The sequence below is a fragment of the Artemia sp. Qi Xiang Cuo genome, chromosome 14 (assembly GCF_049724085.1).
Source record: "Artemia sp. Qi Xiang Cuo chromosome 14, ASM4972408v1, whole genome shotgun sequence".
Classification (NCBI taxonomy): Eukaryota; Metazoa; Arthropoda; class Branchiopoda; order Anostraca; family Artemiidae; genus Artemia; species Artemia sp. Qi Xiang Cuo.
In genome coordinates, this window is record NC_142807.1 from 24,100,042 (window position 1) to 24,161,629 (window position 61,588).

Sequence of the window (61,588 nt, forward strand, 5' to 3'; positions counted from 1 at the left end):
ATAACATTGTCCCCGTTAGAATTCAATGCGCATGTGCAACCTTCGCCCCGGAGCTATTACACATAGAAACATCAAATAAATCGACCTTGGAAAAAGAGGTCATTGACCCCATTAACCACGTGTTCTCCCTAATGACTCTATGCCCATATTTGGAGCCCTGTCAGTATTCTATGCCCATATAAGGAGCCCTGACACGAGTCGGACCCCCATCTCTACTACTATATTCGATTAATTAGAACAATAAGAAGCTTCTTTTTTTCAGTACTAATAAACTTTAGCGTAAAGAGTGAGGTAATTGGGAGAAATAACCCCCTCATATACGTAATAACTTCTGTTCGCTTTAAGTTTTAATGTTGCTTCTTACTTTCAGTTGAAAAAACTTTCTTTATTTAAAATCTTTCAGTCTTTGGACGGATTACGATTAAAACACAGAGCATCTCCGTCTTTCAAACAATAAAGAGAATAAGGCAATGAGGAAATTTTAATTACAGTGAATCCCAGAAGAAAACTATCTGAATAGTTCGGAAATATAAATCTAACAGCAGTTTGCAGTGAAACAAAAATAGCCAAAATAAGCTTTCAAGTTACTTGTAAATACAATACATATTATTCTGCATAGAGGCTATTTTAAGATTTTATTATATTTTTTTTTAAATAGAGTCTACAAAACGAGTTTGTCGTTTCAAAAAACATTGTAAAAAACGGACGTGAGAACTCTAAAAAACAAAATTTTGGTATCAATAGATATAAAAAAAGAATTTCCTTATTATGCTGATTTCAAATATATAATCAAGTTTAATGTTACACATCAAAGGCTACGAGCCTGAGAAAATTTGCCTAATTGTCGAAAAAGCAATAAAACACACTGAAAAGTCAAGGAATCTTAATGAAAATCATACCATCAAATTTAGTGTATCAGAGAAACCCTATTGTGGAGGTTTCAAGCTCCCATCTTTAAAAGTGGAATTTCGCAAAAAGAAAGATCACGTTTTTTTATTTGTCTGTTTGTTTTCCTCAAGGGTGATAGGAAGCTAAAAATCCTTTCATGTTGGTTTCATTTTTAGTTCTCTCTTTTTTTTATTTTAAGTTGAATTTTGACTTTGTTCCATTTTTCTATTTCGCTGACAACGGTTGTTAGACATTTATCCGAAATATTCTATTAGCATTCTTCTAAAATTCACTGTCTTTAAAATTTCGTTATTGCATTATCCTCTTTACCATTTGTAGTCTTTGGGCCTAGGGGACCCCAGTGTACAAAACAAAATAAAAATATATTATTTTGCTCGAAATGGCGTACGAAAGAGGGCCATAGAATTAAGTTTTTCTGTCCAATCGGCCTGGAACTTCTAGGTGTTTTTCTCTAAACCAAAGGACCTATTTTTTGGACGAGGAGGGGGCTTGAAAAGGATGAAGAAATTAGTCTCTGGGTCGGTTTGAAACCTACATCTGTAGAACCTTGGCCAAGGGGACTTTAACATACAAAAACTTATTATATCTGGGATATTGTCCCCAAAAATGAGGCTCAATAATGGGCCGGAAAACTTTTTTCGATTGGTTTGTAGTATATATCCATAAGTGCTTGGGTCAAAAGGACCAAAATCCACAAAAAAGAAAATTGGCTTGCCCAGCAAATAGGCTGAAAGGCATTTTTTGAATGGCTTGAAACTTATATTCTTTTGCTTGGGCCAAAGGGGTAAAAAACTGGTTCGCCCAAAAACAGAGCCCGAATAAGGACTGAGAGGTGTTTTAAAGTCCAATCGGCTTGAAACTCTTAGGTTTCTTCCATGGGCTAAGAAGACCTCATATTTTCGTCAGGAAGGAGAAAGGGGGCTAGGGGCCAGAATATTGTCTGTCCGTGATCGGTCTGAAATTTATGCCTGCAATTCCTTGCACCGCGGTAACCTTTGTACACAAATAAGTTTGAATTGTGGATAACCACCTTCCCAAGAATGGACCAAAAACCTTGTTTCTGATCAGCTCGAAAGTTATATTTATAGTTACTGCGTCAACCGTAAAAAAGGAGAAAAAAAAGTAGAGACGATTGTTTTCTTTCCGAAAGGAACCGTTTCAAAGAAAAGTATTAAAACCTGAAACGAACGGAAATCACTATGAAAACAAATAATGGAAATTCAAAACAAACAGAATATTAAATGAATAGCAGTCTTCAACCAAGTCAACAAAGATTATCAGCAAAACAAAACTTAGGGTAAATTCTGAAATTGAAAAAATATTGCCTTTTTGAGCGGAACCATTGCTCTTTTTGTCGTAAATTAAAAACATCTGATTTTTTTTCACAGTAACTGCAATTCTAATTTTTCTGAATTTATTTGATTTATTGCTCTTTAATTCTGTCTGAAAAAGGGTCTAACTTGTTGTAGCAATCAGACTTCATCTGTGTCCACTGATCTTAAACAGTTAAAACAGTTTAACACGTGAACTGAAAAAGTAAGGGATTAAGCTTTAGCTACAATTTCAGCAGCCAACATGCCGAAAATGATTTTCTACAATTCATTCAGCCAAGGTCCAGGTTTTTTTTCACAGTTGAAAAAAAGTTTGAAAGAACAGGAAGGTAAGTCTGCGAGCCAAGATTATAATATTGGAAGATGCAATGATAATAGTGGTCAAGTATGGCTCAGAAGCTTGGGCACTCCGAAAGACGGCGGAAGATTTAATAGTATGTTTCCCAGAGAAACTGTCTACGGACTGTTTTGGGTACCCGACTGACTCTCCGTATCGCAAACAGTAAGCTGCCCGAAAAAATATGCTTCATTCTCTCTTTCTAGTGCAATAGTGATAGAGTAGTTGAGATAGCTGGGAAATGTTTTGCGGATGTAAGCTGACAGATTTCCAAACATCGCCCTTGTCAGCCCACCATCTAATGCAAAACGATAAGCAGGTCATCCCCGAATGGGATGGGAGGATGTCGTAACGAAAGATTTAAGGGAATGAGAGCTTATTTGGAGGGTATAAAAATAGAATAAGATGGGATGGAGGAGGAACATGTGTAGCTTTGTCGGCATCAGGCGGTTTGGTTCCGCAGTGATTTGTTATTAATAGTATAGTAGTATTCGCTTTAATGCTGCTTCTGACGATTTATTTACTCATTTGTGTGCACAACATGTGCATGAAACAAAATTAACGCATAAATAATGTTGAACAACAAATCCTGGAAGTTAATTGGGATTGGTTTTCAACTTTCAAATTTAATTTTGTAGATAACCTCAACTGCTATTCTAACCTATAAAAATTTTAATCTCTTTTCAATTAAAGGTCTATTCAACGCTGGTATGCAAAGCATGCTGAAAGTCAAGGAGATTACGCGTTAGCTATGGAGTTCTATAAGAAATGTGAGGACATAGCTTCTTTATGCCGCTCTCTCTGCTATAGGAATGAAGTTGTTTTGGCCTGTGACTTTGCCAGAAAAAGCAGAAATAAGGCAGCATGCTATTTCATGGGGAGATACTTCGAAGTTAATGAATCTGACTACGAAAAAGCGTGTCAATATTATTGTGAAGCTGGAGCATTTAGTGCTGCTGTTAGACTGTGCAAGGTATTTTGTTCACTTTATTTGTTCAATTGAAACCGGAGAGAGATCAGAGCCACTTTTGTAGTAGTTTTAAACTAGTGTTTTTTTTTGCAATTTTCTTTAATTGCAAATTTGTTAGAATGCAAATTTACACTCTAGGGCAAGTCACAGTAAGTCAATTTCTAAACAGAGAATAAACAACTCATGACAACCCCCAAGCGCCTGTGACAAACGCAGTTGTTCGGGCTCCCCTTGGTCAGAGATTTAGATTTTACTCCCTTTCTTGCGTCTTTTCTTACAACCTTCTTTTGCCCACTTTAGAACTCCTGATTTTTGTTTCGTCCCAGATATATCGCCAAAAAGCGCAAAACTTAAAATCTATTTTTTGGATAAGTCACCTAGCCTTTTGAATCTTTTTTTAATAGCCTTATAAATTGATATTGCACAAACTTTTCTGCACAGCCTTTTTTTTCATTTATTGGCAGTAAATCCAGTCCTTAAAACTATCTTTAGATAGATAGATGGATATGAAGATAGATTTATTTTCCATATAATTGTAAAATAATTACACAAAAATCTACAAATCCCCACAAAGGATCCATGGCCTGTAGGAGGGTGATCATGAAAAGACCACATAATCATTAAACGTTTAAACTTTTAACGTTTAAACATATAAATATAGCATTAGCATTTGGACACATAAATGTAAATATTAAACTCTTACCATTTAAAGCATTTTCAGAGGCAACGCTGTAGCGTTGCCTATAGTAAAGGCCATACGGCTCCAATGTTTTATTATTATTTATTATTTATTTTTTTTTTTTTCCAGGAGGCACTTCATATGGAAGGGGTCGTCATAGAAACTTCAGAGCGGGATCATTCGATTGGAAATCGAGAGTTCTAGTGCTCTTTTTAATAGTCAAAAATGATTGGAGGGCAACTAGCCCTCCTATTTCTGAGGAGGACACTCCCCCACAACCCTCAGGGCAAGGGTTTTAAGTTATGCCCTGGGGGCATATAAAGTTTTTATAGAAGGCGTTGTCTTAAACTTCAAAACAGGCTCATTCAATTGGAAATTTTAGGGATAGTGCTCTTTTTAATAGTGATTGGAGTGCAACTGTGATTGGAGTGCTATGATAAACAATCATAGCAAAAAACATACAACAAGTAATAATATAAATCAATAAATATATCTTAAAGCGAGTAATGCTTAGACTGAATATGAAAATCAAGCTTAAAACAAAACAAAAAACATTTTGCTATTGAAGTATAAATGAAACTCAAAATAAACAGAAATTGAATAAACAATCATTGCGAACAAACATACAATATATATATTAATATAAATGAATAAATAAATCTTAAAACAAGTGAAACTTATATTGAATATGCAAATCAAGTTTGAATCGAATAAAAATAACTATAAACAAGAGTTTGGGTATCGCCTCACTGCAAAAGCCTAAAACTTACTGCGTCATTGGCGCTTTACTGAAAACGAATTATATTACAAATGTTTTCTTTTGTACTTAACATTGAAAATAAATATTAAAATTACAGTAAAATTTTGAACTGATGAGCTTTTAGCAATTAATATCATTATGCATCAAATATTCAGTTTAATTTATTAGTTCTTTTCAAGATTGGTCAAGACAAATATAGTTTTACTACAAAAAAATTTGGATACTGCCCACTTCTTTAACTGTAAAAACCTAAAGCCTTCTGCGCCATTGTTGCTTCACTGAAAACGAATTACTCGTATATTACAAATATTTTCTTTTCCAGTTCTTACAGCATTGAAAATAAAAATAAAATTACAGTGAAAAAAAATCTTGAACTGATGGATCTTTCAACAATTAATATTATTATGTATCTAATATTCAATTTGATTTTGTTTATACTTTCCAAGACTGTTCAAGACTCATATACTTTTGCCATTTTTTTAACTCTGCCATTTTTTGTAACTAATCGTGTTAGTTGGTTATGAAAACATTCTATGGCTTCTAGGCATTTCTATTTGAGCGGAAAACTGCACCTCAAACTTTGTGGAACATGCATTTTCTTGCATGAAACACCAAAATATAATAAAATGTCAAGTTTCGGAGTGTTCCACCACTCGCAAGCAAGTGCCATTGGTATTTTTGAATCCGCATGGTCAATTTAGGGGGTGGTAGGCTAATTCTCGTAGCAGCCCCATTCCGTCGTGGTATGATTTACATTTTCATCACCTGGCGTCCATACTATCATATAATCTACCAAGAATACAACTACCCGAAATAAGTATCAATAAATAAATGAAACCCAAAACGAACAAAAATTAAAATAAATATTAGAGTCATACTCATAACGAGCATAAATTAATATGAGTAGGGTTCAATACCCCTATGCTTTCTAAAAACCAGAATATAATTTGTACTTTACTGAAAAAAAAAATTCAAATGAGTTTACTGAAAAAAATGGGCATTGTCAATTTAATATACATATGCTGATATTTATTCCCTAAAATCTTAATTAATTTTTGATTTCTTAAAGTTACAAAAGTGTAAAACATTTCAAAGAATTGTTTTCAGTAAAGTGCCAATGACGCAGTAGGTTTTAGGCTTTTGCAGTGAGACGATACCCAAACTCTTGTTTGTAGTTATTTTTATTCGATTCAAACTTGATTTGCATATTCAATTTAAGTTTCACTTGTTTTAAGATTTTTTTTTATTCATTTACATTAATATATATTGTATGTTTGTTCTCATTGATTGTTTATTTAATTTCTGTTCGTTTTAAGTTTCATTTATACTTTAATAGCAAAATATTTGTTTTTGTTTTAAGCTCGATTTTCATATTCAATTTAAGCATTACTCACTTTAATATCAGGTTATTCATTTATATTATTAGTTGCTGTAGGTATTTTTCTCTGATTGTCTATTTGATTTCTGTTCGTTTTGGGTTTCATTTACTTTTTAATGGTATATTTTGGTCGTTTTGAGTTTGAATTTTAACAGGTATTTGTATCTCCTGAGCTTAAGTTTAAAATGGCCTTTACTTTTCTTTGAAAAACTTATTTTTCGGAAAGTTTGTTTTAATTAATCTTCATAAAATGGAAAAAGAAAACAATAAAAAAAAAACAAGGAGAGTTCAGAGTTCATAAGCTTTATCAAACTGCAATGAATCTCAACATCTATTAATATAATAATAATTATGAAAGAATGGATAGCACTATATACGTCAAGGAAAAATTAATCACATGCAAATAAAAAAAATCTCTGTGACTCCTTTGAAGGTGCCAAACGAGTGGCATTCAACAGAAAGATTAAAATCAGATCTTATTGTTGGTGTATGTGGAATTCGGATATTTAGCTTTTACATGGAGCTGAAGAAAAGCGAAAGTTACACAGGAAAGAATATAAAGTTTTTCAATATCAAGTAACGGTTTGATTGCCGAACAATTTACATCCTGGGAAAGATTTATAGCTTTATTATAAGTATTCGAAAGCAGTTTGAGAAAAGAAGGGAAAGTATACCTCTATATGACTGGACAATAAGAAACATAAGAATAAATTAAGCTATGAAATAGGATTCTTTTGGTCCAGAGAAAATATGTTTGAGTTTTCTTAGAATACCGAGGGTTCTGCATACCTTCATTTTAATAAAATCAATATGGTAGTTAAAAGACAAATTTTCATCTAGGAGGATACCTAGGAAACGTACATGGCTATCCTTTGGTCTACTAATAAATCCTTTGGATATATGAATGTCGGATAATTGAGGACAAGCTTGAGATATATGACAAAAAAAAACTAAGAAACTAGTTTTAGAAACATTTAAGGCAAGAGGTTTAGCATCAAACCAAATTGACTGTTCTCCCAGAAGTAATAAGGGTGGTATTATCGGCAAAAGTAACAAGAGAATCCGAGGTAAGCAAACTATGGTTATGGGTACGGGAAAACGTTGGACGATATAGGCGAGATCAATAAAGAGGATTTTTGTTTTTAACTGCAAAAATTAGGTCATTTACATAAATTAAAAAGAGTACAGGCCCTAAAATTGACCCTTGAGGGGCCCCCTGATCAACACTTGATGGTGATCGAAAAAGTGGATCAAGAGAAATTATTCTACCAGACATGAAAAACTTGAACCAAAATAACACACTACCTCTTACGCCAAAATGAGAAAGTTTAAATAGAAGTACATCAGGTTAAAGAATCATAATAAAATAATAATAAAAATATAAGAAAAATAAATAAATAGATAAAAATAACTTCTAACAAGCTTTAACAATAACTTTAACGATTTTTTTTTAACAAACCGAGTGAGTGACTCCTTCGAGCTGATTCAGGCAACTTATTTCACACAATACGACTCGCCATTAAAGGATTAAAATCTGACCTTACACATGGAGTAAAAGGAACTTACTCCAATATGATTTTTTTTTTGTATTGCAAAGATTATTATTATTCTTATCATAGGCAAAAGATAGCGGAGCAGTTAGGGGTCAAGGGAGGTCACCATGAAGCTGAGGGAAAGTTAAACATGCACACGAAAGAATATACAGTGACTCGAGATCAAACATTGGGCTAATTCCTGAACGACTAGTTTCTTGAATGAGGTTTTTAGCTTAATTGTAAATCTTAGAAAGTGGTTTTAACAGTGAAAGAAAGGTTGACATCCATACAATTGGACAGTAAAAAACGTGCGATTGGATCTAGCAGTGAAAAGAATTTTCAAATTAATCCAGGAAAAGCATGCTTAAGTTTCCTTAAAATACCGATACTTCTGCATATCCTTATTTTAATCAAATCAAGGTGACGCTTGAAAGACATGTTTTCATCAACAAGAATGCCCAAAAAAACGAACATATTGCATTATATATCTATGAATTATCACACTTATTATTACTTGTATCTTTACATCTATGAATTATCCCATTTGGCTCGTGAATCACCGATAACTGGGGATAAACCTGAGAAACACGTGAAAAAATAAAAAAAACAGGACTTGGAAAAATTTAGGGTAAGATAACTAGCATGAAGCCACAAAATCACTCTCTCAAAAAAAAATTTCAAATTCATTCGAAGCTCTGATTCGCAGTTTCCCGAAGTGTCAAGTGTTCTGTCATCGGCAAAATAAACAAGAACATCAGAAGAAGGTGAACTATAGTTGCCACTATGGGCAAGGGAATGACAGAGGATGACAGAGTCTACAGTAATTATTCTGCTTTTTCTGCTACATCAATTATTCTACTTTTTGCTTTTTAATTACATAAAAAAGCAGGCTTTTTGACTGCTTTTTGATCATTTGCAGGCTTTTTTGCAGGCTTTTTGATCATTTAAAAAATCAGAAATAGCACAGGCCCTAAAACAGATCCCTGGGGGACGCCAAAATTCACTTGTGAGGGTGAACAGAAAAGTGGGTTAACCGAAATTAGCCTATCATTCAAATAACACTGAAACCAAGAAAATACATTTCCCCTTATGCCAAAATGAGATATCTTCGATAGAAGAATTTCATGGGTTAAGGAATCGAATGCCTTACAAATATCCAGGAACATAGCAGCCGGAATTAATCCCGAATCTAATACAGAATGTATAAAATTCAAAAGGATCATACAGGCCTGTTCAGTGGAGTACTTCATTCGGAAACCAAATTGAAAATCATGAAGAAAATTCTTATACTTTAGAAAAGCAAGGAGAAGAGAAAGCATAGCCTTTTCAATGATTTTACTAAATACTGATACAATTGAAATTGGTCGATAATTGGCTGGATCATTTCTTGGTCCACCTTTATACAAAATAATAATCCAAAAACACTTGAGAGCATTCGGAAAAACTTCACATTCAAATGAAAGATTAACAAAGATTATCAATATTAACAAAGAACTTTGAAACTTTGAAGAAACTTTGAAAGACTAACAAAGTTATCCCCCTTGGCGTGCAATTGTTTTGCAGTCAAAAACTGGTGCTAAAGGAATATGGAGATACACAGATTTTTGCTAAAGCACTCTAGACCCTAGTGCTCGGATAACCCTAGTGCTCGCAAAAGAACGGAAAAAGATGTTGGTAAAGCATTTAACGAATTGGATTCGTTACCAGAAATTTATAAATCGTCATCACCTACTTATCTAGCATTAAACCCAGCGAGCGTTATTGCAGAAGATTCACTGCACCTAGCCTAATCCTTCAAAAAATAGCTTTTACCCATGATGAATTAAATCGTACACAAGCGAATCTTACAGCTGAGATTTCCCGTCAAGTCAATGCTAAACTATCAGCCCCTGATATAGCAAATCAGGCAATTGATCCTATAGTAAAAAAAATCATGATGCAATTTACATTGATTACAACCCAAAATTCCAAGAAATAGAAAAACCGCTCAAAGGACTATTTGCAATGGTTAAAAGCTTGGAAAGTAGGATTTTGTCATTGGAATCAAAAGTGGATGATTTTGAAAAAGAAAACATGTTGGATTGCTTAGTGATGAATGGAGTAAAACAGAGGCTTTGAAATTATCTAAAGAAAGAAATATCAGTTATCATTAAAGACAAGATGCTGGTCCATGGTTTTGAAGTCAATAATATTGTAAATGTTTATCGATGTAGTCTGAATGACTCTAATGATCAATCTGAAGTGTCTACAATGGTGATACGCTTCAAAAATGCTGAAATAGCTCGAATTATTTTCAAAGCAAAGATTGAATTAGCAAAAAGTGGAATATTTTTGTCAGAATCGCTAACAAAAAAGCGCCGTGAAGTTTTGAATGTGGCAAGAGATTGCTTCGGTAAATTTAATGTGTGGACTGACCGTTTTCGGTCAATCCACACATTTTGGTCAAACCACCTGGTCAATCAATGTTTTTTTTTGCGTGTATATTTTATGGTTTAATGCCATGTCTAGAATTGGTTGTCTTTTTTTTTACTGACAAATTAGGTACGCGCCCAGTTGAAGGACGACTTTTTGAGCTAGAAAATAACCCGTTAGATGTTTTAAGCATGATTAATAATTCTATTGGGAATATTTATAGTGATTTGACCACAATGAACCCCTCAGTAACGAGTAAATATATTTCTAATGTAAGGGAGGCTGCCAAACAAAATGGAAATTTTTCAGCGCTCCAGTTGAATATTCAGGGTCTTTGTTCCGTCTAAAACAGATTGTTTCTGATGGGCTACCTGATATTGTTGGTTTCTGTGAGACTTTCTTAGATCCTAATAATGATATGCTTTTGGATTTGCAAGGTTATAAGATGGAGCGACTGAATCGACAAAAGATGGCCAAGGGTGGTCTTGCCTTGTACATTCTAATGATCTCCCATATTCTCTTAGAATGGATCTATCCAGAAATATCGAAGGTGTCTTTGAGTCACTGTTCATCGATATTAAATGAGGAGGTAAGAATTTTATTGTTGGTATTATTCATCGATCTCCTAGTGGTTCTATTCTTCTGTTTCTACGCATCCTTAATGATCTGCTTGAAACCATCCTCAAACAGTCGATTGAGTTAATTATTATGGGAGATTTTGATATAAATTTGATGGATATAAGGTCTTCCGTATCATTTTCTTTCGTCCATGCTTGCAGGTATTTTGAGTGATTCTGATTTTTGTAATTTATTTTATACTTTCTGTGAGTCTATTAAAGAAGCTGGATTCGATATTTGTTCTGTTTCACCTTCTAATCATAAGTCTAAGAAGGCCTTTCCTCAAAATCCTTGGATGACCCCTGGTCTTCTTAGGAGTTGTAGGAGAAAAAATAATCTCTGGAGGACCTTTAAGTCTGCTAGGGTCTCAATGAAGAGTTCATTGTCAGAGTTCAAAGAGTGAAGAGCTAAACAAGTTTTCGATTAAATCGGATATAGTCCTTGCTGAAATTTGATGAGCTTGCGTCAAAAGCCAAGCGCATATTACAAACGTGAGTATTTTTGGGTGGCAAATTGGAACATTTTGTTGTTGAAGTTTACTGCATGAAGTGTGCCCCCTCCTCACTTTTGTAGATAGTAAAACGGCAAAGTACAAACCGTTCGATTTTGTCCTAGCTTCGTTTCAGGGATACCCCTTATTGCCATCAGTGGTAATAGAAACCACCAAAGACCAAAAAAATCAAGCTAGATGTCTAGTCTTTTGCTACGGTACCCATTCGGGGCATAATATAGCTGAAGCACATATCTGCAAATGGAATAAGGACTTTAAAGAAGCTTGTACAAGGCTTATAAATAAGGTGGGAACAATATCAAAAGGCTTGAATTTTGACATAAGCGTAGCAATGAGAATAAATAATTATTTATCTTTGAGTGGGGCAAGCAATCCAGCTATTCTCAAGAAATCCAAGTATTTTAATGCACGACTCAGATGATAATAGTGCTGAATACTAACCCAGAGCCACAATCCATAAATAATCCTTAAGCCGTAATGCAAGTTTATAAATTTATCTAACAAGTTTTAATTATAAGTTCATAGTGATCCACTTGTTGTTTATTCCGAACAAGTACACAGTTAATCTGGCTTAAATTCAATTAGTTTTTAACTGGTCAAGTACCAAAAGAGAACTGAGAACTGCAAGGGAAATACCTAGCACTTTTCTTAACATTACATGAAATCTTAGCGTTACATTAAAGGTTAATAGTTTTGTTTTTTTGTTGTCGTTTGCTTGTTTTTTTTTCTTTTACAACAAATCAGAAGAGAAACATGAGGTCTCTTACGAATGCCTTTTACGAGTAAGAATGATTCTAACTGGTAAAATTTTAATAACAGTCGTAGTGTAAAGTCGAGGGCAAGATCAGCATTATAATATTTATAACTTATTTTAGGAAAATCAACTGGATAAGGTGATTTATTTGGTGGCTCTTCAAGCAAGTGCTCAAGATCAACTGGTTGCAGCTGCATATCTTGAATCAAGACCTTCATCTTCCATAGCCAATGCAGCAAAACTTTATGCTAAAGCAGGTTATATTTTGAAAGCCCTGGAACTGGCAAACCTGTGAGAATTTTTTTTTTCATCTTATTGAATAGAGGATCATTTTTGCATTTATCAGTTATGCTATTATTTTCGTCTAAAACACATTTTTTTAATTCTTCGTCCTTCCTCGGCAAGCGATCCTCTTAAATCTTGCAAAAGAAAAATCATTTTGTGTACGCCCGCAAGTAGGCATGTACATTAATTAACTCCCACTGGAAATAAAAGGGTTGAGGACGGTCAAACATGTTTCTTGCGCACAAACATAAATAATGCTACAACTTTGGTTTTCAATATAACAAAAACAAATATGAGACTCATATTCTACCACATATTTCAGCATAAATCCCTTCTTAAACCTCAAGGCATACGCCTATAGAGGAGCAGTAGAAATACCCCTTAAAATGATCTAGAAATGTCCCTATAGAGGAGCAGTAGAAATATCCCTTAAAATGGTCTAGAAACACTCCTACAGAGGAGCAGTAGAAATACCCCTTAAAATGATCTTGAAATACGCCTATAGAGGAGCAGTAGAAATATCCCTTAAAATGATCTAGAAATACCCCTATAGAGGAGCAGTAGAAATACCCCTTAAAATTTGTTCTTTCTTCCTTTCTCTAATAGAAAAATTGTTGAAAGGGTTGAAAAATATAAGTTGTTCTTTGGGATAGCTCAAAGATTTTAGTACCTTTGTTGTGTCCTTTTCTTAATTTCTTTTACGTTGGAACCTATTTTATTAGATTGAGGAGCTGAAATTGACCTCTCAAAAACATGACATGCTACTGTATTTTAATTGAAAGGTGAGGAGTGCATTAATCATAGGCCTAATAATTACTGTGGGAGAGTCCTGAGTCGAATAGTCTTATTGTGACGTCCCGAAAAGTTTGGCAAAATGTCCTAGATATCTATGACCCAGAGCTTTGTTCCTGATCTATTCATTTCTACAACTTCCCCTAAACGGGAATGCATAAAGTTATGTACTGATACAGCCCTTGTTAGAGAGATAAACAGCAAAACCACTTTTTTGAAAAAAAAATTGATAAGAGTTTTGAAAAGTTATCGTGGTGTTCTTAGCTATGGCACAAATAACAAACAGTAGTAGTCATTCAGATAACTGTTAGATAACGAACATATGGTAGCCGGCGTTTACCCCCCCCCCCTCGGTGATTACCCCCGGTAAATACCCCCGCGGAAAACACCCCCCTGCGGAAAATACCCCCCCCCCCCACGGAAAATAATACACAAGTTTACACAAGTACCAAAATTCCTTCCCCCTACGGAAATTAAAAAAAAACTCAAATAAAACTCAAATTTGGAAAGCCTTATTTTCCATGGGGGGGGGAGGGGTATTTTGCGGGGGGGGGGGGTATTTACCGGGCGTTATTTTCTGAGGGGGTATTTTCCGGGAGGGTATGTTCTGGGGGGTATTTTCCGCGGGGGGGAGCGCTTAGAACCCGAACATATAGCCCATCAACTGGTGAAAGATCGTTCCCAAAAATATGGAACGTTAGGCTATACAATTCTTTCATAAGTCACAAGAGAAACAGAACATGAAAAAAGAACGCAAAACCTTATGAAAAAAAAATTATAATCTATTTAAACTCGCCGTTAAAAGATGCATGATAAGCAAAATCATTTTCCTGTTGAACTTGTTTAGCCATTAGGAATACATGTTTTGAAGGCTTTTGCAAAGTGGAAAATCACACGTAGAAAAACCGAGATGCTTGATATTTGATGAGATATCTTCAATAGCCAAAACTCGTAGCAAGCAGAAAAAAGTGGGCCAAGGCCAACTAAAATTCAGTCCCAAATAGCAAACAATATGCATTAAATTAGAAAGAGCCTTCACGTAGTTTTACATGATATCTTGTTGTCTTTTTACATCGTTTCACTTGCTTCAATTTGTCCTAGAAATATACCTTCCAAAATATTATCTGCTAAAAGAATTGACCAATGTTAATTGAGTGAATAATATTAATTGACTGTATTAAAGATATTTAAGGAAGTTATTGATAATATTTACACACAAGAACAACAGAAAGTTGTTTTCTTGTGTGTTAAAAAACACACAAGAAAAACAAGGAGAGCAGGATCACTTTTTTCGGCTGTAATAGGGATAAATATTTGATTCTTGACAAACTCAGGACTGTTTATGTCAAACTCAAAAGTAGAGATGCCTTATTGACTCGTGACGGGGCTCCTTATAAGGGCATAGCCTCCCTAGGGAGAAAGATTACGTAATGGGGTCAATGACCTCTTTTTCCAAGTACTGTCAATCATTAATCAAATTGTTTCCAGGCGAAGTTTAATAATGTCTGACAGGTGATGTCAAGATTGATTGATATATCACGAAATGGGAATTAATTTGTTGTTTCTAAGGGGAATTATTGATTTAAGAAAGGGGAATTAATTTGTTGTTTCTAAGGGGAATTATTGATTCAAGAAAGGGGAATTAATTTGTTGTTTCTAAGGAAAATGGATTTCTGAGAAATTGATTACATAATCAGTAGAACCCTATCAGAAGGTCATGACGGGAGTCCATACATGGGCATAGAATGACGTAATTGACTAGGAAAATGGATTTCTTAGAAATTGATTACATAATCAGTAGAACCCTATCAGAAGGTCATGACGGGAGTCCATACATGGGCATATAAAGACTTAATCGACTAGGAAAATGGATTTCTGAGAAATGGATTACATAATCAGTAGAACCCTATCGGAAGGTCATGACGTGAGTACATACATTGGCATAGAATGACGTACTTGACTAGGAAAATGGATTTCTGAGAAATTGATTACATAATCTGTAAAACCCTATCAGAAGGTCATGACGGGAGTCCATACACGGGCTTAGAATGACGTCATTGACTAGTAAAATGGATTTATGAGAAATTTATTACATAATCAGTATAACACTATCAGAAGGTCATGACGGGAGTCCATACACGGGCTTAGAATGATGTAATCGACTAGGAAAATGGATTTCTGAGAAATTGATTACATAATCAGTAGAACCCTATCAGAAGGTCATGACGGGAGTCCATGCATGGGCATAGAATGACGTAATCGACTAGGAAAATGGATTTCTGAGAAATTGATTACATAATCAGTAGAACCCTATCAGAAGGTCATGACGGGAGTCCATACATGGGCATAGAATGACGTAATCGACTAAGACAAGCAAGTTACTTTCTTAATGTCCCTCCTAAACCCATTTTCCAACTTGAAGTACTTATCTTTTTTACCCACAACTATACTTTAAAGCTTTTTGGATACCTCAACACAAAGAAATACTTTTCAAATACCATTTCAGAGCCCGTTACTTTCTTAATGTCCTTCCTAAACCCATTTTCCAACTTGAAGTACTTATCTTTTTCACCCACAACTAGACTTTACAGCTTTTTGGATACCGCAACACCAAGAAATATTTTTCAAAGACCATTTCAGAGCAAGTTACTTTCTTAATCTCACTCCTAAACCCATTTTCCAACTTGAAGTACTTATCTTTTTCACTCACAACTATACTTTACAGCTTTTTGGATACCTCAACACCAAGAAATACCTTTCAAAGACCATTTCAAAGCAAGTTACTTTCTTAATGTCCCTCCTAAACCCATTTTCCAACTTGAATTACTTATCTGTTTCACCCACAACTATACTTTATAGCTTTTTGGATACCTCAACACCAAGAAATACTTTTCAAAGACCGTTTCAGAGCAAGTTACTTTCTTAATGTCCCTCCTAAACCCATTTTTCAACTTGAAGTACTTATCTTTTTCACCCACAACTATACTTGACAGCTTTTTGGATACCTCTACACCAAGAAATACTTTTCAAAGTCAATTTCAGAGCAAGTTACTTTCTTAATGTCCCTCCTAAACCCATTTTCCAACTTGAAGTACTTATCTTTTTCACCAACAACTATACTTTACAGCTTTTTGAGTGTCCCAACACCAAGAAATGCCTTTCAAAATGCATTTCAGAGCAAGTTACTTTCTTAATGTTCCTTCTAAACTCATTTTCCAACTTGAAGTACTTATCTTTTTCACCCTCAACTATACCTTACAGCTTTTTGGATACCTCAACACCAAGAAATACCTTTCAAAGACCATTTCAGAGCAAGTTACTTTCTTAATGTCCCTCCTAAACCCATTTTCCAACTTGAAGTACTTATCTTTTTCACCCAGATCAATACATTACAGCTTTTTGGTTACCTCAACACCAAGAAATACTTTTCAAAGACAATTTCAGAGCCAGTTACTTTCTTAATGTTCCTCCAACACCCATTTTCCAACTTGAAGTACAAGTATTTTTCACCACAACTAAACTTTACAGCTTTTTGAGTGTCCCAACACCAAGAAATACCTTTCAAAAGGTATTTCAGAGCAAGTTACTTTCTTAATGTTCCTTCTAAACTCATTTTCCAACTTGAAGTACTTATCTTTTTCACCCTCAACTATACCTTACAGCTTTTTGGATACCTCAACACCAAGAAATACCTTTCAAAGACCATTTCAGAGCAAGTTACTTTCTTAATGTCCCTCCTAAACCTATTTTGCAACTTGAAGTACTTATCTTTTTCACTCACAACTATACTTTACAGCTTTTTGAGTGTCACAACACCAAGAAATACTTTTCAAAGACCATTTCAGAGCAAGTTACTTTCTTAATGTCCCTCCTAAACCCATTTTCCAACTTGAAGTACTTATTTTTTTTTTAACCGCAACTGTAGTTTACAACATTTTGGATACCTCAACACCAAGAAATACTTTTCAAAGACCATTTCAGAGCAAGTTACTTTCTTAATGTCCCTCTTAAACCCATTTTCCAACTTGAAGTACTTATATTTTTCACCCACAACTATACTTTACAGCTTTTTGGATACCTCAACACCAAGAAATACTTTTCAAAGACCATTTCAGAGCAAGTTACTTTCTTAATGTACCTCCTAAACTCATTTTCCAACTTGAAGTACTTATCTTTTTCACCCGAAACTATACTTTACAGCTATTTGGTTACCTCAACACCAAGAAATACATTTCAAGGACCATTTCAGAACAAGTTACTTTCTTAATGTCTCTCCTAAACCCATTTTCCAACTTGAAGTACTTATTTTTTTTACCCGCAACTGTAGTTTACAACATTTTGGATACCTCAACACCAAGAAATACTTTTCAAGGACCATTTCAGAGCAAGTTACTTTCTTAATGTCCCTCCTAAAGCCATTTTCCAACTTGAAGTACTTGTCTTTTTCATCACAACTATACCTTAGAGTTTTTTGGTTACCGCAAAACTAAGAAATACTTTTCAATAACCTTTTCAGAGCAAGTTAGTTTCTTAATGTCCATCCTAAACAAATTTTCCAACTCTAAGTACTCATCTTATTCATCACAACTATACCCGAGAGCTTTTTAGTTACCTCAAAACTAAGAAATACTTTTCACAGACCAATTCAGAGAAAGTTACATTCTTAATTTCACTCATACACACATTTTACCAGTTGAAGTACTTCTCTTTTTCATCAAAACTATACTGTACAGCTTTTTGGTTACCTCAACACCAAGAAAGACTTTTCAAAGACCATTTCAGAGCAAGTTACTTTCTTAATGTTCCTCCTAAACCCATTTTGCAACTTTAAGTACTTTTCTTTTTCACCCACAAATATACCCTTCAGGTTTTTGGTTACCTCAACATCAAGAAATACTTTTCAAAGACCGTTTCAGAGCAAGTTACTATCTTAATGTCAATTCTAAATCCATTTTCAAACTTGAAGTACTTATATTTTTCAACCTAAACTATACTCTACAGCTTTTGGGATACCTCAACACCAAGAAATACTTTTCAAAGACCATTTCAGAGCAAGTTACTTTCTTAATCTCCCTCCTAAACCTATTTTCAAACTTGTAGTACTTATCTTTTTCATCCACAACTATACTTTACAGCCTTTTGGATACCTCAACACCAAGAAATACTTTTCAAATACCATTTCAGAGAAAGTTAATTTCTTAATATCAATTCTAACCAATTTTAAAACTTAAATTAATTATCGATTTCACCCAACAAGATATTAATCAGCCTTACTGATAAATAAAAACTAATAAATACTTTTTAAATACACTTTCAGAGCAAGTTAATGTCTTAATGTCTTTCGTCATCTCATTTTATCAGGCTAAGAACTGATCTTTGTAACCCACATACTCAATGAAAAAGAAATTAGTTTTTAATCAATTCTTTTTTTCCAAATAATATAAAAATTTTCCACTTCGGTTCAGATTTTTCTCAAGGGAATGAAAAAATTTAAAATAATGTTCCAAATTTTCTCAACAAAGTGAAGAAAAGTTTTTGATCTCTTCTGAATTTTACCAAAGAACACGCTCCAATTCTAATTTCTCCAGAGAAAACAAAATCTTCCAATTCAGTTCTTTATTTCACAAAGACATAAAGAAATTTAAAGTTCAATTCTAATTTTTCGATGGAAGATAGAAAAAGTAATACCAAACTTGTGAATATTTTCATGGAAGATGAAAAGTTCTTGTCCAATTTCAAATTTTCTCAACGAAGTGAAGAAAAGTTCAAGTTCTCTTCTGAACTTTACCAAAGAACACACTTCAATGCTAATTTCTCCAGAGAAAACAAAAATCTTCCACTTAAGTTCTTAATTTCACCAAGACATAAAGAAATTTAAAGTTCAATTCTAAATTTTTCGGTGGAAGATTGAAAAAGTAATACCATACTTGTGAATATTTTCCCGGAAGATAAAAAGTTCTAGTTCAATTTACAATTTCCTCAACGAAGTGAAGAAAAGTTCAATTTATCTACTGAATTTTACTACAGAACACAATACAATTCTAATTTCACCAGAGAAAATAAAAATCTTCAACTTCAGTTCATTATTTCACGATGACATAAAGAAATTTAGAGTTCAATTCTAAATTTTTCGGCGGAAGATAGAAATAGTAAAACCATACTTGTGAATATTTTTATGGAAGATAAAAAGTTCTAGTTCAATTTAAAATTTTCTCAACGAAGTGAAGAAAAGTTCAAGTTCTCTTCTGAATTTTACTAAAGAACACACTTCAATTCTAATTTCACCAAAGAAAATAAAAATATTCCACTTAAGTTCTATATTTCACAATGACATAAAGAAATTTAAAGTTCATTTCTAAATTTTTCGGTGGAAGATAGAAAAAGTAATACCAAACTTGTGAATATTTTCATTGAAGATTAAAAGTTCTAGTTCAATTTAAAATTTTCTCCACGAAGTGAAGAAAAGTTCAAGTTCTCTTCTGAACTTTACCAAAGAACACACTTCAATGCTAATTTCTCCAGAGAAAACAAAAATCTTCCACTTATGTTCATAATTTCACAAAGACATAAAGAAATTTAAAGTTCAATTCTAAATTTTTCGGTGGAAGATGGAAAAAGTAATACCATACTTGTGAATATTTTCCCGGAAGATAAAAGTTCTAGTTCAATTTACAATTTCCTCAACGAAGTGAAGAAAAGTTCAAGCTCTCTACTGAATTTTACTAAAGAACACAATTCAATTCTAATTTCACCAGAGAAAATAAAAATCTTCCACTTCAGATCATTATTTCACAATGAAATAAAGACATTTAAAGTTCAGTTCTAAATTTTTCGGTGGAAGATAGAAAAAGTTATACTATGATTGTAATTATTTTCCAGTGAAGATAAACAGTTTCACTTTAATTCTAATTTTCTTAAATTCAGTTCCGATTTTTTTCAAATATATAAAAAATTTAATTTTTTTAAGTTAGTTTAGGTTATCTTATCATGAGCGCTCATGATAAGTTAACCTAACCTTTTCCGGCGAGTATGGTTAGGTTAGGCTAGATTAAGTTAGGTTAGGTTAAGATAGGTTAGGTTAGCCCACGTACGCTTCACTTAGGTTAGCTTAGGCTAGGTGAGAGACAGGCAAAAAGTTAGGTGTATGATTAGGTTAGGTTAGATTAAGTTAGGTTAGGTTAAGTTAGGTTAGGCTAGATTAGCCTACGTACGCGCTTGTACGTAGGCTAATCTAGCCTAACCTAACTTAACCTAACCTAACTTAATCTAACCTAACCTAACCTAATCATACACCTAACTTTTTGCCTGTCTCTCACCTAACCTAAGCTAACCTAAGTGAAGCGTACATGTGCTAACCTAACCTAACTTAACCTAACCTAACTTAATCTAGCCTAACCTAACCATACTTGCCGGAAAAGGTTAGGTTAACTTATCATGAGCCCTCATGATAAGTTAACCTAACCTAAATTAAACAATTTAAATGTTTAATCTCTTTGCAAAAAATCGGAACTGAATTTAAGAAAATTAGAATTAAAGTGAAACTTTTTATCTTCACTGGAAAATAATCACAATCATAGTATAACTTTTTTCTATTTTCCGCCAAAAAATTTAGAACTGAACTTTAAATTTCTTTATGTCATTGTGAAATAAAGATCTGAAGTGGAAGATTTTTATTTTCTCTGGTGAAATTAGACTTGAATTGTGTTCTTTAGTAAAATTCAGTAGAGAACTTGAACTTTTCTTTACTTCGTTGAGGAAATTGTAAATTGAACTAGAACTTTTTATCTTCCGGGAAAATATTCACAAGTATGGTATTACTTTTTCCATCTTCCACCGAAAAATTTAGAATTGAACTTTAAATTTCTTTATGTCTTTGTGAAATTAAGAACATAAGTGGAAGATTTTTGTTTTCTCTGGAGAAATTAGCATTGAAGTGTGTTCTTTGGTAAAGTTCAGAAGAGAACTTGAACTTTTCTTCACTTCGTTGAGAAAATTTTAAATTTAACTAGAACTTTTCATCTTCCATGAAAATATTCACAAGTGTGGTCTTACTTTTTCTATCTTCCACCGAAAAACTTAGAAATGAACTTTATATTTCTTTATGTCATTGTGAAATATAGAACTGCATTGGAAGATTTTAATTTTCTTTGGTGAAATTAAAATTGAATTGTGTTCTTTGGTAAAATTCAGAATAGATCTTGAACTTTTCTTCACTTTGTTGAGAAAATTTTAAATTGAACTAGAACTTTTTATCTTCCATGAAAATATTCACAAGTATGGTATTACTTTTTCTATCTTCCGCCGAAAAATTAGAATTGAACTTTAAATTTCTTTATGTCATCGTGAAATAAAGAACTTAAGTGGAAGATTTTATTTTCTCTTGTGAAATTAGAATTGAATTGTATTCTTTAGTAAAAGTCAGTAGAGAACTTGAACTTTTCTTCGCTTCGTTGAGGAAATTGAAAATTGAACTAGAACTTTTTATCTTCCGGGAAAATATTCACATGTATGGTATTACTTTTTCCATCTTCCACCGAAAAATTTAGAATTGAACTTTAAATTTCTTTATGTCTTGGTGAAATTAAGAACTTAAGTGGAAGATTTTTGTTTTCTCTGGAGAAATTAGCATTGAAGTGTGTTCTTTGGTAAAGTTCAGAAGAGAACTTGAACTTTTCTTCACTTCGTTGAGAAAATTTAAAATTGGACAAGAACTTTTCATCTTCAATGAAAATATTCACAAGTTTGGTATTACTTTTTCTATCTTCCACCTAAATATTAGAATTGAACTTTAAATTTCTTTATGTCTTTGTGAAATAAGGAACTGAATTGGAAGATTTTTGTTTTCTCTGGAGAAATTAGAACTGGAGCGTGTTCTTTGGTAAAATTCAGAAGAGATCAAAAACTTTTCTTCACTTTGTTGAAAAAATTTGGAACATTATTTTAAATTTTTTCATTCACTTGAGAAAAATCTGAACCGAAGTTGAAAATTTTTATATTATTTGGAAAAATAGAATTGATTAAAAAATAATTTCTTTTTTCATTGAGTAAGTGGGTGAAAGATATAAGCCATTAATGTGGGACAATGGGCCTAGGAGTGACATTAAGAAATGATCTCGCTCTGAAATGGTCTTTGAAAAGTACTACTAAGTTTTGAGTTATGAGAAAATCTGTAGAATCCAGGTGTATATGAAAAACATACGAACTTCACGATGCAAAATAGGTTTAGGAGGGACATTAAGAAAGTAACTTGCTCTGAAATGGTATTTGAAAAGTATTTCTTGGTGTTGAGGAAACCAAAAAGCTGTAAAGTATAGTTGTGGGTGAAAAAGATAAGTACTTCAAGTTGGAATATTGTTTTAGGAGTGAGATTAAGAAAGTAACTTGCTCTTAAATGGTATTTTAAAAGGATTTCTTTGTGATGAGGTATCCCACAAGCTGTAAAGTATAGTTGTGGGATAAAAAAGATAATGGCTTCCAGCTGGAGAAGTGGTGTCGAAGGGATATTCAAAAATTAACTTGCTCTGATATAGAGAATGAAATGTACGTATTGGTGTTGTGGTACTCAAAAAAATGTAAAGTATAGTTGTGTATGAAAAAGATAAGTACTTCAAGTTGGAAAATGGGTTTAGAAGGGACATTAAGAAAGTAACTTGCTCTGAAATGGTCTTTGAAAAGTATTTCTTGGTGTTGAGGTAGCCAAAAAGCTGTAAAGTATAGATGTGGGTGAAAAAGATAAGTACTTCAAGTTGGAAAATGGGTTTAGGAGTGAAATTAAGAAAGTAACTTTCTCTGAAATGGTCTTTGAAATGTATTTCTTGGTTTTGAGGTAACCAAAAAGCTGTAGCGTATAGTTGTGATGAAAAAGATAAGTACTTAAAGTTGGAAAATGGGGTTAGGATTGTAATTAAGAAATTAACTTTCTAGTATTTCTTGGTGTATAGGCATCAAAAAGCTGTAAAGTATAGTTGTGGATGAAAAAGATAAGTACTTCAAGTTGGAAAATGACTTTAGGAGGGACATTAAGAAAGGAACTTGCTCTGAAATTGTCTTTGAAAAGTATTTCTTGGTTTTGAGGCATCCAAAATGTTGTAAACTACAGTTGCGGTTAAAAAAAATAAGTACTTCAAGTTGGAAAATGGGTTTAGGAGGGACATTAAGAATGTAACTTGCTCTGAAATGGTCTTTGAAAAGTATTTCTTTGTGTTGAGGTATCCAAAAAGCTGTAAAGTATAGTTTCGGGTGAAAAAAAGAAGTACTTCAAGTTGCAAAATGGGTTTAGGAGGGACATTAAGAAAGTAACTTGCTCTGAAATAGTCTTTGAAAAGTATTTCTTGGTGTTGAGGTAACCAAAAAGCTGTAAAGTATAGTTGTGGGTGAAAAATATAAGTACTTCAAGTTGGAAAATGGGTTTAGGAGGAATATTAAGAAAGTAACTTGCTCTGAAATGGTCTTTGAAAAGTATTTCTTGGTTTTGAGGTATCCAAAATGTTGTAAACTACAGTTGCGGGTAAAAAAAAGATAAGTACTTCAAGTTGGAAAATGGGTTTAGGAGGGACATTAAGAAAGTAACTTGCTCTGAAATGGTCTTTGAAAAGTATTTCTTGGTGTTGGGACACTCAAAAAGCTGTAAAGTATAGTTGTGAGTGAAAAAGATAAGTACTTCAAGTTGCAAAATAGGTTTAGGAGGGACATTAAGAAAGTAACTTGCTCTGAAATGGTCTTTGAAAAGTATTTCTTGGTGTTGAGGTATCCAAAAAGCTGTAAAGTATAGTTGTGGGTGAAAAAGATAAGTACTTCAAGTTGGAAAATGGGCTTAGGAGGGACATTTAGAAATGAACGTTCACCTATCTTTTCATTGGAAAGTATGTCCGGGCTCTTAGTTTTACCTAAATCTGTTAATTTGAGGTGTGGTGGTATAACATTAGGACTTCTACTTGGACAGTGGGTTTGGGAGGTTCAATTCGACTGTAAACTGCTCTTAAATGTTATTAAAAAGTATTTCTAGGTGCTGTTGTACCCAAAAAGCTGCAAATTATAGTGGAGGATGAAAAAGATAAGTACTTCAAGTTGGAAAATGAGTTTAGGAGGAACATTAAGAAAGTAACTTGCTCTGAAATGCATTTTGAAAGGCATTTCTTGGTGTTGGGACACTCAAAAAGCTGTAAAGTATAGTTGTGGTAAAAAATATTTGTACTTCAAGTTGGAAAATGGGAGTTGGAGGAACATTAAGAAAGTAACGTGCTCTGATATTGTCATTGAAAAGTATTTCTTGGTGTCGAGGTGTCCAAAAAGCTGTAAGGTCTAGTTGTGGTTGAAAATGATAAGTACTTCAAGTTCCAAAATGGGTTTAGGAGGGACATTAAGAAAGTAACTTGCTTTGAAATGGTCTTTGAAAAGTATTTCTTGGAGTTGAGGTATCCAAAAAGCTGTAAAGTATAGTTGAGGGTGAAAAAGATAAGAACTTCAAGTTGGAAAATGGGTTTAGGAGGAACATTAAGAAAGTAACTTGCTCTGAAATGCCTTTTGAAAGGTATTTCTTGGTGTTGGGACACTCAAAAAGCTGTAAAGTATAGTTGTGGGTGAAAAAGATAAGTAATTCAAGTTGGAAAATGGGTTTAGGAGGGACATTAAGAAAGTAACTTGCTCTGAAATGAACTTGCTCTTGGTGTTGAGGTATCCAAAAAGCTGTAAAGTATAATTTTGGGTGAAAAAGATAAGTACTTCAAGTTGAAAAATGCGTTTAGAAGGGACATTAAGAAAGTAACTTGCTCTGAAATGGTCTTTGAAAAGTATTTCTTGGTGTTGAGGTAACCAAAAGGCTGTAAAGTATAGTTGAGGGTGAAAAAGATAAGTACTTTAAGTTGGAAAATGGGTTTGGGAGGGACATTAAGAAAGTAACTTGCTTTGAAATGGTCTTTGAAAGGTATTTCTTGGTGTTGAGGTATCCAAAAAGCTGTAAAGTATAGTTGTGAGTGAAAAAGATAAGTACTTCAAGTTGTAAAATGGGTTTAGGAGTGACATTAAGATAGTAACGTGCTCTGAAATGGTCTTTGTAAAGTATTTCTTGGTGTTGAGGTATCAAAAAAGCGGTAAAGTATAATTGTGGATGAAAAAGATAAGTACTTCATGTTGGAAAATGGGTTTAGGAGGGACATTAATAAAGTAACTTGCTCTGAAATGGTCTATGAAAAGTATTTCTTTGTGTTGAGGTATCCAAAAAGCTGTAAAGTATAGTTGTGGGTAAAAAAGATAAGTACTTCAAGTTGGAAAATGGGTTTAGGAGGGACATTAAGAAAGTAACTTGCTTGTCTTAGTCGATTACGTCATTCTATGCCCATGTATGGACTCCCGTCATGACCTTCTGATAGGGTTCTACCGATTATGTAATCAATTTCTCAGAAATCCATTTTCCTAGTCGATTACGTCATTCTATGCCCATGCATGGACTCCCGTCATGACCTTCTGATAGGGTTCTACTGATTATGTAATCAATTTCTCAGAAATCCATATTCCTAGTCGATTACATAATTCTAAGCCCATGTATGGACTCCCGTCATGACCTTCTGATAGGGTTCTACTGATTATGCAATCAATTTCTCATAAATCCATTTTCCTAGTCGATTACGTCATTCTATGCCCATGTATGGACTCCCGTCATGACCTTCTGATAGGGTTCTACTGATTATGTAATCAATTTCTCAGAAATCCATTTTCCTAAGAAACAACAAATTAATTCCCCTTTCTTAAATCAATAATTCCCCTTCCCCTTTCTTAAATCAATAATTCCCCTTAGAAACAACAAATTAATTCCCATTTCGTGATATATCAATCAATCTTGACATCACCTGTCAGACATTATTAAACTTCGCCTGGAAACAATTTGATTAATGATTGACAGTACTTGGAAAAAGAGGTCATTGACCCCATTACGTAATCTTTCTCCCTAGGGAGGCTATGCCCATATAAGGAGCCCCGTCACGAGTCAATAAGGCATCTCTACTCTCAAACTCATCAAAACTAACTAGTTGATAATGTGTTGCAGTTTAAATTATCCTTAGCGTAAGATTAGGAAATGTCAAGATACATTTTTTATTTAGTTATATTTACATTTTTTTCGAAACCAATGGGACTCCACCTGAAAAGAAATTTCTTGCACTTGTCAGAAATAAAATAGTAATCGACCAAAAAATTTGAATATTTTCAGAGCTGAAGATACAACAGATATTATTGAAAGTATTTTGGAAAACATACCAAGGAATTTAGATAAAGAAATAGCACTCGAAATGGCAAATGAAATGGTTAAACGGGAGCAGTGGCAATCAGCAGTCCAATTATATGCTATCGGAGGAGAGGTAAAATGACTTATAAATATCTTCCTTGTCGTTATGATTCTACTTTCCTTTCAGTATACTAAACACATAACTTAAAAATAATAACTCGGCGAAGAAAAATTCGATCAAACCCAAGAATGTGTTGATATTTTAACCGATTGATGGAACATTTTTATAGATTATTATATTTAAAAATATGGATAAATTAAGGCACAATTAAGAAGCCCAAAACACAATTTGTCACATAATTCAACTTTTTAGCATTTTATTCAAATTAGTCAAAAATTGTTTTCTATGAAAAAAAAATTTTCAACAAAAATAAAGAGCTATCTTAAAACCTAAAGCGAAGAGAAACAAAGTCATATAATAAGCCCAACTTAAAACCAACAGAAATTACCACAATTAAAAGTGGGGCTACCGTCCCTTTAAATTAGCTGGAGACTATAGTGTTATTTGCGCTTCACTGAAAACGATTTTTATCTTAAACAGTGTGCTTTTCAACAATAACAATGAAAAGAGAAAATAATAATGTAATTAAACGTCTATGAAAGAGTGCTATCGTATATAGGAATGGGCTGCCGCTCCCTTAAGCCCCCCTGAAAGGTCTGTGTCTTTTGCACTTTACTGGAAACACCGTGCATTTTTAAAATTACGTTTTGTATTTGTAAAAATATTGTAAAAGAAAAGGAAGAGAATCACAACCCTAGTCAAGGCTACAGGAAGAAATTTCTCTTAGAAATATACATTCATTAATTTGAATTTAATTTTACTATTTAAAGAGGCTAGTTTCTTGGTAAACATATTTCTGTCTAATTATATTTAATTTAATATTTACTAAACAATATGTTTAGTTTGCTGAGGCAATATTTTTAATTAATGAACAATTTAAAAAGAATTTGTTTTGCTTAAAGAATTAATTTCAGTTCCTGTTTTTAATTCATCTAGTACTATTAATGGTTAATTTTTGGGATATTTGAAAAGTTTCTTCTCAGATTTTGGTGAAGAGCTAAAATGTCGGACAGCAACTGAACCGTTCCGATTAAAAACCAGCATAATATTTCGTCTTCTCTTGGGCCGTGGCCACCCTGACAATATCTTGTCGACAGCCTTTAATCCACTATTTTATTAGAAGAAATTTTTAACGTTATGATTTTTGTTATAACTTTTTTAAATAAATGCATGTATAGGTCCATGTATGTATATGCATGCATAAACAGGTTGCATGTATAGGTTCTACAAGTTTCAAAACCTTCAAAATAAAAGCTCTGTCCTATATTTTTACGGGGAGCCTACGGTTTACCCAGGAAATTCCCACCTTGCAAAACCCCACCGACAATCCTCCCCCCTCCCCTGTGGGAAACTCCTCCCCTTCCCCCCGCAAAATTTTTCCCCACGGAAAGTGCCCTTGGAAGAATTCCCTCGTGGAAAATTCCCCTACAGGCAAAATTGAGCAGCCACAGAGAAAGATAGGGTTGGGGGAATTACCCGGGGGGTTTCCGGGAGGTTTATTTTCACGGGGAGTAATTTTTCACGGGGAAGATTTCCAGGGAGGGGTGCCTAGACCCGCTCTTATGTAATGAACCAAAAATGGATAAGAAATCTTTTTCGTTTTTTTCTCGATTGCTTGAAACTTGCATCCGTAAGTTCCTGGGCCAAGGGGCCTTAATGCACAAAAGAGTTTAAGTTAGGAGACGGGACTTCCAAAAACGGTGCTGAAAATGAGCCGAAATGATTTTTTTGTTCGGCTTGAAATATATATATTTGTAAGTCCTTGGGACTTCAATGCGCAAAAATTGGAAAAAATTTGTTCACCTGAAATTCGGACCAAAAGAAATTTATTTTCTGAATAGCTTAAAACCTATAATCATAAGTTCCTGTCCAAAAGCGAGAAGGGGCTCCCTAAAAATGGGCCCAAAAATTGGTAATTTGTTGTATTGACTTGAAACCGATTAGAAAACAATTACCCAGTTTCGGGTCCATTAACCCATTTATGAACTGCGGCGTAAAGAGCAGGTGCCTTGGGGCTGGTAGCCTCCCTCGTATGGAAGAAAATCTACCTTTAATTTGAGTTTGAATGCCACTTTTTATTTTCAAAACCAAAAGCTTGCTTTTTTTAGATAAGGATTTTAAAAGTTCGTCACAGAACCTGAAAGAGCTAGCTCTCGCTGATAAACCCAAGCTTTTAGAGCGATTAAAACATTCACATTTTAATCTTCTTTGAATTTTTTAAACCAGTCGTAAGCAAAGTTACAAAAAAACTGTCAGTTTTTTTATGTCTGCATCAGACCAGTTACAATCTATTTATCTTGTCCTTTTTATGCATGAATTGTTCTTCTTCTTCTTCTTGTTTCGTTTTTTAGGTCGAAACAGCAGTCTCACTAGCAAAGACACATCAGCTAAGGCTATGTTCCAGTACTTTAGAACTTTTTGATATAAAAGATGATGTCAGTGATGATGGAAAGACGGCACTTCTTGAAAAAATAGCTGAACTCTGCATGGACAGTGGGCTCTACTCTGAGGCGGCCCAGAAATACAACCAGTCTGGAAATAAAGCTTCAGCTATTAAAGCCCTTGAAAAACTAGGTGACATAGAAAAAGTAATTATCTATGCTTCGGCTGCAAGACACGCTGAAGTCTATGTGTCTGCAGCTAATTACCTTCAAAGCGAAAATTGGAAGCTTAATAAACACTACGAGAAGACTATCATTAGTTTCTACACGAAAGCAAAAGCATTTGATCATCTGGCATTATTCAACATATCTACAGCACAGGTAATAAACTAGAAGTTTATATTATAATATTATAAGTTATATATTATAATATTATATAGTTATATTAGTTATATTAGAAGTTATAGTTATGTTAGAAGTTTATATTATAAGTTATATTATAATAAACTAGAAGTTTATATTATAATATTATAAGTTATATATTATAATATTATATAGTTATATTAGTTATATTAGAAGTTATAGTTATATTAGAAGTTTGTATTATAAGTTATATTATAATAAACTAGAAGTTTAAAACATGAAGAAATATTTCAATTCCACTTGATAAATTTTTTTTTGTGTGGAAAGTAAAGATTTATGGTACTTGTATGATACACCCCCTACCGCTCAAGTTGTTCATGCACTGGCACACTGTAAAGCGGTCTCTTTCGCTAGTATCTTTCAACTTAGCGTGAGAAAAGCAAAGAGAAGTGATAGAATAGGTGGGAAATATATAACTTGGGCTATATATCTGCACATTAGGGGGTTGGGGGTAAAATATTTGGTCAGTGTGAAGTCAGAAAACAATTTTTACTTCATAATATCAGAACTGTAGCTTTTGTAGCTAACACATTTTGCATCCAGACCCGCTGTACACCCCCCCTCCTTAATGTACAAATATATACCCTAAATTTGTTTCTAAAGTATTACATTTTATCATACTCAGGTATATTTATTAGAATTAACCTAGCTTCACTTCTTGAGCAGTAGGGGGTATATCATAAAAGTACCAGATTTATGTTAAAAAAACGGTAGTACCCAAATCATAAGCAGTGTTAATACCGCATATATCCTTTGCTCTTAACAATATAGCTTAGAATTTTCTTTAATTTCAGCAATATACATTTTAATTTTGTACTATTTGGTTACGATGCTTGGAGAATGGGCTTGGTCATAAGCCTAAAAAAATGCCTAAATGGGTAGAATCCATACAATTACTGTATAAGTTATATTTAATTTTAAAAAAAATGTTGCTCCTAAGGCAACAATAATTCAAATTATGGGCAAAGAAAGGGTATAATAACTTTCTATATGGGTATAGAAAGTTACTAAGACTGGAATGCGTCACCACATATACATTTTTACAAGTTTGTTGCCCAAAACTGAACTAGACTACAGGGGGAACAGGCAATGGACAAAGGAATGGCAAAAAAATAAAATGGTAAGCTTTGCGTTTTTGTCACACTTTTTTTTTAATTACCTCAGTTAGAACGGAGCTAAATATTTAATCGTTTCATGGGGAGAGCTAAATATTTTACCGCTTATAATTTTGAAGAGACGCAAAAATAAAAAAATTACAATTAAATTTCTACTTTTAGGCTTATGCTGAAGACGAAGAAGATTTCCTAAAAGCACTCTCCTACTCTAAAGACGCAGCGAAAGCAATTAGAAAGTTTTCAAATCTTTCAAGCTGCAAAGAAGCAATCGATAAGAAGATAAAAGCTATTAAGTCATTCTGTCAAAACAAAAGGTAATTTTAAAAGAATGATCAATTTGACGTGTTACTTCTGGTTTAGAACTCAAGCAAGTAGGACGGTGTTACTATGGCTGGAGCAATAGCAGCAACCTAGTAAAGAGCGATGAATGAAATTAGATCCTTCCAGAATTTAGAAAACTACCTAGAAGAAAACTTCTTTTTCAAAAAGAAGAAAAAAGTTTCTAGAGATTTCTAAGGAAGTCTTGGAGACAACTCGGGAGAAGGATGTTTTTCTTCCTTACCATAAGTACCCGGGCTAAGTGAAAAACTTAAAAGAATTTTACAAAGCAATGGTCTAAGGGTAGCTTTAAAGAGTAATAATACTTTGGGTAGTTTTCTAAATTCTAAGAAGGATCTAATTTCATTGGGGCAACAAAGTGGGGTTTATCAGATCCTATGTACTTGCAGAAGCTCATATGTGGGACGTACTAACCAGAGTTTGGAAATGAGATTATTACAACATAAAGATTCTATTTCTTCGGCTTTAAAACAAGATTCTAAATCTGAAGATTTTACTTCAGCCCTTTCAGAACACATTTTCAATTTTCCAGACCATTTTATTTTGTTCGAGAATGTCACTTTGATTTCTAAGGATCGGGGTTTAAAGCAAAATTTCCGTGAAACTCTTGAAATAAAGAAAATCTTATTCAAGAATATTGCTTTGAATCGGGATACAGGTGAATTTGGGCTGAACTCTATCTATGATAATTTATTAAAATCTGACAGACTAAGTTCAATTCACCCAATGTAGTTGACCTTTGTCCAAATGTTATATCATTGAATGCTTATGAACCGAATCCAAGAAGGTCAAAGAGGCTAGCTTCCGCCTTTTATTTGAAAAGAATTAGATATTTAAAAAATGTTCAGTTTTATTTGATTCCGTAAGTAAACCTTTTTTTAAATTGTTTTAATTGAGTTTAATCACACGTAATATACATTGTATATGTGACCAAAATATCTGGTATTTTTTGTGAATTTTCTATACACTGTCTATTAAAAAGGATTTTATCCCTATTTTGAACTTTTATTTTATCGTTTAAGATATATGTATAAAACATCTACTGAAGTGAGCAAATTGCATAATTTGAGGGTAGGCCTACTGCTCTTGGCGTTGCACTGATCTAGCTGAATAGCTGCGAAAGATATATTTCATGGACCACCTTTAAAATAGTCATCTTGACATTTTGATCAGATGACAGGTGGGTTTTCAGGGATGTCCAGTATACATGGTGCTATAGATTACCCATCTGATCAGTTTTGTCACTTTAAGAGCACAAGAACTTCCAATTCATTATAATAATAGTCCTTCTGTATGTATCGTTAACATCACTTCTGTATGATGAAGTCAGTAAAAATTGAAGAACCAAAATACACATCACGTTGCTTGTGATCTGACAACAATGTATTATAAAAATAAAACTCAAATGTAAACGATCTTTTGAACCTCAGAATCTCATTCCAAAAGTTTCAAGAATCTGTTCAATGCTGTTGTTGAATTTTCTGTGCAAAGATCTAAGAAAAAAGAATTAGCATAAAAACAAAAAAGGTGTTTTTGAAAACTGGATTAGTAATTTTTTTTTCTTCTTAACATGAATTCAAATTTAAGGATTTAAAATTTGATGGATTGAGAATGATCGGAAGAGAATGGAAATCCATCTTTAAGTAAGATCGTTAGAATTTGTTATTTTATACTTTTCTCAGTTTCTTGAATGTTTGATTTATTTCAAATCAGCTGAGAAAACTATGTTGACAGGCTACAGACCATTTGTTAGTGGAATGTATGCCTGATTGTATGCTTGTGTGTAGGATTATAAATCATATTTGGACACAGCGAGGAATAAGGCACTCTTTAAAAAAGCACTCTGTAAAGATTTATTTGTATTTATTTTTGTTCTTTGATTCAGAACTTAATTTCAGGTCAAGCGAAGAAATCTCTGAACTTCAGGAAGCGTTAAGCCAAATTGAAGCTACAATTAGCAGGCTTTGAATCTCTGTAAATACTTAGACTTTTTGTTCTAGGATTACAATAGTCCAACCACGTTTTGATATTCAAATTCTTCTACCAGAAGACCTAGAGAGCTGATTTGTATTATTTTTGTATTATTTAGCTGATTATATTATTGATAAATGGCAAATTCTATTTATCTGCATCTAGCCTATAGAGTGCAGTTTGACTTTCTGCTTGTTAGGAAACCTCCGATTTGCCATTCAATGTTTGGCTAGGAGACTTTTCTGTTTTTGATTCTGTTTAATGTTTGGTGACAGTGCAACACTCAATTTTTCGAAGAATCACAAGTGAAATTTTGCGTAAACTTTTAAATATTTGTCAATTTATTCGGTTCATTTTTTGTTAATTGAAGCAGATGATGTAAAACTTTCTATTTTTTCAAATAAGAATGAGACATATTATATATTTTAAAACTTAATTTACAATGCATTAAGCTTAAGCTATAGGCCCATAGACGTTTTTTATATATTTTTTTTTCAATTCGTTTTTCAGTGGACTTACAAGTTCTTAAAAATTTCCACATTTTTATTTTAAACTTGGCCACATATAGTCAATGTACAACTCAATAATAATAATAATAATATATTGAAAACCCGTCGTATACAATAAATGTACAATGACAGAGTATACGAAAATCCGAAAAGAGGAAACAAAAAGAAAATATACTAAAAAATAACAACAAAGCAACAACTTCTTAAATAGTATACAAAACAGTACGAAAAGAGAAAACAAAAAGATAACGTGCACAAAAATAACAACAGAAAAAAAAAATTCGTCGAAAATAGCAACAAGGACAACAACTTCTGAAAGGAGAAAAAAAAGAAAACAGAGGAAAAATTAAACAAGCAAACTTGGTCAGTTGTGCTTTAGAATTGCTGGTTTTGTTTTTTGCCGGCTAATAAGTGTCAACAGATAGATTTGGGTCCGCTAGATTATAGCGCCGAATCAGAAAACTATTTTTTGCCCAAGGTGGCAATTTTAGTAGGTACTTGGCGAAACGGAAGAATAAAGAGCGGATTTTAGATTTTTCACGGTTTGCCAATAATTTCCAGAAATATATGTGGCAGAGCAGTAGCGTTGTAAATACTTGCCAGCAGTGAACGGTTAAATCTCAAAGTGGATTCAACGATCGAAGCATAGGAGCTGGAAATTCGCCGTTCAAGATGTGAGATCAGGAGGGAGCGGGTATGCTGTAATGAGGTACTGAGGAACTGGTTTTACTGAGCAATCACCTAGTGTGACATTAGTAGGAGGGTCATTCTTCCAACTGTAAAGCAAGACTTGCGACTTTTCGGAGTTAAATCTCAGACCGACTTTCTCGTAATTGGACTGCAGACATGAGAGTATTTCTTAAAGGCGGTTAAGCGTCCGGCTGAGGTTCAGTGCGTCATCAGCATAGCATACTAGGGAGATGTCAATGGACCTGAGAATGCATGATGAAGGACAGCTGTCTTGAGGCTCAATAATGTAGTTGTTGAAGAAATTGGGGGATAAAACTGCCCCCTGACCGGCACCTTTAAGGACTGGTATCATAGCTGACCGTGGGGCTGGCGGAAGGCCTTTGTCGGGAGGGAGCTTGAGTCACACGCAAAGGCAAAAGTAAAGATCACGGAAAGCCCGAATGATATTTGAGTTCACTCCTCTTTTAGCTGAGTTTAGCAACATAAGCGCATGAATCAATGAATCAAACGCTCTCTGTAGGCCTAAGCCACCGATAGCTAGGCTTTCTCCTGATTTGTGTGCAATATAAAAGACATATTTTGGCCAAGGAGGAACAACGTAAATTTTTGTATATACTAAAATATTAGTAAGCTTATTTTTACCATCAATGTTTGGCCTTTGACTCTCTTGGGGCCGAATGTACTGACCCTCATAAGACAAGAGGATTTAACGTACTGTTTTTTTTTGTTTTTTTTTTACTTCCTTTAATTTTTACTTTTTTCTTTATCCTGATTTAAAGATATAATATAGACCTCACAAAAACGCGACAGAAAGTATTTTGATTACACTACTAGCTTTATCTTTTTTTGTTTTTTTTTTTGCCAGATATGTAAAAGACGTATGAGATAGCATGAAATAATTCTTTTTGTTTTACAAAGTATCTACTGCACAGTGCTGTTAATTTATAAAAATTAGGGGGATAAATGTGTTCTTTTTTTTGAATGTAGTGGGGAAATTTGTAATTTTCTTTTCTTTTTCAATGAAAATGCCAAAAAAAGGTATTTTTCAACGAAGTATTCACAAAAAATCTACTTCTAAAAATTTAGGAAGGCCGTTGAGAAAAATGCCTTTTTCCCCACCCATTTTACGCCAATACACTGCAAAATGTGTAGAGTCCGTATTTCAGCATCAAAGCGTTTACTAAACACCGTTCTTTTCAAAGGTAAAATAAAAAAAGAGGTCCTATGTAAAAGGAGTTTTTTTTTAAGAAATGAGGCTTTGTCAGAGAATCCACGTTAAACTGATCAGAAATTTTGAAAACATGTTAGGTGGTGGGAGCTTTTGCTCTAACTATTTCCTTTTACTACTTTTTTCTAACTATTTCTGCTCTTTCTATTTGACCCTTGTGTACTTAAATGCTTAACAGAATATTATTTTCTGACAATGCCTTACCTTACCTTAGACCTTCGATCTGCCTGTGCCGTCTGAGGCACCCAGGGCATTCATGAGATTTCGCTAATCTTTTCTGAATTCGGCAGCTGCTTATATCTCTTCCCAATCGGATTGAAGAGAAGCATGGATACTACACAGATCAGACTGGTATGTTCGTCGCAAAGTTTTCCGACGTCTTCCCCGTATTCGACTTCCGTTGGGATGCCAATTTAAGGTGGCTTTTGGGATCTAAGTGTCCTGAATTCGGAGAACATGGCCCATATATCTGCACCTTCGAGCTCTAATGATATCAGTTACCAGGCTGGTTGGCAAGTTTGTGGACTTTTTCGTTTGTGATTCTGTCTGCTCAATTAATATTTAAAATTCGTCGAAGATAATTGTTCTCGAATGCAAGGATTCTCTTCTCCTATTGTTGGTTCAAACTCCAGGTTTCGGCTGTGTAAAGGAGGACCGGGATGACGTTGCTGTTGAACAGGCGTAATTCAAGCTATGTCATGTAATTTTTTGACCTTCATATGCACTTGAGCCTTTTGAGGGCGGCGTTCGCCTGACCTATTCTGGTCATTATTTCTTTGGATGTTGATCCCGTATTTTCCACTATGCCTCCAAGGTACCTGAATCTCACGATCTGTTCAATTTTCTCATTTCCGCATCTGATATGAAGTGGAGAATCAGTAGTCACCATTGTTTCGGTTTCTTCCGAATTTATTCTTAGGCCAAGTTGGCTTGCTTTTTCACTAACCCTGTTTATAAGCTTTTTAGAAGCTGTTTAGTTGCTTGCATGACTGTAGCATTGTAATGTCATATGCAAAGTCTAGGTCACCAATTGTCACCTCGGCAGAAAGTATGATACCATCGGTCTCGGAGTTGTGGAGGATGAAGTCGGTGATTATCACGAAAAGTAACAGCCTTATTTGACGCTAAATAGAATTCGAAAGTATCGGGTTTGGCCTTCGGTTTCTTGATGCAGCACTCGCTGTCCACGTAAAGAGCTATGATAATTGCGATGATTTTATTAGGGATCCCGTAATAAGGATGGATCTACCACAAACTTGCCCAATCTACAGAGTCGAAGGCCTTTTCAAAGTCTATAAAAATCATGTAAAGCTATGATCGCCATTCCCGATTTTCTTCAGCGAGGACTCGCAGAGTAAATATAAGATTGGCGCAAGAACCATTCAGGTGGAACCCGTTTTGTTTATCTCTTGGGTGCTTTTCAAGCTCATTTTAGATCCGAAAGTAAGCTTATTCCTCGCCAGTTTCTGGGACAGTGGCATCACCCTTATTGAGCAGGCGTATTAGTATGCTGATCTTCCAATCAACTGGTACCTTTTCCTGTTCCCATATTTTAGCGAAGAAGGCGGTCCAGGATGTTATTAGTGCTGCAACTGAGACTTTTATCATCTCTGCTGGTATAAGGTCTTCTCCCTGGGATTTACCATTCTTCAATCTCTTGGCAGCTGCTTGAATCTCTAGTCTGCAGCACTTGGCAGCTCCACACTAATGTTTAGGGAGAAGGATGGCGTTACGGGAATGTCGGGATGCTCATCGGGTAGTGGCCTATTGAGGAGTCTTTTGAAGTGGGATGCCCATAACTCATTCACTGCTGCTGGTTCGGTCACGAGTACGCCAGGTGGGTCCCAAACTGGACCGTTGACGGTACGCTTCTTTCCAACGATGTCACTTGTGATCTGATATAGGACTCTAGATCCTGCTCACTTGGCTTCTTCCTCAGCAAGTTAGGCTTTGTTCTCGATTAGGGTTCGGTAGTCATTCCTTGCGCTCTTCTTTACGGCTTTGTCCGCTTCGCAGTAGCGTGCGTTTTTCAAGACTAAACGGCCTGGTGTTTGGCTTTGAAGATGCGTTTGTTTTATAAGTTTTCTCTCCTTTATGAGATTCCAAGTTCGGTCAGAGAGCCATTGGTCTTTTGGGCGTTTCTTGTACCCCAATATTTTTGTCGCCACTGTATGAAAGAGTTTTTCACGGCTTCCTACAGTTCTTCTTTTCTGAATTTTCTCGCACGGAAAGTAATTCGAATCAGTTAAAAAGCTCGATCACGAAATTTCTTCTTATTATGAAGTAGTTTATCCGAGTCAAAAGATGATTTTGGATAGGGTACTTGTTTAACATTTTTCTTCAGCTTGACTTTAAATTTGGCAATCATCACGTCATGATCTAACTCTGCATCAGCTCCTCTATGTGAACGTAGGTCCATGAGACTAGTGTGCCATTTGCGACTCGCTAGGCAGTGATCTGACTTCTGGTGACGCCACCTTGAGAGGTCCAGAAATATTTGTTGATATCACGCTGTTGGAACAAACTCCCACCAATAACTAGGTCATTCGAGAGCGTAAAATCGATTAGAGGCTCACCTTTATCGTTCCAATTACCAAGGCCATGGCAGCCCATAGACTGGGGGCAATATTCGCTGTCGTCACCAACTTTAAATGCCTACATCTTATTTTGGTAGGGGGGGGGATTCCTAAATATAAACATTTTATAGAGTAAATTAAAGGGAAAATGCGCCCCGTAAAAAAGAAGGTGGGCGAACTAAAGGTGGAAAAACTAGGGAAAGCTTACATTCTATTTTTTCTGATTACTTGAACTTATTCAGTTTTATGCCAGTTTTACAATGGCTAAGTAGGCCTCTCCCACTGGTTAACCTATGGTCTGTAAGCCTAAAAACCTCAATGGTCTAAGCCACTTAAGCTCCGTAGCAAAATTTCAACTTAAGATTCTTAACATATGCTACATAGAAAACCAAAAAGTAATTTGAATTATTTGAATCGAACTTGGAAGTTTAGATTATTCAATAATATGCTTTCCCTAATGTTAGATAAAAATATTTTATAGAGAAGTTTCTTCAGCTTTTTGTTTGAGGGTGAACTACTGCATACAGAGAACAATTCACGCAGCTTATGGAAGCGTCAATGCGATAGGTAAACCTTCAATGTGAAAGCAGTTTACTTAATCTCCGTAGAGTAAGCCCCTTAGCATAAGCAATAAAATAGCAATGTATAACCGGCGTCAGGCTCGTAAATTTTGTTTTTGTTGAATTTAAATATCAATACACTTCAAGGATTTCATGTTTATAACCTTCTATGGGAAAGTTTTCTCAACAGTTTCTTTTTCTTATGACACCAAGTTCTCTTAAGTATTTTATACAGTATTTCACGGGGTTTGCTACTTAAAATTTTAAGCCTGCAGTACCCCCAACAGCCAGTTATGGATCTCTTGGTAATTAAGTTATCGTCTTCCCTCAATTTGAGCCAAAACTTATAAGGATTTTTTTTTTACGTAGCACACTTTTGTCCAAATCTGTCGCACCCAAAGCAACATATCATTGTGCCCAAACCAAAATGTTTGCATCTGATATTATTTTTTTAACTAAGTTAGAAAGTCACAAACACGCATCTAGAACATGGTTATTTACTGGTAGAGCTTGAACAAAGCATGATTACTTTCTAGAAGTGAGGGGACGTAAGTCATTACCGGGAGTCTGATCTTTTTCTTAACCTATAGAGTATTCCTGTTTTGCTTAAACGTAAGCAGTAGACGTAAAATACCCCCTCCCGTAAACTTCTCTCCAAAGAATTGCATCCTCACTAAAAATTCATCCCCCTCCCTCTGTAAAATTCCCTGCGGATGATTCAACCGGAAAATCATTCTTAGCATACTTTCATTTGAAAAATATTTCTCCGATCAACCCGGAAATCCCCCCTTCAGTGGAATTTTTTCCTGGAATTCGCTGAAAATTTCCCCCGGGTAATTTTCTCTGAACATCTCCACATGCAAAATTAAGTTGGCAAAGAGAAAGTAAGACAAGTAAAAATAATTCTGTCAAGTCCCCTCAGTGTAAAATTTCCCTTGGAAATTTCACCCCAAGAAATTTCCCTCCCCCTGGAAAATTTTCCCCATGGAAACCCATCCAAGCACGAAATCCCCCCTCCCGAAAAAATTATGTATACTCTACTTGTACTTACTTGTACATATTGCACGTTCAAGCTATATCCAGATTCATCGTGGTGCCCAGCAGATGGCGACATGTCTCCTTCCATAGGTTTTGCTCGAGGGTGGCAGGCTCCACCAGTTTCAGCCACTGGCGATTCCTGCGACGGCCGCATTTTTGGAATCCCCCAATTGGCTCTAGATCAGACTTAACTGTTTCTAGCCACGACTTCTTTTGGCCTCCTGCCCTCTTCTTCCAAGCAGGTAGTGGTAGACATTTGAGGCATTTTTTGCTTATATGGTCATCTGGTCTGCGCATTGTGGGGTCAAACCATCTCAGTCTCCTATGCTTAACAATGTCAGAGACAAATGGGAGATCCCCACATCTTCTCCTTACTTCATCATTCAAGATTGTGTCTGAGAAGCGGATACCCAGGATATAGCGCAGGCATTTGTGGTTGAGTATATTCAAACTCAACGCTTTGGCTGCTTTAAATGACCATGTTTCACATCCATAAAGGAAGAAGAGAGAACCATAGCTTCATACACTCGGAGCTTTGTGCGTAGTGATATGTCTCTCCGCTTCCAGAGATATTTCCGTAATTGAAGGAAGACACTCCAGGCTGACGATATGCGGCTTTGGATTTCTTCTGAAGATTCACCGGTGTAATGGAATCAATTTCCAAGACCCCAAAATTTTCCAAGTAAAATAAAATTGCCCAGAATATAAAACCAAAGAATTCAAGTAACGCTTAATTGTCAGATTTAAAAAGTAGCGAAACATTGTATTACAATTGTAACTATGAAATAATCGATCCCACAAAAAAGGTAACAGCAATAATTATTCAGAATGACCAATTTCACATGACATGCAACCAACCATATAATCTAAATCTTGAGTTTGAAATTCCAAACGATCAACAGATGGTCACTTGAGATAAGAAATAAAACTATGTATTCCGCTATAATTACAAGGTAAAACTTTAAAAACATTTTCTTGAGATACAAAAGTAAAACTAAATATCCCGCTGTAATTACAAGGTAAAGCTTTAAAAACATTTTCGTGAGATACAATGTAAAACTATGTAGCTCACTCTAATTATAGGGTAAAAACTTTATTCAGCTAAGAAAAATTCCAAAGTGAAGTTTTAAAGAGTCATAAATCGTATCAAAAGTTAGTTAAAATCGAGTAGCTGATTGGCACAACACTGTCCAATAGTAATGGAGGACCAATAGGATCAGTATAATGCGCTCTTTAGTAACACCCGAATGTAACCTTAGGCGAAATCACAGAGTATAGTATTTTCGAACTTAGCAATTTTGAGTTAGTCTATTTTCAGTCTTACAGGAGTCTATTTTCAGTCTTGAATCAGTCTTGTTTGAGTCTTATGGGAGTCTTACTTGAGACTCGAGCCAGCTTTATTGTTGACTCATTTTCAACCTATTATCTTGTGTGAATTTAATAGACAGTAGTACTGAACGTTACTTGTATTACCAGTTAGCAGTTTTAACCTCGTGTCATTTACTACAAGTGTTTTGATATATCCGAAGCTCTGTTCCGGTTATGTGAGTAAATAAACACATCACTTTCTTATTTTATTCTCTTTATGCTAGTAATTCTCAAGATAGCTTGTCCTTGTTGCTCCACTCGCTCTCAAGGAATCCTAAATCCATTCAATCTGATTTCGACTCAGTATGGCCAATAATACGTGCTCCCCAGCTGAACCGCTAATTTAAGCTCCACACACACGAAGTTTCGCCTCCACTCAGATATGTCACTCACGAAACGTCAACTAAGAGTTTAATCGAAAATTACCCATGGAAATAGTTAAACGAGGAATTCATTTGCAAAGAAGTAACTTAAGGTAGAAAAAAAGAACTCCCCCTTTATTAATAACCCCCCCCCCCGTTAGAATTGGCGCGGCCTGTTTAAAGTAGCAAAAACACAAAGACAACATTTTATACAAAAAAAAGATTATTGAGAAATATTACGCATAGAGAAAGTCGGATATTTTGTGCATGCTTTGAAAGTGCCATATTTTGTGCATGCTTTGAAGTGCAATATTTTGTTAAGCCTAAGTCCCCTTAAAATAATAAGAATATAATTTAGACGCGCCAAATTTGAGTTATATCAAAAAATAAAACCAGTGCCGAATTTTAATTTATTTGGAAAAAAAATGTCGTTAGATCAAAACGAACAATTGTTAAAGCAAAAACTCATTGCCAAAACAGTGGAAATTTCAAAATCCCTTCCCTCATATAACGGTGATTCAGATGTAGATGAATTTATTATCCAATGAAACCAATTCGTAGAAGTAACTCAAACGGACTTAAAATCATTATAAGGAATGTGGTTAATAAGACTTAAGGGGCGAGCACTAACATTCTTAAAACAAATAAAAAGTACGATAGGGGAAGACAACAACCTCCCAATAAACTGAATAAAGAAATGACTAACGGTTTTCCGAGAAAGATTTGTTGAAACTAGGTCAACACACAATTTAAAGCACGGAATTCTAGGTTTTGATAAAGCTCAAAATATTAGAATATATCAGCACAAAGTAATGGTGTCCATTGAAACTAAATACAGAACAGAATTTGGTCCTTTTTATGATAAAATTCTACTAAATGCTTTCATGCAAGGATTGAGCCCAAAACTGTACCGAATGTTAATATAAAAGAATATTCAAACATTAGAGCTAGCAGTCCAGGAAGTAGAGATAATGATCGAAATCGACTCGATTGTGGCAAACCACAATAAGTCCAGTATAAATAATGTAGAAAATTCAACTTCGGGACGATCCCAAGGAATTTCCCCAGGATTTTTTTCAAGATGTAATTCACTCAAACCGAATCAAAATAGATCTCAAACCCCTACCAGGCAAACAATGGTACGTTTTGTACCCACAAACACGACAAACAATTTAAACAACCCCCCAATTATATGCTATGCATGTAATAAACAAGGACATATTGCCAGGGAATGCCATACGAGAAACAACTTTATACCAGCAACCCCCAGTTTTAATTACCATTTATTCAGGAGAACAAACTTAAATGCCAATGGGTCAGGAAGTTATAGAAATAACCCCCCACGTCTCCCATCGTTCCGCAACCCACACCAACAAGGATTTGAATACGCAAATCCCTCCCAATACACACTTCCCCAACCCTATTCAAATCCTTCCCCCAACCGACAAAACAATTATCGGTTCCCCAACCCAAATACGCGACAAAACATGTACCAATTCAATTCACGGACAGTGTATCCAACTAGATTTAACAGGAATACGGGCAATGACAGAAGATATTTTTTCCGTCGGGGAACGAAAAAAATTTCTCGATAAACAAAAGAAATTTTTCGTCAATACCGAATAAACAAATGCCACTAGCCGTCGTCACAAGAAACTCTATCCCATGCAATAATACGTGGCAACCAAGACAATCAAATGTCAATCAACTTGGAACCTCCCTAGATAATGAAATTCCCACCGAACCCCAATGTCAAACCCTAACCTATCAAATAAGTGCACAGGGAAACGAATTAGGCCCCCAAGAAAATTAACCGGGACCCTGGAGGCCAGTACTTTTTATAGGTTCCTTCCAGTAGTTGTACCTTCCTTTAGTGATAATAATGACATATTACCTATATTAAATAATTTTAGTGTTGCAAGTATTAATTTCAAAGCGTTAATAGATTCCGGTGCGTCAGTTAACATAATAAATTCGAATGTATTTAATAGACTACCAGTATATATTAAGCGACGGAAAACTTCAATATTCCCAGTTTAACTAGTGTCACAGGTCATAGACTGGAAGCTATAGGCTCCATACGTCTAGATGTGACAAAAGATAATAGAATCTTTCCTACAAACTTTATTATGTGCAAAAATTTCCCATATGAGGCTATAAGTGGTGCTATTTTTCTAAAATCTAATAAAGTGTTATTAGATATAGCAAATAACCGACTCGTGTATCCATACGATCCTAATCTCCAACGCGTGGAGAGAGGGGTAGCAACAGTGAATAGAATAAAGTCTTTTGTGCACCATCTCTCGTCTCATGGGAGAAAACCAAGCTGCAAATGGCTAGAGTCAGTAAAAGCAAAAATAGGGAAAATGCAGGAGTATAGACAAACAGAAATAAAGAAAATAGCTGAATTATGGAATGAAATAATAAATCCAAGTACTGTCTCCTTACAATCAACTCAAAAAGCGGAAGACTTGACGCAACCAAGCGCCAATCTTAACTTAATAGAAAATAACTCGGAAGAAAAATATTATGGGTTCGCGGTGCGTAAAACAAAGATCCCCCCAAAAACAATGCAGAGAGTTCAAATTTCCCAAATGGTCACCCCCGTGAATGACAATTCCGAAATTTGGTTTGCATCCCCGTGTAAAGAAATACCCGAAAATCTGTTTTGTGAAGAACAGATCATTTTATATGAGAAAGGAGAAGGTTTTATTTGGTTGACCAATACACATGAAAATGATCCGATTACATTAAAAAACGGAACATGCCCCGTTGAAATACAAGTGATTTCTGAGCACGAGCTGAACAAATGGAAAAACTCCAAGGAAAGCTTAGTTAATGGTATTGGTATTAGTAATCCAAAGAATAGGTACCCCCTAACAAGACCCCAATTTTTGGAAAAGTTCAAATTAGACCATATCCAAGATGCGCAATTAAAAGAAAAATTATGTGAATTGCTCTGGGATTTTAAAGATATATTTTCCACATGCGAAGAAGATGTTGGACTGATACCGTTCTATGAACATTCTATCCAAACTACAGGGTTGCCTGTAGCTAAACAGCCCTATCGCATCCCTTATCCCTATAAAGATTGGTTAAAAAAAATCCGCGAATTAGAAGGAAGCAATATTATACGGCCAAGTATCAGCCCGTATTCAGCCCCTGTTATACTAGTGCCAAAAAAGAACAAGGACCTTAGACTTGTAGTAGATTATAGAGCCTTAAATAAGCAGGTAGTTAGCGACAAATTTCCCCTGCCCCGAATTGACGAAATCCTAGACTCCATCTCGACCAAAAATAAAAATTTTACATCTCTTGACCTCACGCAAGGTTATCACCAGGTTAAAATAGCAGATAATGACGTTTATAAAACGGCCTTTTCGACGACAGAATGTGGTTCTTATGAATATTTGAGAGTACCTTTCGGACTCAAAACTAGTTCAAGTACACTAGGTAGACCTCTATTACATTTATTACGAGGTATAGAAAATATTATCCACTTTGTGGATGATGTGATTTGTGTAGGAGAGACCCCAGAGGACCATTTAAACACATTAACCAAAGTTTTCGAAAAATTCAGAGAGGTTAATCTGAAATGTAGACCTGAAAAAGTAAATTTATTTCGATTTGAAATAAAATTCTGAGGGATAATAGTGACCCAAGGTCAAATATCACCGGAACCTTAGAAGATAAGAATCTTAAGCTGCGAAAACTACAAGACAACTGAGAGGCATTATTGGTGTAACAAGTTGTTTTAGAAAATTCATACGCAACTACGCCCAAATTGCCAAACCCTTAACGGACCTGACTAAAGGGGACAGCAAAACTATCACCTGGTCGAATGAAGCTCAAACTTTATTAGATACTCTGAAGAAAGAACTTACTTCTGAACCAATAATTTCACTGCCGGACTTCGAGAACAATTTCAAATTTGTAGTTATGACTGACGCCTCAACTCTAGGCATCGGTGCAATCCTTTCCCAATTAATCCCCGTGGAAAACTACCCCGAATCTTTACAGGAACCCCCTCAATATATAGAGAAAGTCATATGCTATTCAAGTAGAACTCTAACGAAAGGTGAAAGTAGTCATTCAGCGACGCAAATGGAGTTACTATCTATAATTTACCACTTAGATAAATTTAGACATTATTTAGTAGGTTGAAAATTTAAGTTGCGTTCGGACCATAAAAGCTTACAGTACCTAGGCACATTCAAAAATCCAACCGGAATCTTAGCTAGATGGATAATGAAAATCCAAGATCTGGATTACGAATTTGAACATTTGACCGGTAAACAAAATGCCGCCTGTGATAACTTGAGTAGATACCCCGAAAATAACTCCTCAGATAACGCAAATAAAGAAATAAATGCCATTAATCTCAATAAACGAAAATATAAGAAAAATAAACATAAAATCCAAACAGAAGAAAACGAAATTACTTATAGCCCCTTATCCCTAGCTAACATTAAAAGAAACCAAGTTAAGGATGAAATGTGTTTGACTCTCATTAATTATTTTGTGAATTCCGATACTCTCCCCGATAAGTTCAAAGCCCTAAGAAGGGAAATAGACAATTTTTATTATGACTTGGACGAAGAAATCCTTTGCAGGATAATAACAGATGAAACCAATAAAAATCAGACGTTAATAGTCCCAGTACTCTCCCAAAACTTAATAATACCTGCCTTTGAATATTTCCATTCTGATATAGGTGGAAACTTAGGAATAGCTAAAACCTTTCATAAGTTAAAATAATATTTTTATGTTTCGTCGGCATCAACAAAACATAAGGATTTTAAAAATACATGTGAAGCGTGTAATTTAAGGAAAAATACCCAAACGTATCCTAATCCACCCATGGGAAGGAAGCCAGTAGCAAGGTTTCCCTTCGATACCGTTTCATTCGATCTATACGGAAAAAGTAGAGGATTACCTGTCTCTAACAGAGGTCATACTTGCGTTCTTTCAGTCATCGACCATTTTACTTGTTTTACTTTTGCCAAAGCAAGGAAAATTCAAGGTACATACACCACAAGTAAATCGTTAGCAAAAATATTTTTAAAATTTGGTCTCCCTGACAAGGTCATTAGCGATAACGGAAGCAGCTTCGTTTCTAAAGTAACAAAAAATTTAATGAGTTTCCTTAAAATAGAAAAATTATTAACTCCTCCCTACCACCCCCAAGCTAATGGAAAATTGAAAATAGGCATAAAATATTTTCCAATGTCTTGAGTATTCAAACAAAAGACAATCGAAACGATTGGGATCTATATCTACCTTACTTAACCTATGTAATTAATACCGCTCATTCAGAAACGACTAAAGAAAGTCCATTTTTTCTTTTATTCGGCCGCGATTTTAAAATACCTTATCAAGAAATTATAGAATCAAGGCAGTATTACAATAATACAGAAGACTATAAGCAAGTTTTATAAATAGGATGAGGAAGACGTATAAAATAGTTAGACAAGAATTAGAAAAATGTAAGATGAACCAAGAGTTGAAAAACGAGTCCAAAGTCAAAGGAAACATAAATTTTAGGGTAGGTGACTGTGTCTATCTAAGAAATGAAACTAAGGTAGAAGGCAAAAAACTTTCAAATAAATATTCGGGACTTTATAGAATAATACAAAAATACAACAATGATTTTACTTTTAAAATGATAAACCCAGACAATGGAAGAACACACAAGGCACACGTAAGCCGCATAAAAGATACCAAGTAACCTGTTAAGTGGGTACCCGAACCTTTCTCTTCAGATTCATCAAACGCGGAAAATGATTTCCCTAAGTCAAGACTATCCGAGTTAAAACCCTTCAATTTCAAACAAAACTATTTCGATAACCATAGCGATGAGGAAAATTTTGAAGAATTTTTGGCCATGAAAAATCTAGTCATCCCTAAAAGAATATCCTTAATACCTGTACCAATAAGAACACCAAGATGCCCAAAGAGTTCATCATCAGAAAGCTCGGAAGAGTTAGATTATACGCTGTCCCCAAAGACCCAATTTTTCCCCGATAGAATTTCAACCCCATGTCCCCCCAAAAGATTTCCTGATGACATGGTATCCCCAGCAACCCCAATAGAAAGACCCCTATCGTTACAGGATGAATTAAACAGAGCTATGGAAACCCCGGGTGCAAAAATAAGGAAGACTCCACCCAGGGACACAAACAAAGGAAATATAAAAAATTTGAGAGTAGCTATGGATATTATCAACTATCCGATATAAACAAGGCAAAGTACCTTGCCTTGGACCCAGGACCACCCTGAAGATGAAAACCTAGCACGATACCATCAAATAACTGTATCCAAAGTCAAACCCAAGAAATAAACTTCTTTGCAATATATCCTGTTACAAAAATTGCCCTACCCCCAAGAGGAGATGGTTTTCAAGCACTAAAGACATTCACCAAAAATATTTGACTCCTCCCAGAGCTTCCAAAATTCTTTTAACTCCCCTGGAACAGGACTTCAGCGCGAGAAAATGGAAAATAAACCCTCTACTTCAAAAGGAGACGAAATATATGAAGCAAGGGCAGGAGATACCACTAAACCGCAAACGACCACCCCCGAAAGCCCAAATGATGAATCTTCAGAGACTAGCTCTAGTGAATCCGACGATGAATCAGATCCTGACTACCCCCAAGATGCACAAAACAAAACCGGCTTCTGCCGCGGCCCATGCGAAAGCCGCAAAATTAAAAGGTAATAAATTCCTACTAAAACAGTATAAGAAATTTGATCTGATCTCTACGGAAAAGTCAAAAAAGAATAAAACGCCAGAAGGCGAACAAAAAGTTACCACAAAGTCTGGCAGAGTAAGTAAGAAACCAGATAAACGGAAATACGTCTAGAGATTAAGTGCCCCAAAAACTCATAAAATAATGCTAGGACGAAATGAGCATCTTGAAAAAAAAACCTTAAGACAAAGGTGTATGAATAAGACATTTCAATGAAAGCTACCCACAAAAGGTCGAAGGAAGTTATTAGTTAATTTTTCCAGATGAACTGAATCCCGGCTGGATAACAAAGAAAACCCTGAAGGTAGAACCAGAACAAGAATTGTTCAACCCATCCTCCAAAAGGAAAAATACCTAGAGTCACCCCTTCACAGACAGAACAAATATGGAACAGCTATTTGAAATACGATCAAAACTCCTAGACGCCTCAGCACGATTGATAACAGAAAGATTGGAAATTGAGAATATGATAGAAGCCACACTTAAATCTCTTAGTGAAGTTAAGGCATCCCAAGAAAAAAATGAACAAGAAAATAAATGAGATTTTAGTAACTAAACAAATGGATAAATTAGTGGAGACCCAGTTTATGGAAGTTAAGGAGCAGACCGCCAAAATCCAGACTGAAATGGAGTCAATAAGCGACGCAAAGCTTGTTAAGGGATACAATTACCCCGACAAGGTCCTAAAATTACAAGTATTACACAATAAAATGCAAGTCATTGGCAAAAAAGTGCAAGAGTACAGAAGCAGTACTGTTCTGTCCGCGACAATAGCGATACAAGAAGTACTGGCACCAGAACTAGTAAAGCTTTTAGACTTACAATATAAATACGACAACTTGAAGGCACAGAAAGAAATAGTCAAACTCCAACAGGATAATTTAGAGAAGTAACTAAAAGAGAACCAAATCGAAACTACCAAAAGATTGCAAAAACAAAGATAATTCTTCTCAAACTAGAAAATATGGTGGCGACATATTTTACCGTTGAAATCATTCTGCCTCACAACCCCCATTTTGGGAGTATTTTTGCTAACAAAGAAGAACCATGCTCAATGCATCCTCAACACACGTATTTTGAAATTCTAAACCAAACCTCGTATCATCATATCAAATACCAAGTGGAACCTATTCAGGAAAATCTTCCGACAGAAAATGGTATAAGTATGAGGGCCCAGTACCCCAATGTCAGAACAGATGTTACAACGGGCCAAAGTTCCCCAGAAGTGTCCGCATCACAAGAAATGCCCACAACACAAATATCATCAGATGATTTGAAAAATTAAGGAATATCAATCATGAAAAAAAATTGAACACAAGAAAAAGGTGGTAAAAATTCATTTATCCGTAAAAAAAAAAAAATTTTTTTTAACAAGTCTAATATAGCAAAGTGGATGCGCCTTACAGAATATAACGTATAGCGACAAGATTTAATGAACAAACTTGTAACACGAGCGTGATCTCGTTAAACTAGATTAACTATATTTTTGCTAGCCAGAATATAGCATTTCCCTAATTTAAAAAAAAATGTATTACAAGTTCAGTAGAAAAGGAGGAAATTTGGTAGCAAGTATTTATATATATATATATATATATATATATATATATATATATATATATATATATATATATATATATATATATATATATATATATATATATATATATATATATATATATATATATATATATATATATATATATATATATATATATATATATATATATATATATATATATATATATATGTATAAGGATAGTAACGATGCGAGGCATGATTTGCCTGCATATAGGGATATAATAATTAAATGAATCATAGATATAGGGTTACAGCAATCTAAATAACAGAAGCAGGCCTGACTAATCTTTCAAAAAATTATCAAAAGATGGTAGAATTTATTTAAAGCCTCAGAAGAACCTTCAATTATTCAAGAAAATTATTCAAGAACCTTTAAATACGTTCAATTATTTAAAGAAACCCTGCAAATCACAAAAAATTTTCTCTTTGCGCAATTTTTACTAAACTAATACCATTTCCTTTTAGCGTTAAAATTATTTATGCAATTCAAGTGGCCCTATGCAAAACGATAATCCGTGGGAACTATTTCACGCCAGTAACTTCGCTATGCGTTCCAAAAACTCACAAAAAAACAATAATGGTAAATTGATAGACTTGTTTATGTGTTTCTCCGACAAAATCAAAATGCCTTCTCTCTTATAAAGTAAATACAAGCAACACAGTTTGGTTAACCCCGTGTACTGTGTCATATCCTAGAAATAGTTTTGTAATAAATAATCTATACTCCTAATTTTATTAAAAGACAGTAGAGTGGTTTTTATAAAAAGAAAAAAAAAGATAAAAATAAAAAATAGAGTTATCAAGAACTTTGAACAGGCGCTAGTGTAGAAAAGATGCGTACCTAAAGGGAAAAATATACATTAACCCTACAGATAACCCGTGAACCAGGCCGATCCTTCCATTCCAAAACATATTAGAATAACAAAATTACATAAAAAGAGCCTTATAGAGTTATAATTCCTAATCATCATATATCTAAACCACGTAAGCGGAACACAAGGAACCCACGAACTCCACTACAGTCCAATAATTATGAAAGCTAAAATGACTAAATTTAGTCCCCCCCCCCCTTACACCTGTGCGTTTTCATTTGTTAGTCCTCAAAAATGCACGCACTAACCAATTAATACAAAAAAATATCCTTAATACCGGTAGAAGGCACAGTTGTCACTTTAAGGTTACTTACTTACCCCAACGTGCACCATGCATGCTAGTTGACCTCCACTCAAACTCACAGAGTAGGAAATACGCTAGTTCTCCCTTAAATTCTAATGCAATTTCTTTTTGTTTCTTAGAGAGGGGTAACTAATCGTTATTATAAACAAAGAGTTCTTAATCAATCAGAATAACAAAGGCAGGCCTTACTATTACTTCAAATCCTTTCTTGTATTTAAAAATTCACCAACCAATTTTCCAAAATTGGGCTAATTGAATTATGTGATTTTTTTAAACAAAAGTAGACCGTCATCTTCGCAATATCTTGTTATAGTTATAAGTATTGGTACAATAACTAATCATAAGACACGCAATGTTCAATTGCTTAAATAATCCGTAATCATTTCTCTCAGTAAACTCGAAAGAAAAAAAAGGGGCAGACAAAGCAACCAAAAATATTCTTTTAAGGATAAATATAAATTTAGACGAATGAAAACCCCCTAAAGATTGCCTTAGTCACCCCCCATAAAATAATGGACAAATAATATTGTGGCTTTCCTAACATTCACACCTTTTACTTTGGACGTTATTAATCTTGTACATAGCTCGATTCGATTTTTACTTAACTAATAAAACTTCCATCAATTTTAAAAATTACTTATGCAATTCAAGCGACCCTAGGTAAAACGTTGATACGATAATAAATTAACGCCCATAACTGATCTGAAACCCCAAAGATTTACCACAGCTTAAACGGGTCACCTAAGCAAATTGTTCTTGAATTAAAACCCCTTTCCCTTTGTATATTTTTTGATAAGAATAACTGACCCGTGTAGTATTTTGAGCTAACCTTAAGCACAAAAAATAAGCCAAAATTGTAGAATTTAAGGTGTTAATTATGTTATGTGAATTTCAACCTGAAATTCCTTAATAGGAAGTATATCCACAGATACAAACAAAACCTCGAGGGTACTGTAATTCTTAAGTTATAAAACTAAGCCCCACAAATACGGAGAACAAAAAAAAGAAACCTAAAAAGAAAAGTTTTTTTTTGGCCTGACCTATTTTGTGGCCTAGTCTATTCAGTTAGATGAATTTCTCGAGTGGCATAGTAAAATATTGATTCACATATCCTCTGAGTCAGGAGTGAGAAGCATTAAAGAGCAACCTTTCATAAAGAAAAAGTAGGTAAAAATGGCTATCAAAATTCCAAAAAATTTATCTGGAAGTCACAAGTAATATAGAATTAATACAAAAAAAGGACGCATATTGATTAATTTTTCAATTTTTGATGACCAACTATAGAGAATGTATTTTCCCTGATAAAAATTGTTGTACCATGAATTAAGATCGTAATTAGCGATTAGCTAAATGACACATTAGTTTTGCAATAGTTAACAGACATAGTAGAACACATACAGCCGCTAGGCAGAGGAGTAATAGTCAAAAAAATAATAATCGTATCAATAACTTTAGCTTAGATTACCCTAAAATAAATGTTATCGATAAAAAGCAAAAGAGTACAGATAAAATAACGAAAAGCTACCCTAAGAAAAAAAAGGAAACTTTCTAGGCCAGGTGGTTACCTAATTTTCGAAAGAAATTCGCAACGTAGTTCAGAAATAATTACACCTCAAATAAAATTATTTGCCTGCAATCCGGGTGTTTTGAAATTTAAATTATCAATTGCATGTTATATATATATATATAATACGCACTTTAATGAAATAGCTTTCCAAAAAGCTGAAGGCACAAAACCAATTAAAAATAATTATCATTCACGGATAAAGAAAATAAACACGATATTTAAAGGACAACCATACAGCGTGTATCGTGAAAATGACCCTTGGGTCAATCAATCATAAACTCATTGGGGTGTTATAAACAATAGCAGATATCATTCTGCTTCGAATAATAAATAATAAACCAAAGAAGAGTATCCGTTGAAATTAAAAAAAAGAAACGTTCGTTAACTGGAACATAGTTACCTATAAGATATAGGCAAGTTCTAACCTAACTATCGAGAAATTGCAAAAATAGCATTTCTTTTGCAAAAATGAAAGAAAATAAGACTAATATAATCCTGCCAAAGCACGGACTAATAACCAAAATTAATCACAAACCTCTTAAGTCAAATGTAAGAATCGTCTTGAATAAAGCTATTTCAATAATTATTGCCTGCAATCTAGTGATCAATCGTACGTTATATAAGCAAAATGGGCAGTTTAGTGAGAAAGGATTTCTGGAAGAATAAAAAGCAAAAGACTAATTAACGAAATCCTAAAATACAGTAATTATATTCATAAATTAGGCGGCATGGATTCATTAAAACCGATACAAATTAAACTCGAAATATGGAGGCAAGTAGGCATAACATTTAACATGCTTTGAATGTCCGCGATGTACGCGATGTATATTTGAATGTCAATATATGTAAACAAGCCATTAATTAATTTTTTGATCCTATATATTTTGTTGTTAAAAAAATATAATTAGTCAAAACGGGTAATTTGAAATTTCTTAAACATAAGCCAGCAGGCAGATTCACCTGATTGACCAGACGCGAATAGGTACCTTCACGACGAATAGCTGCTGGAAATTAGTTACATTTTTCCTAAATTTAGTACAAAATAAATGGTTCTTGAATTGTCCGAATCGCTATATGGTATAAAGAGCAAACAAACAAAAACCTAAATAAACAAAAAGAAGCAAAAAAGAAGTATTACTATCTTGCGAATGCTAAAAGTAAGAATAAGTTAAATTAATTAATAAATGTACCAACCTTTTGAGTCCAATATGTCACTCAATATGGCAACAGCATATTTCAATAAATAGGAAACGTAACTTAGTCAACATGCTATCCATGGAAATCCCAATTTATAAAATATAGGCTAGTTAAGAGTTCAAAACACTACGTAATTACCAACGCATAAATAATTTTTTAAATAAAGTATATAAAAACGAAACTAGTATTTATACGCAAACACGAAGGACCCAGAAATAGTTTCTAAAGTAATCGAACAAAGAAACCAATTAACCAACCCGAATTTGGAAAGTGCAACAAATTGCAAGTTGTTGTAACCAGTTGGAAAATGTTGCGTCCTGTAATTACCAAAACTCAATCTTCAAATCAAAATGCCGCAATAGAACACATAAAAAAAGTACCAGAGAATATAGGTAATGTTGTAATCAAATGTATGAACTCCCTCCTAGTCGCTGTGGCACTTTCGTGCAGCACCTTCGTGGCACCGACGTCCGGCGCCGCGAAGTCAAAATAGGCAAATCAAACGAATTCTTTTCAGAGACATCAAACGGATAAACAACATCCCTGTAAAATGTTAGGTAACATCATACCCCTACCATATGGCACTATTTTCTGCCACAGAAGCAGAATGACCCGATATAGGAACACGATGTGCCATAAATAGCCCAGTGGCAGAATGCTTAAAATATGATAAGTTAACAACATCGTAATATCCTCCTTTTGCAACATTGTGAAATCATTACCCAGATAGGATTCCCGTACGAAATAATTTTAACTTCAAAAAAAGGAAAAATAATTAAGTTTTACATATTGCGTTTTGTACAAATTAATTCTCATATCGTTTGACTTCATAATAAATAGATTACGGCTTATGATATCTTACTACATTTAGATCGGGACTAAACTAACTCAAATTGACCAATGGTTCACTACAGAAACAAATAATATATCTCATTTTCGTTTAGGGAATATAAAGAAATAAATTTTTATGCTTTAACAAGTTTTTGGATAATATTGTGTATAAATATAAATATCTCCGCCACAGGGCGATAACCCCGCCACGAGAGAAGAAGATTTCGACACCTTAAAAGTGAATATGTCTTTCATTTAACTCAATTATACGGGAAGACTTAAAACGCGATTAACTAACTTTTGTATTCCACCAATTTAGAATAATTCTAAAATACGCTGAAATAAAGAGCTTACTCCTACATATACTAATATTATTTGAGTAAACATCAACAAAAACTCCTCACTCGATTCAACCTAAGAAAGAACTTCAGAATAAGCAATTAAGGAAGAAATGCCTACGATATAAAATAAATGAACTCTCTTTAATTAATCAATTACAAACTGAAGAAACTAAAATCAATAGGTATTGTAATAGAAGGTAATCTAAGCTGAATAAAGTATGACGGTAAATAAAAAATGCGTTACAGTTTAATAGCCTAATTTTTGAAAGCCTTAAAAGATAAGTTCATATCTTCAAACTATCAACCTTAATAAAAACTCGTTAAAACCATGAACGCTCTAAAGGGATCGTGTGAAAAAAAAAAATTTCGCCTTGTTAAATACAGATATTTAAAAAAAAATTTATTGTATATAAGGATTTACCAAATAGGAAGATCGAATACTCACTTTAAATCCCAAATGAAAATTTGAGAACCCCTTCAAGTGATCGACAGTAATCACATTAATTAAAAAATGTTAGCCAACAATATAATACAACCCTTTACTCAACTACTTAAGCTCAAAAGCCCACTCAAACCATGTAAAAGATACTTTTGGCTAAAAATCAGTAATAGTACCCCTATCACTTCGGACGATAAAAAAAAGAGAAAATTTTTTTTTATTTTAGAACTTCTCGAAAAACCCACTCAAACCATGTGAAACATACTTTTAGCTAAAAATCAGTAGTTGTACCCCTCACACTTCGAATGAAAAAAATTTTTTTTACTCTCGACATATTAATGAAAGTTCAGTGTAAATGGAAATTCTAATTCATAAAAACCAAATAAAATAACAGTTAGCGAACAACCCCATGAAATACTCTGAAAATGGAATAAGAGAAATAATTCAAATGTCCATACGATATACGATAGTGAAAACGGATGAACCCCGAGCATTGGGGGTTAGAGCCAAGGATGGGCGTGGTGTATATTGTCCCACCATGCAATCACTTGAATTTGATCACTTGATCTCAGGCTACCTATGAGAAGCTAGTACCCAACTAATCCGTGAACTATGAATAATACAGAAATATAAATTACAGTTAATTTACACGACCCTGCAACCAGGGAACTCGTTGGTCAGCGGTCGTGGCGTGTGGTGCATTATATCCCATTTGCCATGACTGTTTGTCCGCGGACCTCTATTGAGAAAATCAACTAATCTCTCTATAAAAGGTGTTCCGCAAGAATTACTCTAACCTCACCCCTATCATTAGAATGGACAAAAATTCCGATACGTGGGGAATGCGTTGGCAAAGAGCGGGGACACGAGTGGTTTAATTTTGTGGTCAAGCTCTGTGCCAAGGTATTTCTTACGAAGAACAACTCGAAACCCAAGGATGCCAGTGAAAGTTAAATACCGTAAATTAGAAAGACCAAGTAAACAGCTACATGTTATAAACAATCATTAAACCGAGAGTGCTAAACAACGTACCGTGTAACCAATTATGTAACTATTTTAATTATTTCATGATCATTATTATACCTTAAACTACTATAACCACTTTGAAAACATATTACTATTAAGTAATCATTTATTTCATAATTACTGATAAACTTTATATAAGAACACATTTGCAGATACAATGCGTGAGTAACCTTCAACCACTGGTTAAGGGAAACGCCGAAACAAGCAACCATACGGTATGTTGCTTATATTAAACCTAAAATCTAGTAGAATAAATTAAAGAAAAAAAAGTAACCATGATGAGATACCCAAGCCATCAACAATTAAATAATCGTAGACTAGGAAATGTAACCTCATGGAATCTTAATAAAAGACATAGTGTAGATAACATTAATGATTCATTAAAAGAATGGGGAGCTATTGAGAATTCATTAAGAGAAGGGGAACTTATCAGGGCAGTAGAAAATCTCGACTGTCAAAAACTATATTATCTTCTAAAATCTCAAAAGACAATGTTGGAACAAAGAGTGATCCTAAGATTAACGGCAAGCTTAGTGCATTATAACTTTAGCGCACGTGCAATGACAAGGACACTAGAGGACACTAGACTAAGTGCCAACCTAGCCTTGCGAATTTTAATACAAAATATTCCAACAACAAAATATAGCTCATTGTCTAATTATATCGCCGACAATATTTGGTACGATCAAGACGATAAAAACATAACTACAATTTGGCCCATTAAATTTCTCTCTATACTAATAGACCGAGGACACCTATTAAAAGGTGAAAGCTTCTTTAAGGCCTTATACATCAACTGTGTAAATAACACGTATCTAAATCCGATAAACCCTTTAACTGGATCCGCTATTTTTCACGTTACCCCAATCGACTATAAAGACATAAAGAAAATAATACTGAATTTCTTCAAAAAAGACGAAAACTTTGGAAAAACAATACTCCTTGGGTTAAACGTAATCGAACGCGAGGAACTACGCTGTTGCTAATCGCATATAAACTTAGGTTTCTCCGTATAAAAATAATAAATGACCCATTGTCTTTATCTCAGCTGTGTCGGAAAGTCATTCGACAAAATATTCGAAGAAATGACATAATGGCCACACTGGAGGGCCTGCAACTCCCAAACCAATTATTAGTGTATTTAATGTACTTAAATACACCTGAAAGCGTTAAAAATGATATAGTATTTGAACTCAAATTTCTCAGCTCAAACGTTTCGTCATGGGAAGATTATCGACTTCTCGATGTGCTAACGTCCCCAAGCTCAAAGGCGGCACTGCCGGATGATGCACCCATATTGAAATTAAAACCCAATATTAGTGGAAGAAACTGTATACATAAATAATCTCACTGAAATGAATAATAAAAGAACCCTCAAATATTACCCGAAAGTGTTACGTCTATGTAAATCGATTATTACTATTAATGTAAAAAAGTGCGTTATATGAATAAACCAGTAATGTATTAATATTTATAAAACTATGAAGTAGAGTAAATGTCACGAGATCTAAATACATTGTTTATATTTTGAAAAAAGGTAGTTTCTTGAAAATTTCAATACTTTAAGCCTATATAAACTCGTTAAAAACACGAGCACAAACTCGTTAAACTAGAGTACGGAACTTTAGGGAATCGAATTACGTTCGAATACACAAATAGTCAGGTGCAAGGTGAAAAAGTAGTTCAACTTCGACCTGAAGTTACCTTTTTTTCATTCAAAGTAAATATTCATTATTGGTTAATATGGAGCTTTAGATAATCATATTATGTCGAATGAATGAGTACCCGTTGTATTAGGAAATGTCTATGAAAAGGTAGTTTGACCTCGACCTAGAGTATACCATGACTATAACCGATCTTGAAAAAGTTAACTAGACAAAAACCGATAGAAACTACCTTTCATTTCAGAACAATGGCCAAAGCAATTATCGATACAGAGTTCATATGTATAAAGCACGCCAAAGAAAATGTCATATACTGAGCGGCAATATTAATTGTGAATAAATCAGGGGAAGAAGTCTTCGCGAAAAAAATGGGACGTCAAGTATGATTTAAGGAAATTTGACGTGGAATCCTATAAATTCGGTCTAAACTTCGCAAACACACCCAAATATCGACCAGTGAGAGGCAAATTAGGAATAAAATATAACGGCAGAAAGGGCAAGTACCTCCATTTTATTCAACATGAAATTAGAAAATTACAAAAACAATATAAAGCTCGGTACTGGTACGTCAAGGGACCTTGTCAGACAGATTTATTGCTTCTCGACAAGTGTAGAAAGCAAAAATTAGTTTACAAAATTGAGGGAAATTCAGACTGTGTAAAATACCAAGGAACCCATGACCCTCTCAAAGAATTAAAATACTACAAACAGTATTTATATAATCCAAGAAGTGTAATATATAAAGCGAAAAGAAAAGAAATTATATTTAAAAGAATTAAAACTTATGAATCAAAATCAAAAGTAACCAAAAAATCAAGAAAACTTTCCCAACTGAAATAATTAAGTCAACCCACGCACCTTTTACATTAATAGAAAAATTCTTGTTTAAAACCAATTAAAATAACCATCCCCCCCAGCCTAAGTATCAGCCGTATGTCTACCATAAGAAATCAACAAATTCTATGACCACGAATCTTAATCTCACCTTGTTTCCTTCACAAAAAAAGAAAGTCCCGTATAATAGGAATCTAAATTATCGTTCGATTATCAATCAAATAAAATCTTCCTATATGATGTTTAATGAAGTATTAATTCCAGAAACAGCAAATAAGGATGTGGCTAACAAATTTCATGATAATCTTCGTTGCCCAAACTATAGCCCAAGATATCGTAAAACATGGAATAATCTTCAAACATGAGAATTCGTTACTTGCAAGCCACAATGCCTGGAAGATATTTATGAAATTGGATCACAAACCGTTTGAAACCCTATTTCAACAAGTAATGAGATTAGAGAAGAATACCAATGAATTAAAGGACTCTATATTCCAATTCTTAAAATCGGACAAAAGCCTGCAGACCACGAAAGACATGCACCACAAGGAGAATACAGGAAATCTACCCCCCATTCTTCCTAAACTAAAGTCGAAATTCATAGTAGACGACTTTGACAAGAAAATGGCAGAAATCGATAAAGCTCTAGGAACTAACAACAGAGAAAACAGAAGGAAAAGAGAATTAAGTAATGCTGACGGATCTATAAGCGAATGTACTACGACAAAATATACCACAGGTTCCTTCTTGACAACTTCCAAGAAAAATAAACTCTATGATGGAAATTACGCAATGCTAAACGAACTACCGAGCCTATGGACTTTTCTCAAGGAATTATGGCAAAATCATGCCGAACAAAATGTTACGAAGCAAATATTATCAAAACTCACGAAGAAAAAAGACTACAGACAAATTATTAGTCTAAAGAAATTAAAATTCTCAAATACACAACAAGATGATAAGAATAAAAATCCTACAAAAAGAAAAAGAACAGATACCAAGACAACAATGCCTATATATGAGACCCAAGTAAGAGGAATACAACCTTCAATGTCGGAAACTACGACGAACAGAGTCCCAGAAATGAGCGCACTTAGCAAGGAAGCACATAGAAATTTGACCATGCTAACTTATCTAAGACCAACAATACTTACAAAATGGAGGTGGTCAACAGGCCCCACGTTTACCCGCACCCAGCCGATTGGCGTATTGACTATAGGCCTAAGAGAAAAAATCCCAGTAATGCACACCGAGATACAAACGATAAAAGTACAAGTCATTCAACCAGAAGAAAAGAAAAATGAATATAAGATAAATGAAGAAAACGATTACGTACATAAGAAATGTTGGATAATAGACGGCAAACGTACTTGTGCAAGATTAGCGATGGCCGACGAGCCGGCAAGGGAAGATATCGAACCATTACCTGAGCTAAATGAGAAAAACTCCCTAAGAGTATCGATTCACCAATCCTTCCTAATATTGTATAGACAGAAATTGCAAGCACTATTTGAATTATTCAATACAGAAATACAAAAGTTAAAGCAAAGTACCACAAGAATCTTCGAAGTATTTTTTCGAAAAAGCAAATACCGCAGATCAGCTAGTCTAATACCAATTGTGGGAGAATTAGCCTCATGCTTATTTGGGCTATCGACTGAAGAAGACCTAAATATCCTAAGGGAAAAACGTAGGAAAAGTAAATAACGCCATGAACGTGACCTTACATGTCCAAAAAATACAAGCCAGCATAGCCAATTATCAGAGAGAAAAAATCGAGGCAATCTCGAAGAAAATATCAAAGACAGTAAACATAATGAACTATTTAAAGAATGAAGTAGATCGTGTAATTTCCGATTCGAGTCTCACCATGGTATCACTAGACATAGTGACAATGTCATTACTTAACTTGGCAACTGATGTTAGCAAATTTGAATTTGCATTATTTGCCCTTACTGGAGGAACTTTGTCATATGACCTCGTGGACCCTTCGAACCTAAAAAATATCCTAGATGAAATAAAAACACATCTAACGTTCGGTCTACATCTACCAACAGAGCCAGAAGTAGCTAACCTGTTCCACTATTACACCAAACTAAAGGTTCACATCACGGAAATAAACGAACAACTATTTGCAGTAGTAATGATTCCATTAATAAATCAACAATCCATATATGACTTGTATAAAATTTCTACGTTTCCAGCCAATATAGGTAGAACTAATTCATTCATGACTATCACCCCCGAAGTGGAATACTTACTTAGTCGATCAAGATAGAAGGAAATACGCCTTAGCAAATCCACAGGACCTTAAAGAACGCGTATTATTCAAAAACCTGGTATGTCAACTAACCTTGCCCATTTATAACGTAAAACCTGTATGTTAGTTATATTTTTAAAAGAGACTCAACAAGAAGAAATCCCCAATTCATGCGAAGCGCTAGTAGGAAGTACTAAACGTGAAATATTTATTCATCTTAGAAATAACCTGTGGTTATTTTCTGTTCCAAAAGAAAGAGTTGGGACTATCTCTTGTTATAATAACACAGATAGAATCGATCCAAGCTACAGAGCTGAACTACTATTACAAGACGTGGGAACAATAACAATAAAACAAGGATGCCGACTGGTAACCAAAGAAGCCACGGTACAAACATCACTAATAACAACAAGTACGATTATAATAAGCCCCAAAGTGGTCAATTTCAAACCAGTCAGCTTATCACATACGAGTTCTAATATCAAAAATGAAGAAGTGAAAACCACAGTATGGTCAAAAATATAGACTGTAAAAGGAACACTTCCACTAAAAAAATTTAAAGCAGCCTTAGACTCTCAAATTCCCCTATTTACTAATGAAGACCAAAGATTGACGTATGTAGAAAATAGATGCTGACTACTTTCAACAAATTTTTGGTGGTATATCCTCCTGACGGTAGGACTCGTATTCATAATTTCGTACTCTATAAGAGTCGTATTGAACCTAATTACGGAAGAGTGTTGAGAATGACACGT

General features: G+C 34.4%; 1 protein-coding gene across 1 annotated transcript; it reads left to right on the forward strand.

The window, feature by feature from the left end:
• The first annotated feature begins 3,274 nt into the window (after nucleotides 1-3,274).
• On the forward strand, nucleotides 3,275-32,926 carry LOC148944287 (intraflagellar transport protein 140 homolog). Its single transcript, XM_089099826.1, has 6 exons — nucleotides 3,275-3,550; nucleotides 12,316-12,485; nucleotides 26,476-26,623; nucleotides 28,963-29,373; nucleotides 30,693-30,844; nucleotides 32,768-32,926. Exons 1-6 carry the CDS (start codon nucleotides 3,329-3,331, stop codon nucleotides 32,835-32,837), a joined length of 1,173 nt encoding a protein of 390 aa, XP_088955952.1. The 5' UTR covers nucleotides 3,275-3,328; the 3' UTR covers nucleotides 32,838-32,926.
• The last annotated feature ends 28,662 nt before the right edge of the window (nucleotides 32,927-61,588 follow it).

Excerpts from the sequence above, each read along its gene's own strand:
- LOC148944287 (XM_089099826.1), top strand. The coding sequence starts at position 3,329 with ATGGAGTTCTATAAGAAATGTGAGGACATAGCTTCTTTATGCCGCTCT. Across the intron at positions 3,551-12,315 it reads CTGCTGTTAGACTGTGCAAG|GAAAATCAACTGGATAAGGT; the intron begins GTATTTTGTTCA and ends AACTTATTTTAG. Across the intron at positions 12,486-26,475 it reads GCCCTGGAACTGGCAAACCT|AGCTGAAGATACAACAGATA; the intron begins GTGAGAATTTTT and ends GAATATTTTCAG.